The sequence below is a fragment of the Mus musculus genome, chromosome 16 (assembly GCF_000001635.26).
Source record: "Mus musculus strain C57BL/6J chromosome 16, GRCm38.p6 C57BL/6J".
NCBI lineage: Eukaryota > Metazoa > Chordata > Mammalia > Rodentia > Muridae > Mus > Mus musculus.
The window spans coordinates 76102845-76174933 of record NC_000082.6 but is presented as its reverse complement, the minus strand read 5'-3'; the positions used below and the strand labels follow the sequence as shown (position 1 = coordinate 76174933).

Here is a 72089-nt window from a genome sequence, read left to right as displayed (position 1 = left end):
ATTTTTGGAGATTCAGAGCAAGCCGCGCCTCTGGTAGAACAGCTAATCTATGAGCAAGCCACAAAGGAGTGCCGAGCGGCCATAGCCCCAAGAAAGAACAAAGGCTTACAAGACTGGCTCAGGGTCTGTCGAGAGCTTGGGGGACCTCTCACCAATGCAGGCTTAGCGGCCGCCATCCTCCAATCTCAGAACCGCTCCATGAGCAGAAATGATCAGAGGACATGTTTTAACTGCGGAAAGCCTGGGCATTTTAAGAAAGATTGCAGAGCTCCAGATAAACAGGGAGGGACTCTCACTCTTTGCTCTAAGTGTGGCAAGGGTTATCATAGAGCTGACCAGTGTCGCTCTGTGAGGGATATAAAGGGCAGAATTCTTCCCCCACCTGATAGTCAATCAACTGATGTGCCAAAAAACGGGTCATCGGGCCCTCGGTCCCAGGGCCCTCAAAGATATGGGAACCGGTTTGTCAAGACCCAGGAAGCAGTCAGAGAGGCGACCCAGGAAGACCCACAAGGGTGGACCTGCGTGCCGCCTCCGACTTCCTATTAATGCCTCAAATGAGTATTCAGCCGGTGCCGGTGGAGCCTATACCATCCTTGCCCCCGGGAACCATGGGCCTTATTCTCGGCCGGGGTTCACTCACCTTGCAGGGCTTAGTAGTCCACCCTGGAGTTATGGATTGTCAACATTCCCCTGAAATACTGGTCCTGTGCTCAAGCCCTAAGGGCGTTTTTTCTATTAGTAAAGGAGATAGGATAGCTCAGCTGCTGCTCCTCCCTGATAATACCAGGGAGAAATCTGCAGGACCTGAGATAAAGAAAATGGGCTCCTCAGGAAATGATTCTGCCTATTTGGTTGTATCTTTAAATGATAGACCTAAGCTCCGCCTTAAGATTAACGGAAAAGAGTTTGAAGGCATCCTTGATACCGGAGCAGATAAAAGTATAATCTCTACACATTGGTGGCCCAAAGCATGGCCCACCACAGAGTCATCTCATTCATTACAGGGCCTAGGATATCAATCATGTCCCACTATAAGCTCCGTTGCCTTGACGTGGGAATCCTCTGAAGGACAGCAAGGGAAATTCATACCTTATGTGCTCCCACTCCCGGTTAACCTCTGGGGAAGGGATATTATGCAGCATTTGGGCCTTATTTTGTCCAATGAAAACGCCCCATCGGGAGGGTATTCAGCTAAAGCAAAAAATATCATGGCAAAGATGGGTTATAAAGAAGGAAAAGGGTTAGGACATCAAGAACAGGGAAGGATAGAGCCCATCTCACCTAATGGAAACCAAGACAGACAGGGTCTGGGTTTTCCTTAGCGGCCATTGGGGCAGCACGACCCATACCATGGAAAACAGGGGACCCAGTGTGGGTTCCTCAATGGCACCTATCCTCTGAAAAACTAGAAGCTGTGATTCAACTGGTAGAGGAACAATTAAAATTAGGCCATATTGAACCCTCTACCTCACCTTGGAATACTCCAATTTTTGTAATTAAGAAAAAGTCAGGAAAGTGGAGACTGCTCCATGACCTCAGAGCCATTAATGAGCAAATGAACTTATTTGGCCCAGTACAGAGGGGTCTCCCTGTACTTTCCGCCTTACCACGTGGCTGGAATTTAATTATTATAGATATTAAAGATTGTTTCTTTTCTATACCTTTGTGTCCAAGGGATAGGCCCAGATTTGCCTTTACCATCCCCTCTATTAATCACATGGAACCTGATAAGAGGTATCAATGGAAGGTCTTACCACAGGGAATGTCCAATAGTCCTACAATGTGCCAACTTTATGTGCAAGAAGCTCTTTTGCCAGTGAGGGAACAATTCCCCTCTTTAATTTTGCTCCTTTACATGGATGACATCCTCCTGTGCCATAAAGACCTTACCATGCTACAAAAGGCATATCCTTTTCTACTTAAAACTTTAAGTCAGTGGGGTTTACAGATAGCCACAGAAAAAGTCCAAATTTCTGATACAGGACAATTCTTGGGCTCTGTGGTGTCCCCAGATAAGATTGTGCCCCAAAAGGTAGAGATAAGAAGAGATCACCTCCATACCTTAAATGATTTTCAAAAGCTGTTGGGAGATATTAATTGGCTCAGACCTTTTTTAAAGATTCCTTCCGCTGAGTTAAGGCCTTTGTTTGGTATTTTAGAAGGAGATCCTCATATCTCCTCCCCTAGGACTCTTACTCTAGCTGCTAACCAGGCCTTACAAAAAGTGGAAAAAGCCTTACAGAATGCACAATTACAACGTATTGAGGATTCGCAGCCTTTCAGTTTGTGTGTCTTTAAGACAGCACAATTGCCAACTGCAGTTTTGTGGCAGAATGGGCCATTGTTGTGGATCCATCCAAACGTATCCCCAGCTAAAATAATAGATTGGTATCCTGATGCAATTGCACAGCTTGCCCTTAAAGGCCTAAAAGCAGCAATCACCCACTTTGGGCGAAGTCCATATCTTTTAATTGTACCTTATACCGCTGCACAGGTTCAAACCTTGGCAGCCACATCTAATGATTGGGCAGTTTTAGTTACCTCCTTTTCAGGAAAAATAGATAACCATTATCCAAAACATCCAATCTTACAGTTTGCCCAAAATCAATCTGTTGTTTTTCCACAAATAACAGTAAGAAACCCACTTAAAAATGGGATTGTGGTATATACTGATGGATCAAAAACTGGCATAGGTGCCTATGTGGCTAATGGTAAAGTGGTATCCAAACAATATAATGAAAATTCACCTCAAGTGGTAGAATGTTTAGTGGTTTTAGAAGTTTTAAAAACCTTTTTAGAACCCCTTAATATTGTGTCAGATTCCTGTTATGTGGTTAATGCAGTAAATCTTTTAGAAGTGGCTGGAGTGATTAAGCCTTCCAGTAGAGTTGCCAATATTTTTCAGCAGATACAATTAGTTTTGTTATCTAGAAGATCTCCTGTTTATATTACTCATGTTAGAGCCCATTCAGGCCTACCTGGCCCCATGGCTCTGGGAAATGATTTGGCAGATAAGGCCACTAAAGTGGTGGCTGCTGCCCTATCATCCCCGGTAGAGGCTGCAAGAAATTTTCATAACAATTTTCATGTGACGGCTGAAATATTACGCAGTCGTTTCTCCCTGACAAGAAAAGAAGCCCGTGACATTGTTACTCAATGTCAAAGCTGCTGTGAGTTCTTGCCAGTTCCTCATGTGGGAATTAACCCACGCGGTATTCGACCTCTACAGGTCTGGCAAATGGATGTTACACATGTTTCTTCCTTTGGAAAACTTCAATATCTCCATGTGTCCATTGACACATGTTCTGGCATCATGTTTGCTTCTCCGTTAACCGGAGAAAAAGCCTCACATGTGATTCAACATTGCCTTGAGGCATGGAGTGCTTGGGGGAAACCCAAACTCCTTAAGACTGATAATGGACCAGCTTATACGTCTCAAAAATTCCAACAGTTCTGCCGTCAGATGGACGTGACCCACCTGACTGGACTTCCATACAACCCTCAAGGACAGGGTATTGTTGAGCGTGCGCATCGCACCCTCAAAACCTATCTTATAAAACAGAAGAGGGGAATTGAAGAGATTTTACCCCGAGCACCAAGAGTGTCTGTGTCTATGGCACTCTTTACACTCAATTTTTTAAATATTGATGCTCATGGCCATACTGCGGCTGAACGTCATTGTACAGAGCCAGATAGGCCCAATGAGATGGTTAAATGGAAAAATGTCCTTGATAATAAATGGTATGGCCCGGATCCTATTTTGATAAGATCCAGGGGAGCTATCTGTGTTTTCCCACAGAATGAAGACAACCCATTTTGGATACCAGAAAGACTCACCCGAAAAATCCAGACTGACCAAGGGAATACTAATGTCCCTCGTCTTGGTGATGTCCAGGGCGTCAATAATAAAAAGAGAGCAGCGTTGGGGGATAATGTCGACATTTCCACTCCCAATGACGGTGATGTATAATGCTCAAGTATTCTCCTGCTTTTTTACCACTAACTAGGAACTGGGTTTAGCCTTAATTCAGACAGCCTTGGCTCTGTCTGGACAGGTCCAGACGACTGACACCATTAACACTTTGTCAGCCTCAGTGACTACAGTCATAGATAAACAGGCCTCAGCTAATGTCAAGATACAGAGAGGTCTCATGCTGGTTAATCAACTCATAGATCTTGTCCAGATACAACTAGATGTATTATGACAAATAACTCAGCTGGGATGTGAACAAAAGTTTCCGGGATTGTGTGTTATTTCCATTCAGTATGTTAAATTTACTAGGGCAGCTAATTTGTCAAAAAGTCTTTTTCAGTATATGTTACAGAATTGGATGGCTGAATTTGAACAGATCCCTTCGGGAATTGAGACTTCAGGTCAACTCCACGCGCTTGGACCTGTCCCTGACCAAAGGATTACCCAATTGGATCTCCTCAGCATTTTCTTTCTTTAAAAAATGGGTGGGATTAATATTATTTGGAGATACACTTTGCTGTGGATTAGTGTTGCTTCTTTGATTGGTCTGTAAGCTTAAGGCCCAAACTAGGAGAGACAAGGTGGTTATTGCCCAGGCGCTTGCAGGACTAGAACATGGAGCTTCCCCTGATATATCTATGCTTAGGCAATAGGTCGCTGGCCACTCAGCTCTTATATCCCATGAGGCTAGTCTCATTGCACGGGATAGAGTGAGTGTGCTTCAGCAGCCCGAGAGAGTTGCACGGCTAAGCACTGCAGTAGAAAGGCTCTGCGGCATATATGAGCCTATTCTAGGGAGACATGTCATCTTTCAAGAAGGTTGAGTGTCCAAGTGTCCTTCTCTCCAGGCAAAACGACACGGGAGCAGGTCAGGGTTGCTCTGGGTAAAAGCCTGTGAGCCTAAGAGCTAATCCTGTACATGGCTCCTTTACCTACACACTGGGGATTTGACCTCTATCTCCACTCTCATTAATATGGGTGGCCTATTTGCTCTTATTAAAAGGAAAGGGGGAGATGTTGGGAGCCGCGCCCACATTCGCCGTTACAAGATGGCGCTGACAGCTGTGTTCTAAGTGGTAAACAAATAATCTGCGCATATGCCGAGGGTGGTTCTCCACTCCATGTGCTCTGCCTTCCCCGTGACGTCAACTCGGCCGATGGGCTGCAGCCAATCAGGGAGTGACACGTCCTAGGCGAAGGAGAATTCTCCTTAATAGGGACGGGGTTTCGTTTTCTCTCTCTCTTGCTTCTTGCACTCTGGCTCCTGAAGATGTAAGCAATAAAGCTTTGCCGCAGAAGATTCTGGTTTGTTGCGTCTTTCCTGGCCGGGCGTGAGAACGCGTCTAATAACAACTGGGTCTCTGGGTGTCACGGTATTTGGTCAAACGTTTTACTGGGTATATCTGGGGTGCTGTTTCTGAAGGAGTGCTTAATATCTGAAAGAGCTGACTAAAGCAGATTGCCCAGCCAGTGTAGTAGTCTCACCTCATTTTATTCAAAGTCCTAAATAGCACAGTGTTAAAGTCTGTGGCTCCTGAGGTTAAGATGGAACTCCTCCTATTTCAAGGCGTTGAGCCGGGACACTGGTGTCCTCTGTCCTTTCGATTTATAGCCTTTGGGTCTCTGGACTGAAACTATACTTTGGATATGCTGGGATCCTGACATTCTAATTTTGAATTTTGGGAGCATAACTACCATGTTCTTAAACTTATTTTGCTGTGTACACATGTGTTAGTTCTTTTCTTCAGAAAACACTAAATGATATAAAAGGTATCTTGAAGGTACAGCTCCATCCAAACAGCCTCTTTGTAATGTGTCAAATATTTACCACTTTCTTTCCAAATTGAAACTCTTACATTGAAGACACAATCAGGTACCATTTCAGAACACGAGCTTGCACTCCAGCCTGGTGACCTTGTCATAAAACTAGACTTGTTTGGAATTCTCAAACTAGTGATTAGAAACAGTTCTTTATGGTGAATGCGGCTACCACGACACACTAGATGTCAAATGTCAGAGCAGGGCATAGGTGTAGGCATGGCAGATGGCTCTAAAGACCTGTATCAGAAGTGAAGGAGCCATGCCCCCATTGTGTTGTTGAGTGGGTGTGAGGTACCCACTGCTCATCATTATACTTCCGCTGGGACACAGAGATGAGTCTCTTAGCTAGGTTGGCTGGTCAGCAAGGTGAATGAATGAGAGAGCTGGGCACTGTGGCATTGCCTACCACATCTTGCTTTTCCTTGTGTGGAGACAGCACTTGGATCTTCCTGGACCATTTCCTTGCAGAACAACTTTAAGAGACATCCTTTACAATCTCCCAATAGGGGTGCTGGTAGCATCAATTTCCTTGGGAAAGGAAGGAAGCAAAACCTAAGCTATGACACTTAATATTTCTATGAAGCAGTGAAACTTTAGCTTAGGGAAGCACTTCCCTTCTTGATCCTGTAAGGAGTTAGTAGGCAGGAAGTGGCTGAGGAATAGATATCAGTGAGGCTTAAAGGCAAGGAAAAGAAGAGTAGTTCCCTTCCACATCAGTAATTGATTCAGGCTCTATGATGGTTTGTGTATGCTCTACCCAGGGAGAGAGGTATATTAGAAGGTGTGGCCTTGTTGGAGTAGGTGTGTCACTGTGGGTGATTTAAGAACCTCATCCTAGCTGCCTGGAAGTGAGTATCCTGCTAGCAACCTTCAGATGAAGATGTAGAACTCTTATCTCCTTCTACACCATGCCTGCCTGGATGATACCATGTTCCTACCTTGGTGATAATAGACTGAACATCTGAACTTGTAAGCCAGTCCCAATTAAATGGTGTCCAGGTATGGTAGTACAATCCCTGGAGGCAAAGACAAGGAGATCTCTGAGTTCAAGGCCAGCCTAGAACAGAGCAAGTTTTAGGTGAAGAAAAATTTACATCCAGTTTTGGTGGACCACACCTTTAATCTCAGTGCTTAGGAGGCAGGCATGCAGATCTCAGAGCTCAAAGTCAGTCTACAGAGCAAATTCCAGGACAGCCAGGCTTAGGCAGTGAAGGAGTTGGGAAACAGAAAGCTGGTGATCATGTAATAATAGAACTAGGGCCATGTTCCAGCCCCAGCAAGCAGCAGAACTCGACAGCTGTGGCCACATGGCTCTGGCTTCAGAGTCCAGAATAGATGGGACTACTGGGACAATTGATGCTGGTTAGTGGGAGCTAAGAAATTAGGGTAATTAAGAAGACACCATCATCACCGAGGTGAAATCTTCTGGGAAGTGTTTTCTGAAAGCACAAAGAAGCTGTGTTCCAGAGACAGCCAAGGTTATACCTCCTGCAGCAGGTGTACTTGGTAATGTGTAAGAGTCACTCAGGTGGTACTGGTTTTGAAGGCATGAAGGGGTCATGAAGAGCAGCTGAAGTTTGACACTGTAAGAGGCCATGGAAGGCCATTGGTGAAGGTGCAGCCTCAGTTTTAGTTGATGGCCCAGGAAGGAGTTGAAGGAGTCATGCAATGGAGTTGAGACTTGGCACCATGAAGAGAGCCTATGAGAGGCTATTGGTGAAGCCTATTTGCAGCAGAAGACCCCAGTGTATTGGAGATACCAGTACCATGGGCTGATCACCAAGAACAGCAGCAGCAGTGGACTGGATCGACCTGAGCTTAGAGTGCTACAGAGGGCAGAGCTGGAGAAGTGACCTAAGCCCTTTGGAGGAGCCCATGAAATCATGTGTGGGTCCCAGCCACTGAAACAAGAAGCTGTAAGTTTCTTTGGAGACCCCAAGATGTTCAAGATGCCAGAGCCATGGGCTATCTGCTGAGAAAAGCTGCTGAAAAGGAATGGAACCAACCCAGGAGAAAGAAGATGAAAAATGAGTTGGAGATCTGCATACTGCTTTTACACCAGATGTGGCGATGCACAGTTTGGAGTTTGCCCAGCTGGTTTCCTGTCTTGCTTTGGGTATTACAGTTAAGTGATTGGATGAATCTGAAAAGAGACTTTGAATTTTGGACTCTTAACAGTGTTGAGACTGCTATAGACTATGGGGACTTTAGAAGTTGGATTAAATTTATTTTTTATTATGTTAAGTTTAGGTATGGCTCCCATAGACTTATATGTTTAGACAGGCTTATGGGGGCCAGGGAGTGGCACTATTAGAAGGTGAGGCCTTGTTAGAGTGGGTATGTCACTGTAGGTGTGGGTTTTAAGACCCTCATCCTAGTTTCCTGGAAGTGAGCATTCTGCCAGCAGCCTTCAAATAAAGATGTAGAACTATCAGTTTCTCCTGCACCATGCCTGCCTGCCATGCTACCATGTTCCTACCTTGGTGGTAATGGGCTGAACCTCTGAACCTGTAAGCCAACCCCACTTAAATGTTGTCCTTATAAGAGTTGCCTTGGTCATGGTGTCTGTTCACAGCAGTAAAACCCTAACTAAGACAGGCTCCAGTAAGCGTGCAGAGTCTAGAAAGTGGCAGAAGTTCTAACCGTGTAGCTGCCATAACACTTGCTACAGGCAAACCTTGCTATTTTTGTAGAACACAGAGAGACCAAGAGAGAAGACTAAGGAAGGAGAACACAGGTTCTGAGCTCTGAAGGAGGCTGGTTTTAGGAACAGAGCTGGAAGCTCCAGTTCACCCTAGCCAAGACCACTCACATTCTTCATTCCAGGGGACCACAGGCCACATCAAGCTGTAGCCCACTCAGATCCTTGAATTCGTGTGGTCTTTAGATCGCCATGCAGTGCAACGTGTGATCAATATGACGCCTATTTAAGATATATGTGTGGGCAAAACTCCCTCAATACCGTGAACAGGTTTTAGTTGTTTAGTTCTGTTTTTTTTTGGTTGGTTTGTTGCTACAGCTCTTCAAAAATTTCAGTGCTCGAAATTACATAGCAAGATTTGTATGGCTCTTTTGGGAAACCTTTGAAAAATTTGATGCTGAAGATATTTTAGCGAAAAGTCCTTTAGTGTTTCACCGGGTAGTCAGCCATTCCTTTCTGGCAGCGTCTTTAAATGCAGCAGTTTCCTCTGTAACCAGGTGTGCAAAATGTTGGATGCAAGAATCAAGATGTCTCTGTAGTCTTTTAGAGTTTTTAAGTGTCTTAGTCTATGTGGGAAAATTTCATCTAGCATAGGAAGCACTTTTTTAATGTAGTGTAAGCATCAAAATATTTAGGACTCTGCTTCTGTATTGATTATATTTTAATTAATTAATTAATTAATTAATTAGTTTGTTTATTTATTTATTTATTTATTTATTTATTTATTTATTTATTTATTGAGACATGGTCTCACTTTGTAGCATTGACTGGCCTGGAACTCACTATGTAGACCAGGCTGGCCTGGAATCTGACAAAGGTTGCTTCTGTCTCCAGTACTGGGATTGCAGGTGTGTACCACCATATCTGGTCTTTGTTTATTGTTTGAAACATTAATAGCAATCCTTTCTCTTTTTTAAAAATCTCAGTATGCTTGAGCTAATGTTAAGGTCAAGGGCAGAAGGTATTCTTATGGAAAGTGATATCAGTCTAGTGCGATGACCAATGATTATGAACTGAAAGAGTATATCAGCTGTGTACTGTTCTTTATTTTGTCCATGTACACACACATGCATGCACACACCCACACATACTCACACAGGCATGTGTCTACCCTGCAAATATATCACTTTCCTTTCTCTTGTAAGAAGTTTTATATACTAGGGATTTTGGATATGAAAAGTGGCCTGGCAAAATTGGAAATGCAAACCATTTGGGGGAGTTCTGATAGCCTCTGATACCTGATTGATAAGCATTTATTCCCATTTGTAATTTCTGTCTCTGCACATGGACAGTACTGTCTACATGAGCTTAAAGAGCATGTGTAGGATAGAAACCATCAGCTCACCTTTTGTAAATTGTCCAGTCCTTTTTAACAAGATAAGAGAGAAAAAAAAAATCAATGTTTGATACTGTGAGCAGTTTTGAAGAGTGGGTGTGACTTGGACAAATTATTCTTTATACAGGAGGTCTAGGAAGCTCAGCATTTCACTTGAAGTAAAAGCAGGAACCAAGCAAAAACTTCTACCAATGAGCACTTATTTATTAGCAGACATTTTCTATAGCAGTTACTATATGTTTTAAAGATCTTCCCAACCCCACCCCAGTTAACTAAGAATAGATAAATATTTTTAATTTTTAATGCACCTCTACATTTCTCCTTCTGATCTGTGTCATATGCATGCATATTTGCCTTGCCATATGCCATTTACCCATTTATGAGTCTAGTTACTCAAGAAACCTTTCTTAGATTCTATTAAGTATCAGGTACTATAATACTGTTGAAGATGCAAAAATAGTTTACACTATTTCTGGGCCAGAAGAGACCATAAGTTAATGGAAGAAGAACGCCGTGAACTAAATTCCAACTATGTAAAGTTCGCACATGAATTAAAAGGGACACAGGAGCTTTACTGTAGCAAATGATTTGAGACTTTGCAGAAGTAGATTCTGACAGTCTAGGGGAGACACAGTGGTTTGTAGTAAATGCGAGCACAGTCATGGATAAGACCGGGCTGTTGAGGAAAGGCCGGGGCGGGTGTGTGTGTGTGTGTGTGTGTGTGTGTGTGAGAGAGAGTCAATTGTTGAGCCCTACGCAAACTACATGAGCTTCCCTACCTTAAAGAGAACGTGACATCCTCAGAATTGCACTTCTGAATGGGTAGGTGGAAGGTGGCCGGAAGGTGGAGGGGTGCATCACGAAGGAGCCAGAGGCTGAGCCACGAGGATCTAGTCGCTCGAAGCTCTTACTAGGGCAGCAGTGGCACAGGAGCTGGAGGGGAACTCAGCCTTCAGCAGCTACTCAGGAGAGCATTTAGTGGGAAAGAGAAGATGGAGTTTCTGACTGCAGAAAACAGAAGAACAGGGGCAGGGTACGTGCTGTGTTCTTGTGTCCGGAGAGCAGAGGGGAGGGGTGGTAGGGTAGGAGAAGGAGGACATATGCAGAGATTAGTTCCCCCCCTCCCATGCACACTTTGCTGAAGTTAATAGAGATAAAGATAACAAGCTCACAGTGTCACACGCTTGAGCACTGAAGTAGTTATGGTGAAGGGAGTCAGCACATCACACGCATGTGAGAGAGAACCTTGATGGCATTGGTGAACAAAGAGAGACAGCAGCTTTGAAAGTCGGCTCACAGAACAGTACATAACTTTCCATACTTTAAGGACGATGCAGTATGCTATAGATTTCGGGTATAACACATGACTTAGCGTGTTTGAAGTATTTTACTTCAGAATCATTCATGAACACATTTGGACGTATTCTTGATGTTTTTAAAATATGATTTCTGTAGGTGAAATTCTTAGGAATGAGATGACTGGGGAGAACAACAGAAATGATGTACTTCCCCTACGCCCACTTGTTATTATTTATACATGTGATATTAAGGAATAAATTTAATCTTAAAGATGGTGAATGAAATAAGGGTATAGAATTTCTGCAGTGAAAGCCAAAGTCTTTGCAAACGTGGCTGGCTGTGCTGTTCATTTTGAGACTAATCTCTTGCCTTCCATCTGACTCACTTATAAGAAGAATTTCATGTAGTGTGGGTTCAATTCCCAGTCAAAGCTCTATCGTGACATCCTAGTGCTGCCACTTAAGTGGCACTGGTTTTACTTTCTCACTTACTATTCTCAGAGAAGAAGAAAGCCGAGTGATGATGCAACAAAATGTTGGGGAAATTAGAGTTTACTGTGATTGGAAAGATGCCGCTGATCGAAAGACAAGTTGCATTTTTGCTGCATAGCATTCATGCAGATAGGCCCATTTATTATCAAAAAACGTGTAACTGAAGAACTGTGGTTTCTAACCTTAACTAAGTTATCAGGTGAGCCACAAAGTCAGTTGTTAAAGATGATCATTTAAAAGGAAATGCAGGAATCTACTACATAAAATGCAATAGTTTGTGCTAAAATAATTAAACTGCGTTCAATGGCCTAATGTTGATTTTACAGCCTTTTTTTTTCTTGCTGGTGTTTTTGATTTTCAGTTTCCAAGGGGAAGAAGACACAAAAATATGTATTTGACTCATGTATCTGAATATGATCCCTCAGGGAAAATAATACGGCTGCAACTATTGCTTTTTAGAGACTCCCTTCTTTTGACTGGCTGCCTGAACAGCCTGTGTCTTGTATCACCCAAGTTACAAGTCCCCGAAAGGAAGAGAAACAAGCAGGAAGAGCAATAGTTTTTAAACTAAAACTTTAAGTTGTGAAGTCAAACTGGAGATGAAGGTTTCTGACAGACCGTGCAACGGCTTCACCGTTTTTTTTAAATTATAATTTCCCAGTGTTCTTTGCTGTAAACCATTGCCCTTTGGGTTAAGAATTTGATTGAGCTTTTATCCAGAAGGCATCTCAGAGGACCCATTTACAAAATCAGATCTCGGGGCCAAAATTCTTTATTACCCCTTTGCCTCTGATGCTACTTGAATGCAAATAATAATAATAAAAAAGGTCACAGTTCACCTGCTCAAAATATTATTATAGAAATGATGTAATAGAGATATAATTAGAATTAAAATATAAATTATTGGTATAAATAGATGTAAAAATTGTTCTTGCTTAACCGAGGTATCAAGCTGAGTGAAAGGAAAGTATATCTATGAGATGAAGCAAGAAGTGACTTTTAGCCGAGAGTCCTAAATTCATTTGGAACCTTTAGTTTAGAAATTCCTAGATCTGTAAAAGCAATCACACACTAGCATGATCCATAGCAGTCTGAGCTGCATTTACATAGTTGCAACGGATATGATTAATACAAATTATATTAATTGCTTGTTTTACCGCTTTCGGCTGATGGGCTGATTTACGCGTTGCTTTGGTATGTTCAAGAAATCATCTGAATTACCTTTTCATTTCAGTGAAAGAACTAGTCATAGAACGCACGCTTTGCTATGTTGACAGCAGAAGTTCACCTGTAAAGGATAATCTCCGGGGCTTCCTAAGCGAACACGTAAATAAAACTCTAAGAAGTATTTTCAGAGTTTGGCCTTATTTGATTTTTTTTTTAACTTTTGAGCTGAGTATACCTAAGGAAGAGATGAAATTATATTATAGAAGGAGTTTGTTCTGTTTCACTGTCTTTCCATTTCATTTGATTTTAAGTGTAATAAATATTAAGAGCTGGAGCTGGAGAGATGGCTCAGCGGTTAAAAGCGTTGACTGCTCTTCCTAAGGTTCTGGTTCAATTCCCAGCAAACACATGGTGGCTCACAACCATCTGTAATGGGACCCAAGGCCCTCTTCTGGTGTGTGAAGACAGCTGCAGTGTACTCATATACATGAAATAAATAAATAAACCCTTTTTTAAAAAGAAATGTTTAAAAACTAAGTATTAAGAGCAAAGAATATTTTTTAATTCTTTTAGGTTCTTTTACTTAATATTGTCATAGAAGTGAGTACAGTTCTGTCCTTAGTATTATTATCTAGCAATGATTATCAGACAGCATGGTAATTGTTGCAGTATGTGCAGGCACATCAACAGCAAAACCTTCTGTTCTATGCTAAGAAATTTATTACACCAAGAGTTCACACGTTTATTTTAGTTTTCTGTTCACAATAAACTTACACATTTCTAACCTGTTCCTTCCTTTATGTTTTTTTTTTGGTGGATTTTCCCCTCCAAGCAATATTTATCAAAATTTATGTTGCTACTGACATGAGAAATAGCTTATGATTGTTAACAGTAAAATGAGATTTCAAAGGTGGTCGGCCATTATGGTTTCCTATTTGCTTTACGATACAGTGTTTGTAGTTTAGCGTTCCTAAACCAGTAAGGACTCCTTGGGGAAATAAGCTGAGTAGATAATCAAGTAATTTGTCACATAAAACAGACTAAGATAGTGCCATCTGGTTAAGCCATTAACAATATCTATGTAGTTCTAACCGCCCATTATAGTGGCCAGACAGAGCCTCTCCACTTTCATTCACGCTGATCTAATTGTACCATCTAAGAGTAAAGAGAGATTTGCTTCCCTTTTCTATTGGGTCTGAGTGGAAGCCATCAATTTTTTTTTCCTCACTTCTACCTTAATGGGTTGAAATAAAGACTCACATGCATGGCTTTCCAATTTCTTTTACAATTTCATTTTATTACTTGGATATTTTAAGGTCAAAAGATTTCCATTTCCAAAATACGTAACAGAAATAATAAAGCAATAAAATTTGGACTTAGATAATATGGACATTTTTCTTTAAAGTGTCAATGTGATTTACAAATTATTAAAAAGGCAGTAAAACTTGAACTTGTATAGCATACACTTTACCTTAAACTGTCAGATGCATGGTTTTACTTTATTAATGTCACTAATATTTTTCTTATCATCAGTGTAGAAAGTGAAGTCCACTTATTTAAGGAATCATGAGACTTGCAAATGCTAGAAACTCCTATGTTGCATAATTTATTCTCCGCCAACCAGTGTCTGTACTCATTTTGTATGTAACCAAAGGTCAAGTCTATACTATTAGCTATAAAGTACAGGACACTCATGATACCCACAGACCCAAAGAAGTTAAGCAAGAAAGAAGGCCCAAGGGAGGATGCAGAGGGAGGGGGGAACTAGGAGGGAAAGAGGATCTGGAAGGGAATGGAGCTGGTCGGCATTAGGTGTGGGAAGAGACAGGAGAGAAGGCCAGAGAACCAGAATGAACGAATGGATATATGCAGCTGCTGGCGGTCGGGAGTTGAGGGGAATCGCTACAAAGTCCCAGAGACCAGGAATGGGGGAAGCTCCCAAGAATCAATATAGGTGACCTTAGCCAGATGCCTAAGAGTTGGGACATGGAACCTAAAGAGGTTACCTCCTGTAGCCAGGCACGACTCCCAGTGGAGTGCTAAAGACACCAACCCACCCACTAAACATTCCACCCCCAATTTTTCTTGTCTAAAAGTAATGCAGGGACAAAGATGGAACAGAGATGGGTGGAAACGGCAAATCAATAACCAGCCCTATGCAAGAAGCATCCCATGGGCAAGTATGAAGACCTGACACAATTAATGATACTCTACTATACTTTCGGGTAGGAGCCTAGCATAATTGTCCTCGGAGAGGCTCTACCCAGCAGCTGGCTGAAACAGATGCAGATACCCATGGCAAAACATTGGATGGAGCTCGGGGACATTTATAGAAGAGTTGGGGGGAAGTATCAGAGGCCCTGAAAAGTAAGAGAACGCCACAGGAAGACCATCAGAGTCAGCTAACCTGGAGCCCTGGGAGCTCTCTGAGATTGAGCCACCAACCAAAGAGCATACAAGGGGCTGAAGCAAGGCCCTGTAGCACATATGTGTCGAATGTGCAGCACAGTCTTCATGCCTATCCCCAATAGTGCTTGGCCCAGGCACATGGAAGGTGAGCCTTGTGGAATATCTTTGTAATGCCAGCAAAGGGAAGCAGAGAGAAAGAGATCGCTGGGACTCTCTGTCAAGCAAGGCTTGTCCAGTGACTCTTTCAAACAACAACGTGACAGTGATTATACAATACCCTAGGTTGACCTCTGGCCTCCATAGGTCTCTCTCTCTCCCTCTCTCTCTCTCTCTCTCTCTCTCTCTCTCTCTCACACACACACACACACACACACACACACACACACACATCACCACACACCATGCTCCACACAAGTTATATAGAGATTTCTTTCAAGGGCTGTCTGTCTATCTCTACTTAGCTAAAATGATTCTGACCGTAGGTCATATGTTGAATTCCTCTTCAAAATAGGTATACAAAGAGCCTGCAAAACCTGAAACAGCTTTTTCCAGACAGGTGCTGCAACACCTTTGCAGATATCCATTTGAAAAATAGTACCTTCTGCATGTCTAAAATATTTTTTTTTTTATGAAAAGTCTCTTCCATGAGAAAAATAAACAAATCTATCCATTTCCTTATGAGAAAAATATTGAATAGTATGATAGGGAAAATATGTTTTTCCTTGGTCAGCTATTTCTTTCAATACAGTTATTTCCAGATAAACTATTTCACAATAGGATATAATCAGAAATAAGGAAACATGGTTCTGTTGTTGAGAACGGCTAACTGAAAAGACACCAAGTAAAAAGTTTATCCATGGCTATAAGAACAGTTTGATCCCCAGGAGGTCTGAAGCTTTGGATGCGGCAGAACTATTACTGAAGGAAACTGGATTTTCCCAACCAATACTCCCTAATCACACCATATTGGATATCTCAATACAGTAGGCCGTAGCACAGAGGTTCTCAACCTGTGGGTCCCGACCCCCACAGGAGGGGGTCAAATGACCTTTTTACAGGCTCGCCGAAGACTATCAGAAATATCGCCTATTTACATTACAGTCCATAACAGTAGCAAATTTACAGTTATGAACAAGCAACAGAAATAATTTATGGTTGGAGGTCACCACAAAGTGAGGAACAGTACTGAGTTGCGGCATTTGGAAGGTTGAGATCCACTGCTCTAATACGCAGCATTAAATGTATATAAATAGTAACCAGAAGTGACAAAAAAAGAATATGCCTCCTAACACCTGCCGCCAGTGATTTTTTCCCTTAGGGAGCGCTAGAAAAGGCTTCTTTAAAGGGCTATCACTGCATCGCTGTAGCCTTGCGCAGTGCATCCTGGGAGTCCTCACAAAGTGAACTACTCCAGCAGAATGCTTGAAGGATGTTTTTTGTTTGTTCGTTTTTTGTTTTTTAATCTTCTTTTCCCCCCTCAAAATATATTTGTTTCCAGGACATTCCTCCTTATCCATTTTACAGTCCGTGACTGGGACATTTACAGCATTGTAACCCAGGTCCCCGAGTCCGCATTGGGTGATTTTAAAGCTCATGTGTCCTTAGTAAATGAACTGCCTAGCAGAGTGGGTAACCTCTAACGTTGCTCTCTGTTCCTGACAATTGCTTTCTACAGCAAAGGCCGGTCTTATGGGCTGATTATAAAGACTATGCTGCCTTGATAGGCAACAGTAGAATGGGTAATGCAGCCATAAAACTACTCGCAAATATGTTCTCTGCCCAATTTGCATACAAACGCGGCTAGCCCTATTTACTCAAATTAGCGATGGAGTGGCTTATGCGTAGCCCTGTGTAGGCTGCGGTGACCTTTGCTTGGCACTTATTTCAGACAACTGCCACCACTATCTTTTATAATTAACTTTCAAAGTTATTGTCATGGTATCTTTGAATATTGTAAAAAAAAAAAATTAAGATTCCGTTGAAGATCAATTTTCACTCCAAGGACTCATGAGATTTGGGGTGGGGTGTGGCTATCTTATATTTCCTGTTGTGAGAAGATGCCTGAAAAAAAAAAAAGCTGTGAGGAGGGTACCAGGAGGGAAGGCAACGACTGGAATGTAAATAAATAGAATAATAATTATTATTATTTTTTTAAAGAAGCATTCAGGAAGGATTTCGGTTGGCTCAGGGTTTGGAGGTCCGTGGTGGAGCCGGGATTAAGGCAGTCCCAGGAGGGGAGGGAGGTGTTTGCTCGCATCTTATCCACAGTCAGGGAACAGAGAAAGATGAGTACTGTGTCTCTTTCTCCTCCTTCCGTTTTATTCACGTAGAGATCTCTGCCTGAGACACAGTTCCACCCCCATTCAGGTAGAATTTCCCTCCTCAACCAAACATCTCCAGAAATGTCTTGGCGTTATTTTTAGGATTGTAACTGAATTGCAACATCTCTCCCTTAGCCTTCTCCCAGACCTTCCCATATACCATTCTCCATTCTCCTTTTCACTAATTGTCATTGCATGCATATTTGTATATAGTTCTAAATCGAACCTGTTCATTATGTATGCACATGTACATATGAGTTCAAGGCTGAATGTTTGTCACTGAACAATCAATTGGTGTGCTCTTCCTGGGGAGGGGAGGGTGGGTGGGGGGGACGACGACTGCCTTCCTTACTCCTGGCTTTCCTCAGTTACCTAAAGTTCTTTCTGTAGAGGTAAGGCCTTCTGATCCTTTACCTGTCTAGTTTTGCATATGCATTGCTGTAACTGTTTTCTTCAGCTCCCATTTGGTCAGTGGTGTTGGTGAGACTTCATGGGTGTAACTTATGATCTTACTGGGACAGCATCTCACAGGAAACTCCCTGATCCTCTGGCTCTGACAATCAATCAATCAATCAATCCTGCTTCTTTTCCACAATGTTGGCTGAGCCTTATCTGTGGGAATGCTTTGTATCCACTGCCGTTGTAGCCACTGAGACACAACTTGCATTTTGTTGAGGTCTCCATGTCTCCATGTGTTGCAAAATGAAGTTTCTTAAAGGCCTTTCCAGAGTTATGTCATCTAGGTGGTTCTAAATCCTGGGAAGCTGACCATGAATAATAATAATAACAATAATAATAATTTGATAACCATTAAATGTTGCTTCTTTGAAAAGAATGTACTAGTGCAGTAAGAGTCATTCTACGAGGGTGACAGGAAAGCATGCAAACGAACACACGTAAATTCACTTGGTGGAGCTTTAAGAAAACGAAAACGCACTGGGTACAAGAAAAGTCACCAGTAATAATAATAAAAATGATGAGTTCCCAGGTGCTCACTGCTATGTCACAGATGCATATGTCCTTTGCAGGGAATCTTTTGAAGTAGGTACTATTCTGATCCCTGATCACGGTGAAAGAAAGGAACTAGGAAGGCTTAAGCCACTCTCTAATAACGTGGCTGGAAGGCAAGAAGCTAGACTTTGGCCTTGCACTGTCTAACTTCAAAATCAATCCTTAGCCCTGTCCTTATCAGCAGTCTTGGATGGTATTCTATCACAGACTGCTAGCCAGGCTGTCTTTTCTGCAGGATTTTTATTAGATTATTTTGTCTAGCTTTGTTACTCTTTTTTTTTTTTTTCAGAAATAGAGTGGACAAGTATTCATGTGGGCTTTTATATTTTGATCTTTATTGCGTCTATAAAAAACAATTTTGTAAACAAAAAAAAGTTGCGGGGCTACCATATCCCCATGTGAATGGGACTCCTGGGAAATTGTTCCAAGGCTTCGTTTGTCTCTGGTCACACCCAATCATCAGCTCTGGAATCTGAATAAGGCTGAGCTTAGAGTACTATTATTTTCAGGTCTTTAAAAATAGCGGCCGGAGGATGTGACCTGCTGTTCTTATGGATTCTACTGAATGATGAGCTCTGCTGTTTAGATAGATCATTCTATTTGCCTTCTCCTTTAATATTGCTTATTGGCAAATCAGTGAGCAGTATTTTTTCTTCTGGTACTGCTTGAAATAAAGGAACTTTGTATTAGCAAAATACAGTTTTGTACCTTAGTCTACTATCTATTACAAACATATCCAATAGCATTTGGCACATTGTCAGTGTATTTTAATTAGAATTATTTTATAAGTCAATAAATACTACATTACTATTGTTACTGCTTTAACATAATTTTCAATACCGAGTTAAAGGAGCATATCTGAATTTAGAATTCAGCAAATGGCCAAAGGAGGGGAAATCACCTTTTGATTGTTAGATCAAAAGCAATTGAACCTTGCCCTGAGTGTGCCGGCCTTGCCCACACCCAGTGACTAAATTGAACTATTTTTTGTTGATTTAGAGGTTTTTTTGGTCAGCCGTAAAGATCAATTTTGCCTTATTGCTCCAATTGTCCAGTAGTTTATTTGATTTTGTCATTGAAGAATAAAGGACAGCTCACTTGCTAGTCAAGCAATGTCTCAGGTACAAATATAAAATGAATAATGGATTACTCGGTGGATCAATCCATTAGAGGAACATAACTTTTTGGTATTTCACTTCACTAGGCTATTATATTTATTTCATGATAATTAATGAATGAGTTTTTGTGTTTAGTGATGTTCTAAAATGTCGGCCACGTCAGTCAAACAACCTCATAGCATTGGGGGTTATAATGTGGCATAGAAAAGAAAGTATAATTTTACATGCAAATTTACATAATGGCATTCTGTGGTATGAAGGAGGAGATAACAGTGTTTAACAGAGGGGGTTAAGCCAAGGTCAACTTTCCTTCTGGTTACTCAGAAGTGATGCATCAAGCAGAAAAAGAGGGAAATGGCTGTTAGCTGGCTGTATTTTAGAGAAGGAAGGTGTTCTAGGAGTAGCCTGACCCATGCAGAAGTTCGAATGTGGAATATTAGCACCGTAGGCCAAGTAAAATATGGACTCACAGTGGACTGAAGAAAAAGGAGATAGCAATATCTTGCCTACATTCTCTGTAATAAAGTAATCCATAAATGAGAGTGTTGTGAGACTCTTGGCTAGAAAGAAGGTAAAACTTGTGTTAAGTGCAATTATCAAGTTTATTCTGTCCCAAATTCATTACTAAGCTTTTTTTTTCTTTTTCCTAGAGTATTTCATAACCTGTGATTGAAGGACCTGGAAAACTCACTGGCATTTCATTTATACTTGGTGATCGGCAGATCACCCCCCCCCCCCCAAGAACATTGTCTGAACACTGCTGAGAGATGTAACCTGACTAATAAATGAATGTTTTCTGGTGATTTTAATGTTAACATAACATTTCCGAGGCACGGCCCATCAGGGGTGCGATATCGTGTTTCTCAAGATGCATGAGACAAAGGCACTTAATGAGTTTTGGCTGCGCTGCACATATTGTATACAAGTCTGTTCAAACTGTTACAGGCTTCCTGCCAAGGCATGTAGGAGAAATTGCTTAAAAGATTAGTAGAGAAATGGCCTTATCCCCTGCTGTGTACCCCTGTGAATAGTGTCAACAGTTGTAGGAAATTTGGGATATAGATAGCAAGCAGTGTTGGTTCGAAGGAAGGCTAGTCCCCTCAAGATAATTTAAAGAGAAGGATTACAGGCCCCCCTTGCCTTATGATGCATTTATATTGAGATAACATTGTAAACTGAAAAAATAATTATTGTCTAAAAATGTAGGCAAAATATCGCTACTGTATAAATAGTGGATTTTGTATCTTGGGAGTAATTAAGAGCTGTCTAATTGGACGTAAGGCTCACTCAGTGGGAATAAATTCATGTCTGGTATGGTAGATCTGACCAGCTGCCCATGCTGGTGAGGTCACAGCTGAGAGGACGACCAACTACTGCTGCCATTTTCCTAAACTACTACAACTTCTAATTGTATTCTAAGTGCCGTTCTTTACCCGTAGATGGATGATGCTTTCACCTTTGTCAAAGAAGCTCCTTTTTTGCAACAGATGGCGACTCTGACAGAGATCCAGGATGGCTGAAATGCAGAGAATAAGGGTCTGTGACGGGTCTAATGCCAAATGATACAGCCACTACCCCTAAGACTGAGGGACCAGACACTCCAGGAGAGGGGGAAGATGTTGTAAGAGCTGATGGATCCAGATGCTTGTTGCTAGATATTATATCCTAGGAAACATGCACCCATGACTGAATAAGACTGGCTGAGATGGGATGACAATTATCAGTTGATATGCTAATGTGAGTGGAAGAAATTCCACAAAGTCGGACCCCTTGATGCAGAGCTGTGGGCAACAGATGGTTGCTGAGAAGAGAATCAGTTCTTTCCAGTGATGAGTCATCACATAAGCTGTTGAATTCCAGGTGGTTAGCCATGGACACATGTACATGTGAGCAAAAGTGAATGGACACAGTAGGTTGTATATATAAATGTATATACATGTACATGATGTATAGTACATATACGTACAAATGTAACATGTATGTATTTGTATATAACATTGTATTATATGTGTGTCTATATATATGGCAGTAATAATTTCAAAAGAACTCATCAGTTTGGGAGGGAGAATATGGAAGTAAGGTGATAAGGGGTGGGGGTGACTTGTGCATACAGTTCTCAAAAAGTAAAACTCCATTGTATGAAATTTTCAAGGAGTTAATAAAAATATTGTATTTAAAAAAAAAAACCAACACTTTTAGGGCTTGGAGAGATGGCTTTGTTGTGGAAATTGTTGAAGACCTGAATATAGATCGGCAGCGTACAAAAGCTAGATGAGGTTTTTGTTCCAGTCTGGAACCTCAGCTCTGGGGAGTCCTGCCAGCAAGTCTATTCATGCAGGTGAGCTCTGGGTTCAGACAGAGTCCTCTTCTCAAAAAATAAGCCAAAGATGGATTGAGGAAGATTTCTAGCATTAGCTATGAGCCTCCCCATGCACACATTTCCATGCACATCCATAAGCCTTTGTGCCTTCCATGTGCAAACATTATAAGAACATGGATACTCACACCTACACATACATGTAGACACATACACATGCATACAGACATGCAAACACACAGACACACACACATACATGGAGACATACACACATGCACACACATGTACACACACACACACACACACACACACACACACACACACACACATGATTAAATGTAAGCAAACTGCTGAGCACCACTGCTTATTCCAGGCAACCTTAAATGTGTCCAGAACACATATGTTACCTAGCCTAAACACTGGGCAAAAATCATCTGACTGAAACTGCATCTTATAATAGAACATTGAATATGTCATGTAACACATTGAAGATTTGTCTTACAAAAGCACTGGCTACCGTGAACACTACTAGAGTAATTTTAGGAACTGAAAGGCTAATTGGAAGTTGTGGCTATGGCCACTAGCTGGCTCCCAGGAGATATCATGACGTATACTCCTAGTCTAGAGATAATTCAAAATTCAAGGTAGGAATATCTGTTGAGTATTATCCAATCACTGTAAAAGTAAAAGTAGAAAAAAAAAATAGGTCCATCCTTGTAAAGTCAAGGACTGTCTGCCATGACTCTATTGAAGGGGTTCTTCTTCATAGTACGGGTTGACTTCAGAGGCAGCAGTCGCACCTCATCATGCTTGGTGTTCCTTCACACTCTGCATAAATATTTCCTGAGATGAATTCATTCGATAGACTTCACAAAATTGGGAGAGGCTAGGTACATTGCAATTTTAATATTGCATTTTTTGTATGTATAGCAAAAGCTAAATTATTCATATTGTCATTAAATTTTAAAAATAAATAACAATTAAATTTCTTGCCCATTAATCATCTGCAAATGAAAGCCAGCGAAGGCTGCTAGTCTACGTGGCTGTCTGCTTGGAGGACACGGATTTAAAAAAAAATACTATTTCCATGCTGGATAATCACTACACGGTGAAAAAAGGAGTCTTCTGAAAATTTACACGCAGAGGAGATGTTCTTTAAACTCTTTGTAAATTCTTTTCCATATTTCTTTTCTAATTACAAACATTATTTTATATAGTTTTTAAAATAGAAAATTCCTTCTTTATGCATAATACAAGTCTGTTCAGCCTTCTTGTGTTATATCACTACAAAAATATTAGCAGACATTTACTAAATGTTTGCTTTATGTCAGGGACTATTTAACGTACTTTATTTATAGATACATACACATATGATTTTACACACACGCGCGCGCGCGCGCGCACACACACACACACACACACACAAAATAAGTCATATATAATTCTCAAGGGTACTATGATATAATTACCATTGTTGACAGTGTTTGAAACATGGAAAAAGGAAGATCCCGGGTAAATTGGGAACTTGTCCAGAGATTTACAGATTCAGTTCTCACTGTCTGTCTGTTTACAGGCTGTGTCCTCCGGTTTTTCACATTGCATGCGGTGGGTAGAAATGAACTATAATAGAGTTTGTAAGAGTGCATATTTTCTACTCTGCAATAAGGCACAGCACCCAAGCTGAGCTCGGTGGCACGGTTTTGAATTTGGAGCTATGCTTTAACTATTTCAACTATCCGCACATCATGTTAACGCTGTAGCACGGAGTACAGTCTCACTGTGGAGCAAGTGCAAGCCCTGTTTGCCCCTGGATGAAATCCCCAAATAAAATGTAGAGGGAACAGACCCAGAAAACTACACCCGTTCTCCTCCTTTCTCTCCGAGTCAACTCCTTTTCTCTCTTATTGTATCTGCTTTTTACCAGTCACTTCTCTGGGTGAATTTGTTGGTGTTATTAGAAAATGCTTGCTTTACATTCATTTTATGCAGATTGTTATTTTAGACATATTTACATTTCAATCCTCATTCAGAGTACAGAGTTGCAGTTCAGCTTAGCTTTTTGCTGGATTATCCCAAAGTCCTTAGCAAACGAATTTAGATGACTGAGGATTTACTACACATTTCAGTCTGCTATTCCCCCACCATGATTGTTGTGTGTTAATTGAATACTGTTGATACTAATTCAGGGCTTGGGAAAACGGTACTTGCTGTCATAGGGCTTTTCCTTGACCTTCAAAAAATGTACCAGTCATTCTGATGAACACTTGCAAACTATTTTAGATTTCTTTCAATCCTCTTAGCCTTTGTAGATTATCAGATTCACAAGGATTACCCATCAAGAACCAAATGGCAGATGTCAGGGATTCCGGCTATCTCTCCTAGCATGCCCTAGACCATCACGTTTTTTTTACATTATTGTTTTCAAGAACTGTGGGTGCCGAGCAATGGAGAAGAATGTTGATTTTTGATGGAAAAAGTAGCAAGGTTAGAAGTTATTGTCCCAAACAACCTAGGAAGAATATATTTATTCTATTTAAAGATAAAGTAATCGAGCTAGGGAGATGGCTTGTATAGAGAAGTGCTTGCTACTCAAGTGTGAAGACCTGAGTTCACGTCTCTAGCACCCACTTAAAGAGGTGAGAAATCACATGTACCCATAATTTTAAGTCTGTGGGAGGAAGATAGAAACAGGAAGACCACTGAGACTCGCTGGCCACCAGCCTATCTGTAGGTTCAGCAAGAAACCCTGTCTCAAGGGAAGAAGAGTGAGAGATCAACATACAGTACCTTCTTCATAGGTTCACAAACATCAACATGAATATATTTGTGCATAGACCACACATTTACATACACAGACACACAGAGAAGGGTGTGGTATAGTTGTAAAGAATGAGTAATTTCAGCAAAATCCTTATTTCAGTGAACAGGGGAGCATGATAAGTTACATGTGTGTGCGTGAGATAGAGTGTGTGTTATGAGTGTGTGTGTCTCCTTCACAATATGTGAATATGAAAGGAAACTGTGAACAGACTCAGTACACTCGTCTAATGTCTATAATTGACTAAGAGACTACACAAAAGACAATTATGGGCAGACACTGGCTTTGAATGAACTGAAATGACGTCTTCCAGGGAGCATTTGCCAGCATTGGGCTTTGTAAATCACTCATTTAATGTCCTGGGAAGGCTGTTTCATTTCACAGGAAGTCAACATGATGAGTCGGACCTGACTCAGTCATGTTGGTGTGTGACAGTAACACTGGATGCTTGGTGAGGAGGAATTACCGCAGAATGGGGGAAATTTACATGAACCCAGCCTAAATAGATCATGCCTAGCAGTGCAGCTTCCTGAGAGAATAGTAAAGAAAGTTCGGATTGGCCTCAGCTTTCATCATAGCTTTGTCAGTCAGATGGATGAGCTTGCTAAGGTGAGCTCGTGTGAACTGCAGCTCTCTTCCTGCTGTCTTTCCTCTTCAAGACCAATGCTGTCATGATGCTTGTCTGTGCGTGTGCACATGCACTGCACACACAAGTGTGTGTCAGTGTGCATGTGTAACCAGCCTAGAAGGGGAGAGAAGAATAGGGGAGGCAGTGAGAAGAAGTTAGGTAATTGGTTCCTAAGAGTATTTGTGTGTGTGTGTGTGTGTTGTGTACGTGTGTTTGTGTCTGCATGCATGTGTACCGTCAACATTGTGTTTGTGTGAATTACAATCCATTCTGAGACCTTCTGAAGCTATTATTGCCTCTTCCAATCAGTTTCTCAGGAATTAAGTTTGACTCTTGAAGAGGCAGGCAACAGCCTGTACCATTTGTAAAAGTCCTCTGGTGATTGTGCATCCCTTAAAGGCCACTCCACAAACTCTGCACAGTGACATTTTAGCACACGGGCCTCCAGTGAGGACCTCTGCATTTTCTCTGCTAACTACAAAGAAAAATGAATCTCACAAATCAGTGGTGAGCTCATCTTAGGTCTTTACTGTATGTTTAGAAAGTTTGGGAAAAGTGGGACTGGGATTTTAAAGTCCATTCCATGCAAGACTTAGAGAAAGTTCTGGAAGCTCTAATAAACCAGATAAACAAACAAACAAACAAATCCAAAACCAAAACCAACCAACCAACCAAAAAATTCCAGACCATGTGTGTCAATTGCCTAGGAAGCATGGACTTGAGGACTTATACAAGAGATTTATGGACACCAATTAGACACACGAAAATAAGTAAAAACATCGAAGTAATATATGTTAAAGTGGAGATTGAGATAAGGGGTGTGCCATTAATCACTTATTTTAAAAATTAAAAAAATTTCAACTGTGATCACTCATTGTCATTCCTGAGATGACGGCCTTACGTCAGCAGCTTGCCTTGGTTAGTTTGGGGCCCTATGTTTGGTTTCCAAACTCCTGTGGCCTTGCAGCCCCTTTAACCTTAGCATTCTAGAACAGTGGGTCTCAACGTCCCTGATGTTGTCCCTCATGCTATGACCCTATATTTAATACAGTTCCTCATGTCGTGGTGACTCCAACCGTAAAATTATTTTTGTTGCTACTTTCTAACTGTAATTGTGCTACTGTTATGAATTGTAATCTAAGTATTTGTGTTTTCTGATGGTCACGGGTAAGCCCTGTGAGAAGATCATCCCATGCCCAGAGGGGACGCAACCCATAGACTGGGAACCTCTGCTTAGAACACTTGCTGCTCTAAGGCAGAGACACTCTTTTCACGACCATAACCTTATGATTTCTATGATCTACATACGAATCTAATTTCTTTCTGGGTTACCTGCTTCTTCTTACTCTGTAAGGAAAGAAAGGAGGAGTGAATTGGTTTCGAAGCATGCATGCTTGCTTTCCAAGGAAGGAGGTTAAATGCTATTGGAAGCAGTTGTGTTTAATGCTTAAAGTGGTCGTTCCTAAATTGGATGCTTGGCTGGTGATCAGAGATTCTAGGAAAGCATTTTAATTGATTACAGTGTTTGGCTTCAAAATGCCCTTGCATGTGCTTGGGAAATCCATTTTTTGGACATATATATCTTTCTTAAAGAAAATTCTCTCTGAGGGAACAGAAAAAGGTGTGAGGTCATGTTCTCTTCTAATTAAAGATTACACATTTCTTTTTCTAACATATATATTTTGTACCACGCACTTCCTTTTAACCTTTTTTTTATAGCATCTAGATATACATTTTGATATGTTCTTGTTTTCATGTTATGAAATTTAAAAGATAATTTAGGGCTGGAGATATATAACTTGGTAGTTGACACCTTGTTTAGGGATACAAGGTTCTGGCCTTAATTCATAGCAACACATTAAAGTTCTCTGCTGTTTAACTTGATCATTGATTCATAAGATATTTCAAAATACAGTGCTTGGTCTGTGTATATGATTACTGACGTGCGTGCTGCTGCTCATATCTGTGGTGGTGAAAGACCTCCTGTGTTTGGTCTTCTTTCTCTCTTTCTCTCTCTCTCTCTCTCTCTCTCTCTTTTAAATTAGATATTTTCTTTATTTACATTTCAAATGTTATCCCCTTTCCTAGTCCCCCACACCCCTAGGAATACTACTATCCCCTCTCGCTCCCCCTGCTTCTATGAGGGTACTCAAGCACCCACCCACCCACCCACCCACTCCCACCTCCCCACCCTGGCATTACCCTACACTGGGGCATGGAGCCTTTACAGGACCAAGGACCTCTCCTCCCATTGATGCCTGACAAGGCCATCCTCTGCTACATATATATGGCTGGAGCCATGGGTCCCTCCATGTGTACTCTTTGGTTGGTGTTTTAATCCCTGGGAGCTTTGGGAGGGGGGTCTGGTTGGTTTGGTTGATATTGTTGTTTTTCCTATGGGGTTGCAAAACCCTTCTGCTCAGTCCTTATATAAATATTTACATAACATATAAAGCATATATTACAGTACATATATGATATATCACATCCTTAGACAATTATATAAAATTAATATATTATGTGAAACTATCATGTTTCTAAATGAGGTTATCAATGTCCATTTCCACAGTCACACATTTAATCCAAAGGGCTTTCAAGGAGTGAAGAAAAGCAACCAGTTGGCAGGGATTGAACATAGGAAGTAGGAAGGAGGGACATTGAGTTAAAGGTATTTAAAACAGCATGGAGGAGGAGGAGGGGCTTTTTCCTTCTGGTGTGTCAGTACGGGAAGGTCAACTGGATGCTTTCTCTGCCTCTCTGAGCTAGTAGGTTTTTCACCCCAGCATCTGGTTCCTGAGTCCTCTTTGGTAAAATAGAGTGGATAGAATTTTATTTTATAACATAACATCCCTCCTCTTTATAGTTCCCAGTTTCTAGTAACTAACAGTTCTCCTCTCAAGTTTCTGTGAGAGTTCTTAGGAGAAGCTTGCGTGAGAAGATGTGATTCTTACGTTTCTGTGTATGGTTTGCTAACGTCTACTGACACCACACCTGACTAAATTTCAATTTTAATGGCCAAATAACATTGTATTATGCATACCCATCACATTTTCATTATATATTAGTCAGTTAATGGACACTTATAGGCTATTTTTCATAGTATTGCAATAAACTTGCACTTGTAAAATGTCTTTGATATAATGATGCATTTTCTCTAAATCCATACTTCGTAATAGGATTCCTGAACTACATGGTGGTCATATTTTTGTTTTTAGGCTCCTTTATACAATGGTTATATTAATTGACATCCCCATCAACAGTGTAAGAATTTCCTTTCCTGTGAGGAGCCGCCTTTGCAATTGCCATTACAAGATGACGCTGATATCCGGTGTTCTAACTGGTAAACAAATAGTCTGTGCATGTGCTGGGGTATTTTTCCATTCCTTGTGCCCTGCCTGTCCCGTGGCATCATCTGGGCTGATGGTAAGCAACCAGTCAGGGTGAAATACGTCTCCACCTGCTCTTGTGGTCTATTTAAGGACCGAGTTTCCTGTGTTCTGGGCCTCCTCCCCCAGAAGCTGATCATCTTTCTCTCGAGATGCATTAAAGCTATGTTGCAGAAGAACCCATGTGTGTCCTCGCCGGAGAGACTCCTTATCATCACAGACACACTTTCCATGCTTGCCAATGTTCACCTCTCAAATTATTATTCTTTCAGGTTTTTTCAGTGGAAGAAGGGACCAAGTAGACATTTTGATATATATCTCCTTGATGATTAGTGATATTTAGTATTTTTTTCATATAACTTTTGCCCAGTTGTATGTCTTTTGAAAAATACCTACTCATGTTTTCTGGTTTTCAGAATACCCAGAATTCCCCTTTCAGGGTCTCTAGTGATGTACGCTTCATGTGACACTTTGGAGATCATTGTATTTTCTACCTTTCTCCAGCCAGCATGTCATACCCATAAAAAACATATTAGTGGCAGGAATGTGAAAACTCATGCCAGTGAACTTTGCATTCTTAGAGGAATGACCTTCCTAAAGGGAATGCCTATGGTCTTCCCTATGAAGGTCTATGGCAGTCATAAAAATGCTGAAGTTGTCACACAGGGTGTTGGCCAGTGGGGCCTGATAGTTGATGGTACAAGAAGCTGTGCTGGTGATATTTATTAGTGGTTTACACCCATCACAAACATAGGGGTATCAGGAGAAGATACAGAGAGGATGAGCCACTTGGCTCCACCCCTCAAGTGGACCCTGGCCTTCTCCATGGTGGTGAAGATATTGGTAGAATCTACAATATACTCAGTAGCACCCCTTTTGTTGATGGTAAGATATCACCCCCTATGTTGATGGTGAGATATCACTCTTGGAAGATGGATATGACCTTCCTATTTATGATACCTCTTAGTCTCAGCATTGTCTGTACCATTGGTCCTGCTGTGGAGGAAATCAGAGTGGAACATGTAAATCATGGCATTGAAGTTAATGAAGAGGTCACTGATTGGAACGCTATCCACTTTGCAGCCTAGTGATGAAGACATCAATAAGAACAAATGTATCAGACCACACCAGTCCTCATGTAGGAGACTGACACAACAGAGAAAGTTGTCTCTGGCACAAGGAGGAGCAGCACAAGGAGGGTACCACCTTACACAACATTTAGGTCCTACCTATTGCTCTGTTACTTACATTTGTCTTTTTGTCTACAAATCCATGTATGGGTTCAGCCCTACATTTTTCTGAGGGGGCATTGGTAGTTGAGGCTGTTGGTAGAATGAGAGTCAGTTTTTCCTGAGGATGTGTTCTGAGAGAGGCCACATATGTTTTAGTAGATGGTCATACACCTATGCCTACACAGCAGCACTAAATTACTCAATGGGTTTTAAAACGAAGAACATGAAGTTATGCAGAAAAAGTGTTAGGTAAATAGAAGAGGAACTCAAGCTAAGACACTGAAAGGTGGATGAGAAAACATTATATGCATAAATGAAAGAATTAAAATATTAAACAAAGGTATAGTTAAGAAGAATATTTTCAACTATCATTTTGCCATTAAAATTATTTGTAAATCATCTCATCAAATTTTCAAGATTATTGAGCTCTTTCATAAAGATAAGGTACTACAAGTATACTCTATAATAGCATATATATGAAGATTCTTTGAACTTGGCTTTGAGAACTTAGGTCAATAAATACCTGAAAAAATAATCTAAATGTAATTTTTACTCTTGTTATAAATAATTTACACTTGAAGATTATAATTGTTCTTTGTTGTGCTGGGTGACCTTGGATTATTTACTTCATTGTCAAAAGTCAATCAGTGCAGTATAGATTAGTGTTCTTGACACCTCTCTAGTGACTGCTGGAGTCCTCTTCCGTCTCGTGGATTTGTGTTTGGAAGGATGAGTCTCTCTAATTAACCTTAACTGCTAGAGGAAGATTATGCTGTGGGTTGACACCGCCACTCTATTTTATGACACTGTTTTCTTGGTGCTTAAGAATGCACTTCATCATTTAGTCTAATAAACTATCAAATGATAGATTGTTCTGGTGAAAGACCCCACCATCAGGCTTAGCAAGCTAGCTGCAGTAACGCCATTTTGCAAGGCATGAAAAAGTACCAGAGCTGAGTTCTCAAAAGTTACAAGAAAGTTCAGTTAAAGATTAACAGTTAAAGATTAAGGCTGAATAATACTGGGACAGGGGCCAAATATCGGTGGTCAAGCACCTGGGCCCCGGCTCAGGGCCAAGAACAGATGGCTCTCAGACGTCAGTGTTAGCAGAACTAGCTTCACTGATTTAAAAAAATAGAGGTGCACAGTGCTCTGGCCACTCCTTGAACCTGTGTATCTGCCAATGTTCTGACCAGGTGTGTGCCCATTGTTAAACCTTCATTAGACCCTTTCCTCGTACCCCTCCCATACCCATTTCTTAAAAATAGACATTGTTTAAAACTAAAAAGTCCCACCTCAGTTTCCCCAAATGACCGAGAAATACCCCAAGCCTTATTCGAACTAACCAACCAGCTCGCTTCTCGCTTCTGTAACCGCGCTTTTTGCTCCCCAGCCCCAGCCCTATAAAAAGGGTAAAAACTCCACACTCGGCGCGCCAGTCCTCCGATAGACTGCGTCGCCCGGGTACCCGTGTTCCCAATAAAGCCTCTTGCTGTTTGCATCCGAATCGTGGTCTCGCTGGTCCTTGAGAGGGTCTCCTCAGATTGATTGACTACCCACGTCGGGGGTCTTTCATTTGGAGGTTCCACCGAGATTTGGAGACCCCTGCCCAGGGACCACCGACCCCCCCGCCGGGAGGTAAGCTGGCCAGCGGTCGTTTCGTGTCTGTCTCTGTCTTCGTGCGTGTTTGTGCCGGCATCCAATGTTTGCGCCTGCGTCTGTACTAGTTAGCTAACTAGATCTGTATCTGGCGGTTCCGCGGAAGAACTGACGAGTTCGTATTCCCGGCCGCAGCCCCTGGGAGACGTCCCAGCGGCCTCGGGGGCCCGTTTTGTGGCCCATTCTGTATCAGTTAACCTACCCGAGTCGGACTTTTTGGAGCTCCGCCACTGTACGTGGCTTTGTTGGGGGACGAGAGACAGAGACACTTCCCGCCCCCGTCTGAATTTTTGCTTTCGGTTTTACGCCGAAGCCGCGCCGCGCGTCTGACTTGTTTGTTGTTCTTTTGTTCTTCGTTAGTTTTCTTCTGTCTTTAAGTGTTTTCGAGATCATGGGACAGACCGTAACTACCCCTCTGAGTTTAACCTTGCAGCACTGGGGAGATGTCCAGCGCATTGCATCCAACCAGTCTGTGGATGTCAGGAAGAGGCGCTGGATTACCTTCTGTTCCGCTGAATGGCCAACTTTCAATGTGGGATGGCCTCAGGATGGTACTTTCAATTTAAGTATTATCTCTCAGGTTAAGTCTAGAGTGTTTTGTCCTGGTCCCCACGGACACCCAGATCAGGTCCCATATATCGTCACCTGGGAGGCACTTGCCTATGACCCCCCTCCGTGGGTCAAACCGTTTGTGTCTCCTAAACTTCCTCCCTTGCCGACAGCTCCCGTCCTCCCGCCCGGTCCTTCTGCGCAACCTCCGTCCCGATCTGCCCTTTACCCTGCCCTTACCCCCTCTATAAAGTCCAAACCTCCTAAGCCCCAGGTTCTCCCTGATAGCGGCGGACCCCTCATTGACCTTCTCACAGAGGACCCCCCGCCGTACAGAGCACAACCCTCCTCCTCTGCCAGGGAGAACGACGAAGAAGAGGCGGCCACCACCTCCGAGGTTTCCCCCCCTTCTCCCATGGTGTCTCGACTGCGGGGAAGGAGAGACCCTCCCGCAGTGGACTCCACCACCTCCCAGGCATTTCCACTCCGCATGGGGGGAGATGGCCAGCTTCAGTATTGGCCGTTTTCCTCTTCGGATTTATACAATTGGAAAAATAATAACCCTTCCTTTTCTGAAGATCCAGGTAAATTGACGGCCTTGATTGAGTCCGTCCTCATCACCCACCAGCCCACCTGGGACGACTGTCAGCAGTTGTTGGGGACCCTGCTGACCGGAGAAGAAAAGCAGCGGGTGCTCCTAGAGGCTAGAAAGGCAGTCCGGGGCAATGATGGACGCCCCACTCAGTTGCCTAATGAAGTCAATGCTGCTTTTCCCCTTGAACGCCCCGGTTGGGATTACACCACTACAGAAGGTAGGAACCACCTAGTCCTCTATCGCCAGTTGCTCTTAGCGGGTCTCCAGAACGCGGGCAGAAGTCCCACCAATTTGGCCAAGGTAAAAGGGATAACCCAGGGACCTAATGAGTCTCCCTCAGCCTTTTTAGAGAGACTCAAAGAGGCCTATCGCAGGTACACTCCTTATGACCCTGAGGACCCAGGGCAAGAAACCAATGTGTCTATGTCATTCATCTGGCAGTCTGCCCCGGATATCGGGCGAAAGTTAGAGCGGTTAGAAGATTTAAAGAGCAAGACCTTAGGAGACTTAGTGAGGGAAGCTGAAAAGATCTTTAATAAGCGAGAAACCCCGGAAGAAAGAGAGGAACGTATCAAGAGAGAAACAGAGGAAAAAGAAGAACGCCGTAGGGCAGAGGATGAGCAGAGAGAGAAAGAAAGGGACCGCAGAAGACATAGAGAGATGAGCAAGCTCTTGGCCACTGTAGTTATTGGTCAGAGACAGGATAGACAGGGGGGAGAGCGGAGGAGGCCCCAACTTGATAAGGACCAATGCGCCTACTGCAAAGAAAAGGGACACTGGGCTAAGGACTGCCCAAAGAAGCCACGAGGGCCCCGAGGACTGAGGCCCCAGACCTCCCTCCTAACCTTAGGTGACTAGGGAGGTCAGGGTCAGGAGCCCCCCCCTGAACCCAGGATAACCCTCAAAGTCGGGGGGCAACCCGTCACCTTCCTGGTAGATACTGGGGCCCAACACTCCGTGCTGACCCAAAATCCTGGACCCCTAAGTGACAAGGCTGCCTGGGTCCAAGGGGCTACTGGAGGAAAGCGGTATCGCTGGACCACGGATCGCAAAGTACATCTAGCTACCGGTAAGGTCACCCACTCTTTCCTCCATGTACCAGACTGCCCCTATCCTCTGCTAGGAAGAGACTTGCTGACTAAACTAAAAGCCCAAATCCACTTCGAGGGATCAGGAGCTCAGGTTATGGGACCAATGGGACTGCCCCTGCAAGTGCTGACCCTAAACATAGAAGATGAGTATCAGCTACATGAGACCTCAAAAGAGCCGGATGTTTCTCTAGGGTCCACCTGGCTTTCTGATTTTCCCCAGGTCTGGGCGGAAACCGGGGGCATGGGACTGGCAGTTCGCCAAGCTCCTCTGATCATACCTCTGAAGGCAACCTCTACCCCCGTGTCCATAAAACAATACCCCATGTCACAAGAAGCCAGACTGGGGATCAAGCCCCACATACAGAGACTGTTGGACCAGGGAATACTGGTACCCTGCCAGTCCCCCTGGAACACGCCCCTGCTACCCGTTAAGAAACCAGGGACTAATGATTATAGGCCTGTCCAGGATCTGAGAGAAGTCAACAAGCGGGTGGAAGACATCCACCCCACCGTGCCCAACCCTTACAACCTCTTGAGCGGGCTCCCACCGTCCCACCAGTGGTACACTGTGCTTGATTTAAAGGATGCCTTTTTCTGCCTGAGACTCCACCCCACCAGTCAGCCTCTCTTCGCCTTTGAGTGGAGAGATCCAGAGATGGGAATCTCAGGACAATTGACCTGGACCAGACTCCCACAGGGTTTCAAAAACAGTCCCACCCTGTTTGATGAGGCACTGCACAGAGACCTAGCAGACTTCCGGATCCAGCACCCAGACTTGATCCTGCTACAGTACGTGGATGACTTACTGCTGGCCGCCACTTCTGAGCTAGACTGCCAACAAGGTACTCGGGCCCTGTTACAAACCCTAGGGAACCTCGGGTATCGGGCCTCGGCCAAGAAAGCCCAAATTTGCCAGAAACAGGTCAAGTATCTGGGGTATCTTCTAAAAGAGGGTCAGAGATGGCTGACTGAGGCCAGAAAAGAGACTGTGATGGGGCAGCCTACTCCGAAGACCCCTCGACAACTAAGGGAGTTCCTAGGGACGGCAGGCTTCTGTCGCCTCTGGATCCCTGGGTTTGCAGAAATGGCAGCCCCCTTGTACCCTCTCACCAAAACGGGGACTCTGTTTAATTGGGGCCCAGACCAGCAAAAGGCCTATCAAGAAATCAAACAGGCTCTTCTAACTGCCCCAGCCCTGGGATTGCCAGATTTGACTAAGCCCTTTGAACTCTTTGTCGACGAGAAGCAGGGCTACGCCAAAGGCGTCCTAACGCAAAAACTGGGACCTTGGCGTCGGTCGGTGGCCTACCTGTCCAAAAAGCTAGACCCAGTGGCAGCTGGGTGGCCCCCTTGCCTACGGATGGTAGCAGCCATTGCCGTTCTGACAAAAGATGCAGGCAAGCTAACCATGGGACAGCCGCTAGTCATCCTGGCCCCCCATGCAGTAGAGGCACTAGTCAAGCAACCCCCTGACCGCTGGCTATCCAACGCCCGCATGACCCACTATCAGGCGATGCTCCTAGATACGGACCGGGTCCAGTTCGGACCGGTGGTAGCCCTAAACCCGGCTACGTTGCTCCCCCTACCGGGGAAAGAGCCTCACCATGACTGCCTCGAGATCTTGGCCGAGACACACGGAACCAGACCAGACCTCACGGACCAGCCCCTCCCAGACGCCGACCACACCTGGTATACAGATGGAAGCAGCTTCCTGCAAGAGGGACAACGTAGGGCTGGAGCAGCGGTGACCACCGAGACCGAGGTAATCTGGGCCAAGGCGTTGCCAGCCGGGACATCCGCCCAGCGAGCTGAACTAATAGCACTCACCCAGGCCCTAAAGATGGCAGAAGGTAAGAAGCTAAATGTTTATACTGATAGCCGCTATGCCTTTGCTACCGCCCATGTCCATAAAAAAATATATAGGAGACGTGGGTTACTCACCTCAGAAGGCAAAGAGATCAAGAACAAGGGCGAAATCTTGGCCTTACTGAAAGCTCTCTTTCTGCCCAAAAGACTCAGTATAATTCACTGCCCAGGACATCAGAAAGGCAATAGTGCTGAAGCTAAAGGCAACCGAATGGCGGACCAGGCAGCCCGGGAAGCAGCCATGGGGACTGACACAAAGACCTCCTCACTTCTCATAGAGACCTCAACCCCGTACACTCCAGACTTCTTCCATTATACTGAGACAGATATAAAGAACCTACAAGAGTTGGGAGCCACATATGATAGAGAGAAAAAATATTGGGTCCTGCAAGGTAAACCTGTGATGCCTGACCAGTTCACCTTTAAATTATTAGACTTCCTTCACCAGCTCACCCACCTTAGCTATCAGAAGATGAGGGCACTTCTAGACAGAAAAGAAAGCCCCTATTACATGCTAAATAAAGATAAGATCCTCCACGAGGTGGCGGAATCATGCCAAGCCTGTGTCCAAGTAAATGCCAGTAAGACTAAGATCAGGGCCGGAACACGAGTAAGAGGACATCGACCAGGCACCCATTGGGAAATTGACTTTACTAAAGTGAAGCCCGGACTGTATGGGTACAAGTATCTCCTGGTATTCGTGGACACGTTCTCTGGCTGGGTTGAAGCCTTCCCAACCAAACATGAGACTGCCAAAATAGTGACCAAGAAACTTCTGGAAAAAATATTTCCAAGGTTTGGAATGCCCCAAGTGTTGGGGACTGATAATGGGCCTGCCTTCGTCTCCCAGGTAAGTCAGTCGGTGGCCAAGCTACTGGGGATTGATTGAAAACTACATTGTGCTTACAGACCCCAGAGTTCAGGTCAGGTAGAAAGAATGAATAGGACAATCAAGGAGACTTTGACCAAATTAACGCTTGCAACTGGCACTAGAGACTGGGTACTCCTACTTCCCTTAGCCCTCTACCGAGCCCGCAACACTCCAGGCCCCCATGGACTCACTCCGTATGAAATCCTGTATGGGGCGCCCCCGCCCCTTGTTAATTTCCATGATCCTGAAATGTCAAAGTTTACTAATAGCCCCTCTCTCCAAGCTCACTTACAGGCCCTCCAAGCAGTACAACGAGAGGTCTGGAAGCCACTGGCCGCTGCCTATCAGGACCAGCTAGACCAGCCAGTGATACCACACCCCTTCCGTGTCGGCGACACCGTGTGGGTACGCCGGCACCAGACTAAAAACTTGGAACCTCGCTGGAAAGGACCCTACACCGTCCTGCTGACCACCCCCACCGCTCTCAAAGTAGACGGCATCGCTGCGTGGATCCACGCCGCTCACATAAAAGCGGCGACAACCCCTCCGGCCGGAACAGCATCAGGACCGACATGGAAGGTCCAGCGTTCTCAAAACCCCTTAAAGATAAGATTAACCCGTGGGGCCCCCTAATAGTCCTGGGGATCTTAATAAGGGCAGGAGTATCAGTACAACATGACAGCCCTCATCAGGTCTTCAATGTTACTTAGAGAGTTACCAACTTAATGACAGGACAAACAGCTAATGCTACCTCCCTCCTGGGGACAATGACCGATGCCTTTCCTAAACTGTACTTTGACTTGTGCGATTTAATAGGGGACGACTGGGATGAGACTGGACTCGGGTGTCGCACTCCCGGGGGAAGAAAAAGGGCAAGAACATTTGACTTCTATGTTTGCCCCGGGCATACTGTACCAACAGGGTGTGGAGGGCCGAGAGAGGGCTACTGTGGCAAATGGGGCTGTGAGACCACTGGACAGGCATACTGGAAGCCATCATCATCATGGGACCTAATTTCCCTTAAGCGAGGAAACACCCCTCGGAATCAGGGCCCCTGTTATGATTCCTCAGCGGTCTCCAGTGACATCAAGGGCGCCACACCGGGGGGTCGATGCAATCCCCTAGTCCTGGAATTCACTGACGCGGGCAAAAAGGCCAGCTGGGATGGCCCCAAAGTATGGGGACTAAGACTGTACCGATCCACAGGGACCGACCCGGTGACCCGGTTCTCTTTGACCCGCCAGGTCCTCAATATAGGGCCCCGCGTCCCCATTGGGCCTAATCCCGTGATCACTGACCAGTTACCCCCCTCCCGACCCGTGCAGATCATGCTCCCCAGGCCTCCTCAGCCTCCTCCTCCAGGCGCAGCCTCTATAGTCCCTGAGACTGCCCCACCTTCTCAACAACCTGGGACGGGAGACAGGCTGCTAAACCTGGTAGATGGAGCCTACCAAGCTCTCAACCTCACCAGTCCTGACAAAACCCAAGAGTGCTGGTTGTGTCTGGTAGCGGGACCCCCCTACTACGAAGGGGTTGCCGTCCTAGGTACTTATTCCAACCATACCTCTGCCCCAGCTAACTGTTCCGTGGCCTCCCAACACAAGCTGACCCTGTCCAAAGTGACCGGACAGGGACTCTGCGTAGGAGCAGTTCCCAAAACCCATCAGGCCCTGTGTAATACCACCCAGAAGACGAGCGACGGGTCCTACTATCTGGCTGCTCCCGCCGGGACCATTTGGGCTTGCAACACCGGGCTCACTCCCTGCCTATCTACCACTGTACTCGACCTCACCACCGATTACTGTGTCCTGGTTGAGCTCTGGCCAAAGGTGACCTACCACTCCCCTGGTTATGTTTATGGCCAGTTTGAGAGAAAAACCAAATATAAAAGAGAGCCGGTGTCATTAACTCTGGCCCTGCTGTTGGGAGGACTTACTATGGGCGGCATAGCTGCAGGAGTAGGAACCGGGACTACAGCCCTAGTGGCCACCAAACAATTCGAGCAGCTCCAGGCAGCCATACATACAGACCTTGGGGCTTTAAAAAAGTCAGTCAGTGCCCTAGAAAAGTCTCTGACCTCGTTGTCTGAGGTGGTCCTACAGAACCGGAGGGGATTAGATCTACTGTTCCTAAAAGAAGGAGGTTTATGTGCTGCCCTAAAAGAAGAATGCTGTTTCTACGCAGACCACACTGGCGTAGTAAGAGATAACATGGCAAAGCTAAGAGAAAGGTTGAACCAGAGACAAAAATTGTTCGAATCAGGACAAGGGTGGTTTGAGGGACTGTTTAACAGGTCCCCATGGTTCACGACCTTAATATCCACCATTATGGGCCCCTTAATAATACTTTTATTAATCCTACTCTTCGGACCCTGTATTCTCAACCGCTTGGTCCAGTTTGTAAAAGACAGAATTTCGGTAGTGCAGGCCCTGGTTTTGACCCAACAGTATCACCAACTCAAATCAATAGATCCAGAAAAAGTGGAATCACGTGAATAAAAGATTTTATTCAGTTTCCAGAAAGAGGGGGGAATGAAAGACCCCACCATCAGGCTTAGCAAGCTAGCTGCAGTAACGCCATTTTGCAAGGCATGAAAAAGTACCAGAGCTGAGTTCTCAAAAGTTACAAGAAAGTTCAGTTAAAGATTAACAGTTAAAGATTAAGGCTGAATAATACTGGGACAGGGGCCAAATATCGGTGGTCAAGCACCTGGGCCCCGGCTCAGGGCCAAGAACAGATGGCTCTCAGACGTCAGTGTTAGCAGAACTAGCTTCACTGATTTAAAAAAATAGAGGTGCACAGTGCTCTGGCCACTCCTTGAACCTGTGTATCTGCCAATGTTCTGACCAGGTGTGTGCCCATTGTTAAACCTTCATTAGACCCTTTCCTCGTACCCCTCCCATACCCATTTCTTAAAAATAGACATTGTTTAAAACTAAAAAGTCCCACCTCAGTTTCCCCAAATGACCGAGAAATACCCCAAGCCTTATTCGAACTAACCAACCAGCTCGCTTCTCGCTTCTGTAACCGCGCTTTTTGCTCCCCAGCCCCAGCCCTATAAAAAGGGTAAAAACTCCACACTCGGCGCGCCAGTCCTCCGATAGACTGCGTCGCCCGGGTACCCGTGTTCCCAATAAAGCCTCTTGCTGTTTGCATCCGAATCGTGGTCTCGCTGGTCCTTGAGAGGGTCTCCTCAGATTGATTGACTACCCACGTCGGGGGTCTTTCACTGGAAGACAGAATTGGCTTTGACGGTTAAAAACAGCAGGCTGTTTTACATACAGCAGGCTGTTTTACATAAAAAAAAAGTCTAGAAATAATCTTAAAAATCATTGCCTGTCGAAAAACTGAAATCTAGTTAAATGACACTCAGAACTTCAATGAACAATGACAAATTTCTTGAAACTTAATTTTATACAAAAAGCAATAAATTAGTATAAAAGATGCATTGTGATGGTGAAGGATATATTCTCTATATGGGAAGGGATATTATGATTGACATTCACACATTTAAAATCATCAGGCGCATGGACTACAGGAGGGGGATAAATAAGAACTTTTGATGTAGAGATTTGCATTCTGGTTCTAATTTTTTTTAAATACATAAGTCCTGCATACTTACAAAACTGCTCATACTACTGGTAATAACAAAGCAGAGAATAACAAAGCAAATAGAAATGTAGATGTCAAAGGGCTTGCAATAGAATGAGACACAGGTATAGACTGATAAAAATGTGTAATCCTTTAAATTTTCTGGTATTTAGACCAATAAAGACACAGAAGGTCTAAACTGAGGTTAAAAATCTGCTAGCTCAGTGAGGTAACTTTATTTTCTGAACTAAATACAAAATATCGATTTCGAAGCCTAATTCTGCACCTAAACTACTAGCTCTTTAGAAATTTCTTTCTATGTGTCCTAGCTAGTCTACCTTTCTCTTGAACTCCTCCAAACCCAGGAGGGCTTCTGAGATCTCTTTCCTAGAACACTGTTTTATCTGTGTCCCGCCAGCTGATTCTCTGTTGCTCTGGCAAGCCTGAAGAGAAAATCCCTATCTCTTAAATATCTATTTAAGCTTCCATATAAAAGAAGTGTCTATCTCCTTCCCCACACCCTTGGTAGGCGGAAACATGCCACCATAGGGGGAGGGGCTCCAAGCCAAGTCAGTAGGGGCAGAACCATTTCACCTTTAATGCTGGAGGAGGTCACCCAGCTGACTTTGCCTGAGGTCATAGACCAAAGACCACAAGACCTCTCCCATGCAAATTGCCTTAAATTAGGCAGGAACTTTACATTCTTCAGCATTCTTATCTTTGGAGGCTTTTAGAGACACACCAAAATTGCATCTCTTTAGGACACACCTAACAACTGAAATATCTATTTAAGCTTCTGCATTTTGCTAACAATTAGGTTTTCTACATACAATAATAAAGTATCCTCTAACAACAATGGAAACAAACTCTTACAGAGCCACTGGACTTTAGAAATACAAAATTATGTGCTATTTTGGTAAGTCATGGAGATAACTCAGACTCAATTTTTTTTAATTTTAAAATTTGTTTTCTACGTCCAATAATAAAGCATAACTGTTTATTATTTTTCCCTTCTGTTAATTATTATTACCATGTTTCATGTATTTTGTCATAGTCATTTTGAGAGTTAGCTAAAGCAAGAACTTGTAGGAGGAACAGCATGGCCACCGCTGCATAAACGGGTTGTGTGGCAGGGAGGCAGAGCCGCAAAGGCATCTCCTGCAGGAGGACCTAATTGAGGACTGCCTGATAGACCAAGGCTTGCTGACACAGACAATGCCAGCCAATCGGGAACTGCTGTTTAGAAGAGATGCTTTCTTGGGACCAATGAGGCTTCAGTATTAATGGAGCTTACAGCAGAGGTCAGCCGAGCTTGCCTAAGCATTTTTTCACTTGCTCCCAGAACCTGTGTGCCACCTCATCTCCAATCCCCAAGGGTAGGTAGGGTCAGGCAGCAGGTCACCATTACTGTCATCAGCATCTTTACAGTCACCATCTCCATCATTATTTTAAGCCTTACAGCCTCTCCATCTCCTCAGGGCACTACTAGCTTAGTAATTATGGAGAACAGAAACGTTTTCCTCATCACTTTGGGGACCGAGAAGCTGAACACAGTGACAGTAGGGTCTATGTTTGGTCACGGTGTGCTTTCCAGGTCTGTGGATGGACAGCTTCTTACTACACCACCCATCACATGGAAAGAGAGGTGACTTAGCCCCTTTGAGTCTCTTTGTAATGATGTCAATCTCATTTGTGAAGGATTCGGTTATGAAGGACCGAATCACCTCCTAAAGGGCTCCCTTTCACATACAATTACACTGAGGTTTTAGCATGTGGGGTTTGGGGAGGTGCAACGACTGTAGTTAGTGTTATAGGATCTGAGGTAAGAGAGCAGCAGAGAATATGGAGTGGGTGACCAGCCATGTAGTAGGTCACAGCAGAAGAACCCACATTGCCTGTTAGAAAAGCTTGGGACTCTACAGTAGAACAGATGGCTGGGAATCTGCTGGCATTTTCTAACAATAGAGTCCTGGGTAATTTAGTCATAAATTTAAAAATCATCAGCTTTCTCTGACCTAGAGACATTGCAGGTGTGGCTACTGTGTCGTGTGTGCCTCAGTAGGTGGCAGAGGGAAGAGACGCTATCTCTACGCTCAGTGTTCTGACCTGTGAACATCTGAAGGAATAGTACTCTAACCTTCCCTGATATAAGCCGGCCTGTGGCACCATCAGTCTGTTGCTAGGGTGCCTGGATAGGGAGATGGCCTGAGAGAACCACCAGGCCAGCATTGCACAGGCCCTGATGGGCTCCCAGAGCAGGGAGTGAGATCAAGACAAACAGCTCTTGCCTGGAACCATTCAGCTGGGACCAGACTAGGGCCCAGATCAGGGACCTAGGCAGTGAGCTAGTCTGAGATGACACTTGGCCCGATGCTGCACAGGTCTAGGTGAGAAGACCATGCCGCAAATGACCCCTGCCTGGTGCCATAATGAACAGGAAGGGCATAGCACTCCTGCGACCACCGTTGAGACAACCCCAGACACTCAGAGACCTCAGGTGCCACTAAGAGGAGCGAGTAAATGGTAGAGAGATGGAAGAGAAAGAAACAGAAGGATGTGGGTGCAGTGAAGAGAGGCAGAACTGGAGACTTGAGGGTAGTGAGGAACAGCCTGATATGAATAGTCAGTGATACCACCTGGCATTATGGCTTGTGCTGCCACCAAGGACAACATATAGGTCCATTGCCCTGCAACAGCAGGGGCCAGTTACCTCTAAAGGCCAGACACATATTCCTGGTCTGGGCTGCCACCTGGGGGACATGTTGATGTCTGAGAACTGTGCAGAACCGACCCCACTCCACACCTGGGAGTCCTTAGAGAGCTAGCTCCCAGTGTATGCGAACAGGAAAACTGGCCTCACCCTTAGCCAGCTGCAGTACTCCAGAGAGCAGAGCCCGAATCTTGCCTGGGCAGCTTACGTAGTAGAACTGACCCTGGTGGTGAGGGCCTGGCTGAGCCACACCCAAGCGCATGAGAGTGGTCTTGGGAAGACTTTCCAGGCTTTAGAATGTCCTAGCAAATGCAGGAGGAACTTGTCCGGACACACACTGCTCTTTCTCTTCTGTGACTTTCTCTATGGAGGTTTTCGCCTTACAAGGATCTCAACTTTTCGACATAGCAAACTGGAAGGATGCTTTATGGAGGCATTTAAACAAGCCACTAGTATGCTCTCAACAGCATTCTGTCACTGGAATCTATCTTCAGAAGGCTCTGTATCTAAGGCTTTAAAATATCTCTTTGTAATTTAGGATCCAGTTTTCTTTTATGTGCAAAAGAAGAGTGATTAAACCTATCAATTTTTAAATAGAATCTGTTGATGAGGTCACAGTAAGTTATCTTTGTCATATACAACAAGTTTTGGTAAAAAAAAAAACCCCAATATCTTATATTATATTAACTTTTAGTGAAAATAATATACATTATATACATATATGTATATGTACATATTCATAATCATGGCTTGTGAATATAATCATAGTTGGCTGGGCTTGGAAAATTTTATTAGAATTATGTATGCTTTTCTTTCAGAGCAGAGAAGTTGAGGCATATTTGCGCCATCCTGATACAACTCGGTTCACTTTTCCTCTTCGGTCATCTTTTTAACATGCAGACTTCATCCTTGCTGTGTAGTTGATTCTAGGCATCTGACACATGACAGGCGAGCCACAACCCCCAATGGATATTTTCAGGACCACCATAGCATTTCCCATATCTATTTATCCTATGTTTTAGAGTTCAACTTAAAGACTTACATAATTACACCAAGGGAGTAATAACTTCCTTTTATATTTCCTTAAGCTGTGAATGGCTTGAGAATGGCGGCGAGGGAGAGAATCGTCTCCTTTTGAAGAATGATGTTTCTGTCTCTTATAGCTTGTTAACCACATGCAGTGGCTGATATTATTGTTCCCAAAGGTGTGCTCTCCACACAAGGCATGCATCTATCCCCTTTGCCATATGAATGCCAGTGCCTTCCACTAGCAGTAATGGACTCCCCATGCCATGTGATTTGATCTGTGCAATAGGATGTAAATCACGAGTCATGCACCATTGTCTAGTAGAGAAGAATTCTCCATCAGCTTGAGCCCCGGCGATACATGCGGTAGGAATAAGCAAACGTTTCAGCAGCTATCATATCTGTGAGAGGAAAAAAAACACGTATGCTGGTTCAAATGTAAGAGTTCTGAAGTTGCTTGTTTGCATAATCAAACATAGAGTATCAGTGAGCTGTGGAAGGCTCAAGTGCTGCCGTAGGCTGTGCAGACAACTGTGAAGGCTGCCAATCATAGGATGTCTCCTTGCGTCTCCTATAAAGAGCTAGCTGCTGTCTCCATCCATCATTCCATATGCTATAAAGTAACAAGCACTAATACATTCAACTGTCAAGGATATTCATGGATGTACATTTTCCATTACTCTATAAAAGGTATATGTATATTAGGCAAGGTAGTTGAAGTATTTGGGTTGTGACCCCAAGGGGTTTAGCCAGCAGAGGGCACTGTGTGTCTTTACTGCCTCTTAGGTTTCATGACTCCAGCTGCAATGTGACCAGCTCCTTTGGCTGTGACTTCTTGTGTTTGTCTTCATTTATAATGATGGGGCAGTTGGGAGATGCTTCCAGAAGCCTCAACAACATGGTGATGCTGAATTTGTAGAGCAATCATCTCAACATCAAGCTTGAGAACGGCTGCTCTCTACTGCTTGCTAGATAAATAAAAGTTACCAGAAAAAGATAATGTTTCATAGAAAATAAGTAAATAAGGCTATTAGAACTTGTAGTGTCATTCAAATATTGGGGGTTATTTTTTTTCAAGAGGTTTGCTAGTATGTTGCGGTCCAATTTTCATTCTTAGTTAAGATTTTTTTGTTTATTATTTTAATTTATGTTATATATGTGTTTCTGTAGGAGTGCATGTCAAGTGTGTAAAGCTGAAAGAAGACAGAAAAAGATACCCTGGAGGTGAAGTTTCAGGTAGTTATGAGACTGTGTGCTGGGACCCAAACTAAAGTCCTTTGGAAGATCAGCAAACTTTCCTAACTATTGAGCTTTCACTTCAGTGCCAGAGTTTTCATTCTGAGAGACAATTTAACTAGGTTTTCTCTTGGGACATGAGGTAAACCTGCTTGGCTCCCAAGACTCAGTTTAGCGTTGATGTTTTTCTCTGGAAAATGCTTACACCTGTACAATATGATCTCAGAAGTAAGTAGGCTTAGCCACGGTCTATTCATAGTAATTTGCACCTGGATTCTAGGATAGCTTGGCCTTTGGTCTGAAGATTATGTTCTATTATTCACTTCATTTTTATAGATGAATATGATGCTCTATTTTTAGGCACTTTCAGTTTTATATGAAATAGAATAACACTCCCTACATTTAAAAGTGTTTCACACATATAGATAGGCACCTAAACTTTATAATGATGAATCGGTGGTTAGAATTCATACTCTATAGAAATGCAGAAATCATAGTGAACTATTTCTTGCAGATATATTTTAAATCAAATATGGAAACTCAAACATGATGATGTCACTCCTTTTCATTGTACAACACCTGTTTTGCCTATTACACTTTGAAAAAAAAACACCATTAGGGAGGAAGTAGGGACACATATTGATATACCTGGCTTCACCTCAGACTGGTTGTATTGCTCTGCACAAGGCATCAAATATCTATAAAACTAAAATCTCTCTTCTGGAACCTTGATATAACCACCTAACTCATGACATTATCAGTATAAGTTTATTGAGGTTGCATGTATGAAGGCCTCATCACAGCGTCTGCTACACTGTGAGTCAAGTGTTATTCAAGAGTTATTTTGATGAGCTTCCATGTTCAGTGAGGGAAATCTATAAACGTAGGCAAAAGTCATCCCTGCTCTACAGCATCCCACTATGAGTGAATGCTCTGCCAACTGTGATGAGTACAGTAGAAGGGCTTCTGGGCTCTATGTTAGGAAGCTTCACTTTTTCATGACTACTACTGTTTAATTTTTGCAAACACATCTATTCTCTTCCTTGGTAACTTGTGGGAGGGGGCCTGTGCTGAAAGTCCTTTATAAGGACACCAAAGCTTCTGGCATGCTGCCCATGAGGGTCACGGGCAGTACAGGACAGGCTGTTCTCCTGAGCTTTGCATACAGCTTGTTGAATGGCATTCCGTCTTGTGATGATCAGTTTGATTTGTCAGCCTAACGGGTTCTTTAAGCATCCAGGAGATGGGCTTCTGGGAAGTCCTGTGGGGAGAATTATCTTGATTGCCTTCTGGACATGAGAACCATTTCAACTGTGGGCAACAACATTCCCTAGGCAGGGGATCCTGGACTCTAAGCATCAGACTCCTCCTCCTTTGGTCCTCATACTTCCTGATTCAGGATGCAATATGATATGATTCAGGATGCTCCATGTTCCTACTGCTGCGATGTTCCTGCCGTGACGCACTGTAACCTGTGGGACTATGAGTCACATGAGTCCCCTCCTACTTTAGACTGCTTTTGTCAGGGTTATTTTGTCACAGCAACAGGAAAAGAAACCAAGACATGTCCAAATTCATAGTGGGAGTTTTACCCCCCCCCCTCCTAGTAATTCAGTAGGTTACTATATTTGAATATAGAACTCCCAAAGAAGAAACTAAAGGAAAATGAAGTTATTTGGAGTGGGTCACAGTTTCATAGGACTAGTGTTCTTATAGAAAATTAGCATCTAGACTGGCACTGTGGGAGTGCCCGGAAGACAAAGAAAAATGGCTATCTATACAACAAGCAGTTAGACCTGCAGAAATAAACAATAACCAATGAGCTCCCAGTTCCTTCATCATAAACTATCAGCATCCAGAACCACGAGAAGTGCATTTGTACTGTTTAAACTGACACCTCACGCAAACCGAACTTGCCAGTTTCACAGCTCGAAGTACAGACGGACAACTTTACTCCCTGGCTCTCTCTCAGCATGACTTCTGTAAGTGGCTGGGGACAATTATATGTCCTGTGTTTATAAATGTAGAAGGAATTGCCTTTATATTGCTCCTTTATAAAAAAATATAATTAAATGCATCAGTTTTATGTACTAAACTGAGCACACACTTGGAAAAGTCTATTTTCTGGCAGGTGCTATGGTCTGAGAATATGTTATATTCCACCAAAATATGGCCCTGTGGCTCTTGTCTGGACAGTTCACAATCATTTTCCTTACACAGAAAGACTCTTCTGAAACCGGGAAACAAAGAACTCAGGTTCTTTCTAGGTTTTAGAACAGCCACGTGGCTGTAAGGTGTTGCACCTAACTCAATGAAGACGGTGTGCGTGCCCTCAAGACAAATGGGCTCAGGAGTGCTTGCTTTTAGAAAGCTGTGAGAATAGTTTAGATCTTCTGCTGGTTACAAAAGCTTACTAGTGAAGAACTTGTATTCTGAATGCTAAATCACCAATGACTTCTTCTGCTGTTAAAGGGAGCAAGCTTACTTCCAACATGTAAGGAGCATAGAAGCAGAAGCAATTTCACTTCAAACTCAGTACTTGTTTGCTGTTGCTGATACCAAATTTCTGCAAAGACAAAGTTTACGATAATATCAAGCCTGCTACCTTACAACCCTTGGTCCACATGCAGACCAGAGTAGCTCAGTCAGGAACTACTCACTCAAAAATTGCTCCTTAAAGCTCTCCAGAATGTTACAAAGACCAATGAAAAGATACCTGCCAAGCTGGGCCCTTCCTTTCTGGAGAGTCTAGAGCCGTGGTTCTCCAACTATGGGTTGTGACCTTTTGGGAGGTCAAACCACCCTTTCCCAGAGGTAATATAAGATATCCTGCTTATCATATAGTTACATGACAATTCATAGCAGTGGCAGAATTATGTTTTTAAAGGAGCAGTGAAGCAATTCTATGGCTGGAGGTCACCATAACATGAGGAACTCTACTAAAGGGTTGCAGCATTAGGAATCCCGAGAACCACCGGTGAAGAGAGTTTGCTTCCTAGACACTAGTTGGTTTCAGAATCCAGTTTCTTGAAGTCCAAGGACATCCCGAATCTCTGGTTCTCATGATAGTCAAGCAAACAACAGGAGGTCAAGCCCTTTGATGCCTTAAATCTCCAGTTTTCTTCTCTTCTAGCCAGAGGATAAACACTGACCTTACGGGGTCATATGCCTAGTGATAGCTGTCTGGATAATCCCTCAACTTTAAAGTCAGTGGTAGGAACCTTATTCACAACGCTGGTGATTGCTGTCATGAAAGTAAATGTATTCCTGGAACTCAATAGAGACAGCAAGTACAGGACCTGAATTCTGCCCTTCACGTGACCTTAAATGACATCCTCTTGATTGACTTACATGCATTCTTATTTCATTCTGGAATAGTTATGAACACGTAGAATTGTTCCAATAATGATATTTGGCTTCCAGAGAGGACCTTACTAATTGTTTGTGATAAAAAAAAATCTTTATTTTTCCTTGTGATTTAGAAACTCAGGCTTTCAAATTGTTGGGACCAAGAGGCAACTCCCATGGTGATGTCTCAACTTCTTTCCTCTCAGGTTTTCTTGCATTGGTCACAAACTGGGGCAGTTTAATGATCCCCAGGTGTGGATGGGGTAGAAGATAATAAACTAATGATATTAGGGACAATGGTCCATTAGGGCAATGGTTCTAAAAACCTGTAGTTAAAACCTGGAAACTTTCAGGGGGAAAGGCAGCATTAGTGAAAAGGGTTCTTTTACCTTTCCCAGTGATGTCCTAGTGGAGGTGTAACCCCTGATCGGTTCTCCTTAGTAGAGATTTGAACATGCTGTTCTCTTCTCAGTATCAAGTGAGAACATGCAGGCAAACAGAGTTCTCACCACTTTGAGAATTCTGCATGGCATCCTTCAGAGGACAGGGAACCCCACTCTTCCCTAAACACCCACAGCGTGCCTGTTGGGGATGAGTACTGAAGGAGATGGGTGAGGACAAATGAGCTTCACAGAGAGAATTTCTAGTGTCTACATCCATTGTCAATATACATATATAGGCACATATGTGCACAGATATTAATAAATCAAGAGTGACAGGAAACAGCAAGCAGTCTGTGGCAAAAAAAAATACACCTAGGAGTAATGGTATGTTAATATTCAATTAAGCTATGGTCTAGTCTTAGTTGCCTGAGGAAGCTCATGACAGAATAAGGAGATAGATCTGCATCCTGTACAGGGCAAATCACTTTAATACAGTGGTAACAATGGAAACAAATGACTACAAACTGCAGTCAAACACCTGGCTTTACCTCTGATCCAAATAATCTGTGGGTCCTACAACTCCTTAATGCCTTCAAATTGTCCAACATGCATTCTCTTCCTCTTTCTCTTCCATTTCGTTCATGGTGTGTGTGTGTGTGTGTGTGTGTGTGTGTGTGAGAGAGAGAGAGAGAGAGAGAGAGAGAGAGAGAGAGAGAGAGAGGGAGAGGGAGAGGGACAGGGAGAGGGAGAGGGACAGGGAGAGGGAGAGGGAGAGGGAGAGGGAGAGGGAGAGGGAGAGGGAGAGAGAGAGAGAGAGAGAGAAAGAGAGAGAGAGAGAGAAAGGATGCTTCCTTAGCAGCTTAGAAGCTGCAAACAACACACCAAACATCCCAGGGGAAGCCAGATGCTAATTAGTGGTAAAAAGAACAAGTTTTAGATTACTGCCGTGGACCCCAGAACCAAACTAAGACTCACACGCCACCTTAGAGATTGACTGCCCATCCCGGGAAATGGACTTATAAGTACAGACATAGTTTGCAACCGACATATAAGAGCATGTGGGTTTAGGTTGTGAAGCAGACTGTCCTGGAGCAGACTGTTCAAAACGATGTGGTAGAATTCCTTTTTTTTTTCTTTTTTTTTTTATTGGGTATTTATTTCATTTACATTTCCAATGCTATCCCAAAAGTCCCCCCCCATGCTCCCCACCCACTCCCCCACCCACTCCCCCACCCACCCACTCCCACTTCTTGGCCCTGTCGTTCCCCTGTACTGAGGCATATAAAGTTTTCACGACTAATGGGCCTGTCTTTCCACTGATGGCCTACTAGGCCATCTTCTGATATATATGCAGCTAGAGACAGGAGCTCCGGGAGGTACTGGTTAGTTCATAATGTTGTTCCACCTATAGGATTGCAGATCCCTTTAGCTCCTTGGGTACTTTCTCTAGCTCCTCCATTGGGGGCCCTGTGATCCATCCAATAGCTGACTGTGAGCATCCACTTCTGTGTTTGCTAGGCCCCAGCATAGTCTCACAAGAGACAGCTCTATCTGGGTCCTTTCAGCAATATCTTGCTAGTGTATGAAATGGTGTCAGCGTTTGGAAGCTGATTATGGGATGGATCCTCGGATATGGCAGTCTCTAGATGGTCTATCCTTTCGTCTCATCTCCAAACTGTGTCTCTGTAACTCCTTCGATGGGTGTTTTGTTCCCAATTCTAAGAAGGGGCAAAATATCTCAGAGGCTCACTCCAGTGCGATACTTCTTTCAAGCTAAGAGGTAATTTCCCCCAACTTTGTGAAAGGCACCACAGCCATTTGATTTCAGTTTATGCAAAGTCCTTTGGGCGGAAAGAAATGAGATGTTTTAACAAGGCAATTTCTTGCAGAAAAGTACGGGGCATAACAAATAACAGAACAATTGACTCCAGGAATAACTTTCTTGCTTTTCCTTATTCCAGATTGGCTCATTTATTTTCAGTCCTTAAGAAGAGTAAGGTACATTGAGCATGAATCTAATTAAAGTCCTGTCACAAGTGTCATAGTAATTTAGACCTGCTTGGAAGTCTGGATGCCTGTTGCAGGCTCTAACAAGATCTGGTTCCCCACTTTTTTAGCTCATTCCCCACAACCCATTTGGACGCTCACCCTCCTTGCTTTGTATTGGACACTCCAGGTGTTTCTGCCCCCAGATCTTCCTCTGTTCCCTGTAGGTTTTTTGTCCCTGTCTTTACCTTACCTTTGTCCAGGTCTAGACACAGGAGGCTCCATACACACCATAGTGGCAGACTGTCTTTCTCCTTTTCTGTATTCCCAGTCTGCTTAGCTTTCTCAAAGCCTTTATGACTACACTACAGAACACCTGACCTTATACTGTTTCATGCCCTTCTTCTCTCTCTACCCAGATTCTGGGCTTCCAGAGGTCATGGTATATTCGTATTTGGCTTGATCTGTCTATTCCAGCCCCTGTCCCTGCCTAGTCAATGCTGCATTTGGCAAACGACACAACAGAATGGGCTCTTTTAAGTGATAGGTCTTCAATTATGTTTAATCTGTATTAAGCTCTTTGTAGAAATCATAACTCAAGCAACAGGATTAATGAAAAAAAAAAACTTTTTTTTTTCTCCCGTTGCCTTAAGTAACAGATTGAAAATTCCTAGGACAGGGTAGAACAGAGAAGTCGACATTAATTTAATTAAAGAGGAGCCATTTAAGATAGCAGAGTCATTTTGACCCAGTGTTAATGAGGGGAAACTGACATCGCAGCTGGGCCCCTCTCCTGGCTGCGTTCATGCTGATTACCAAATATGCGAACACAGTCTGCTGCCTCCAGACTGCTGCTGCAATGGCAGGTGGTGTCTCCTGTCTGAGGAGTTGGGGGCATTTCTTGTGAGAAGGTCAGCCACTCAGGGCAGTGAGAACATGAAGGAGCTCTTTCTCCTACAGCAAGTCTTCAGAAGAAGAAGAAGAAGAAGAAGAAGAAGAAGAAGAAGAAGAAAACCATGAGAGAGCATATCACGCCTCAGAATTCAGATGAAAACTTCTCCCAGGGTTCCTTGACACCCGGTAACTACATTTACAAGCGATAAGCAGAGCCAGACAGGAAAGCAGGGGTGAAGTCAGAGGACCTGCATCTCTTGCTATCGCTCCTTGATCTGCCTGCCCTTCAGACTCATGTCTTTCAGGAAGAAAGCATTCTTGCTACCCTCCAACGAGCATTCAACTCACTCAGCTCACAGGTCTAGCCTCCAAATCCTCAGTGCTCTGAAGAAAACATTCTTACCCATGAATGGCATTCTGCTGCAGACTATGTGTCTAACCGTCTTGAAGGGACATCTCCTCCATGCCATACTTGGCAGCAGAAATGGCCACCGCAGAGAGTAATAAAGCATGACTCCTCTCCATGGTGATGAAGTGTAAATGATGTCATAAATCCCAGGGAAGGGGTGTGATCAACTAGTTATGGGCTCCCTATGGACAGCATGTCAATAACTAAGGGAGTGAAGAAGGCCTCCGTTGGAAGGTGATATTTGAATCTGAAAGATGAATAGGACATTGTATCAGACAGAAATGTCAGGGAAAGGGCACACTACGGAGAGGAAACAACATGTTTCAAGGAGATAAGGCTCATGTAACATCAGGATTTTAGGTCTCTTTCTCTCCCTCTCCCTCCCTCCCTTTTCCTTCTCTCTCTGTTTGTCACTGTCTCTGTCTGTCTTTCCCTCTCCCTCCCTCCCTCCCTCTCTCTCTCTCTCTCTGTGTTTCTGTCTTTCTGTGTACCTTTATTTCTCCCTTTCTCTCTGTTTCTGTCTTTCTTTCTTTGTCTGTCTTTGTCTCTGTCTCTGTCTCTCTTTCTGTGTGTGTGTGTCCAGGTAGCTGTATGTGCAATCCTAGGCACAGTATATTGGAGGACAGTGGTTACATCTGTAGGAGCTACCTGTTTCCAACCCCCAGTGTAAAGTGTTTGAGGCAGGGAATTAGACACATACTCCCCGCCAAGCTCTGCAAGAACTAAAGACAGTTTCTGTGTAGAAATTCTATCACGTGTTTCTGAACTGCCATGTCTGAGTGTATTCACTCTCATGACCACCAGAGAGCCTGCTCACAACAATCATAGAAAGTTATACGCTCTATATCATGTGTCATATCACTCAAGAGTGATATATGTGTCATATCACTCAAGAGTGGGTTCTAACAGCACAGGATATGGTGTGGGGTGATGGGCCGTACACAGACAGCCTGGTCCCAGTCAAGCAAAGGTCTGGAACCCCAGTGACTTCCACCTGCATGGGACAGAAGGTGTTTGGTCTTGCCTCCTGGGTCCCTGGCTCTTGTCACATAGCTACAGCCTCCCACAGCCCTCCACAGAGGAATATGTGGTCATCAGTCAAGTAGGAGCAGCACCAAGCCCTCCCACACACAAATAAGGTTTCTTCCAAGCTCTTAGACCAAACCAATGAGAAGTACCTGTTGTCAGACCCTTACGTACCCCAAAACTGTATATAGGAATCCTATTTGGAAGGATTAAAGGTGTGTGCAAACTACTCCATAGTCCAAACCTTCTGTCCTAAGAGCTGTAACACTTGGGAAGAGGTCTACCCTTCTGAAGCTTCCCTTCGCTGGAACTCTCATACCAAGCAAGGCCAGAGATCTCCGTGGAAAGCCTCTGGTACCCAGACCCACAGTATGGTATTACCAGGCCTCCTTTACTCAGCAAACAGACCTTAGAGGGATGAGGATGCTCATCAAGCTCAGGGATAGTCAGGTACCACTGGCGGAGGAGGCCTCGTTGTACAGGCTCCACGGCAAAGCCTATGTTTGTACTTCGTCTCATAATCATCAGAGAAATGAGTGAACTTGGGGGGGGTGCAATATTAAGTGAGTTTTACAAAGACTATTCTATCATTTTTGTTGGCAGGAAAATAATTTTATAAAAAAAGGAGAAACATATAAGGAATGAAAGAGAGAAACTTTTAACTCTGGTAATTACATGGCATTTAGACCAATGCAAATCGAAAGAGAAAGCAAAGGAGCTTTCAGGCATTCTCTGTCCCAGAACAGTTAAGTCTAGGTTCTTTGAACACAACCAGTGTTGCGCTTGGGATGGGGGGTGGGTGATGGAGTCTGGGTTCTTTGAATATAGCCAGGGTTGAGCTTTGGGAGGAGGGAAGGCCCATCCTTGGTTGTTTTCACTTTCATTTTAAAAATCATTATTTGACTATAAAGTTCTGTCTTTGCACAGGTCACTAGTAGATTCCAGGATAGACTGCCAACTGTCAGCTAATTATGGTCCTTGCTCAAGACATTCCATAGCTAGAGATGGTCCTCCCCAACCTAGATGGGACCTTATTACTCGATTCTGTTTGCAAGAGTGGTGAAAATATAGCAACTCCAGACCCAGACCCCAGATCTTTTCACATCAGTCTCCAATTATGATATTATATAGTCCATGGCTACACACACACACACACACACACACACACACACACACTAATTAATATATGCACCACCTCTTAGCATGTAATGCCTATAGGCAGTAAAATAAAATGTCTTTCTAAAAACATTCATACTGTTACGAATTTTTACATATGGTGTGTATGTGCTGGTGTGCACATGTGCTTATATGTGTGTGTGTGTGTGTGTGTGTGTGTGTGTATGAGTGTGTGTGTGTGTGTGTGTGTGTGTGTGTGTGTGTGTGTGTGTAAGTGTACCAAAGATGCATCACAGTGTGTAAAGGTCAGAGAATAATGTTTTCTGGAATCTGTTCTCTCCTCTTTTGCATGGGTTCCGGGAATCAAACTGGGGTTGTCAGGTTTATCAATCTCATTGGCCCAAGAATGTCTTCTGAGGATTTAAAACATAGCTAAGGAATCCAGGAGAGTTTAGTAGGTAGTGGGAGAAACAGTTTCAGATCTTTTTTAAAGATAAAAAGTAGGTGCCCTCTAATTTGACATTTGATGAGGGGAGTCGACATCTCCATGAGGCAGTTGAAATGCGTGGGGCTAACAGTCACACACTCACAAGCAATCAGTGTTTTGTGAGATTGGCTCAGGCAAACACCTGAGAACTACTAAAGGCTCATAAAAGAATTACCCTAATATTTTGTGCATCTTCAGGGAACTCTGGATCTTCTTCTAAGCCTTACTCCCTCAACTTCAGGCACTGCCTTTACTGCCGTATCAAGGACAAAGCGCCCCACATAAATCCTTCAAGGGCATTGCTTCAGTTCAGGTTCACCTCACTGTGAAGAGGCACTGTGACCAAGGCAACAACATTTCCTTGGGGCTGGGTTACAGGTTCAGAGGTTCAGCCCATTATCATCAAGGTGGGAAGCATGGCAGCATCCAAGGAGGCATGGTGTTGGAGGAGCTGAGGGTTCTACATCTTGCTCTGGGGAGAACCAGAAGACTGTCTTCCAGGCAGCTAGATGGGTCTCAAAACCCATTCCCACTGTGACACACTTCCTCCAACAAGGCCATACCTCCTAATAGTACCACTCACTGGGCCAAGCATATTCAAACCACTAGAGACACCTGAATCTTTTCACATATACACCTTTGTGGGGCACTTAAATCATAGCAGAAGGTCAGAGGTGGATCTTGGGAAGTTGAGCAGCAAGGACACAGAGAGAGAAAGACACAGTAGCAAGAAACACAGTCCAGAGAATGAACTGTATTTGGTTTTAGAATTCATTAGAATTCAGGAAAAATTTCAGTGGAACTAGAAAACAAAAGTATAGTGCCCCATTTGCTTTTTATTTCTCCTGTCAACTTGATACAAACTAGGATCATCAGGAGGAGGGAATCTCAACTGAAAGCACTTCCATCAGATTGCTCTGTAGGCAATCCTGTGTGCGGTAGGGTACTTTCCCCATCACTTATGGAGGGAGGACTCAACCCACTGTGAGTGTTCCCATTCCTTGGCATGTGGGACTGGGTTATGATATAAAGCAAGTCAAGAAAGCCAAGAAAGAACAATCCAACCAGCAGTGCTCATTCATCGTCTCTGATTCAGTTCACACCTCCACGCTTCTACCTTGACTTCTTGTTGTGGCCTAACTGTAACCTGTGAGATGTAGTACACCCTTTCCTTTCTAAGTTGCTTTGGCTGTGATATTTAGTATCAGAAACAGAAAGCAAAACAGAACACATTGCATTGAGTGAGAGAAATACTAAGAAAGAAACAAAAACCAGCCTGCGTTGGAAGAGCAGAGGTCAAGAATGGAGATGTGTGCCTCATTCAAAGTTGGAAAATGAGCAGATGATTGTTAAGCATGCTTGGACAAGCACAACAGAACGGATAGTCTGAGAGAAAACAGATTCTTCTCTTGGTCTTATTTTATACAGAATACTGCCAGTTATAAAATAGCCTCAGAAGGCATCCAGTAAACATTTAGTGAAGGAATGAGTGGGAACAGGAAGAAAGAGAAGAGAGAATATGAAATCAGGGGTACAGATGAAATGTTATGTTTGGAAGAGAGGCAGGCCATCACTTGGGACAAGCTCAGAGGAGGGATCTGGAGTTTAGCAGGTAATCTAGGAGTTGGGTTTTGCGACTGATGGCTGCTGTTTTCTCTGTGAGGTAGGAAGTTTCACCAATCTGCTACAAATATGTGGGTGGGTCTGGCTAAGCGATTAAAGAATGGTACAGGCTTGTAGCTGTCACTGGAGTGGATATAATTTTTTGGGAACAAAAATGTTATGCAATAGTTATAAATCATCCATTGTGATAATGCATCAAGAAATACAGATATCAGATAGTTGCACTGACTCTTCATAATGCTGGGGTGTTATGGTTAATCTCCTTCTAAATATGCTCTGGCAATGAAAACACAACACAGTTAATATGATTACATGCTACGCGCCTAGATTGGGCAGATCTACCACTACATGACCATCTTCTACACCTATGAGAGCCCTTAGAACTTGCTGTTTCTCCAGGCCGTGTGCTTCTGCTCCACTTTTCTCTTTCTTCTTCCTCCTCTGTGTCCTCTCCCTCTTCCATTTCCTCCTTCTTCTCCCTCCCACCTTCTGCTCCACCTTCCCTTTTATCTGCCCAATCATCAGCTCTCCTTTATTTTACAAATTAAGGTGGGAAGCAGGTTTACAGGAAATCACCTGAGTGCTGACTCATTCCTTGTTCGAAACCACTCACAGGAGAAAGGAATTAAAATCAAATATAATTAGCCCAGGGCTATTCACAACACTGGGGGGATAAACTTAAGCTCTGAGTCTAAATTTGTGTTCATTTCGTCTAGAGCAAAGTTGATCATTTTAAAATAGACCTATTTATTTTGTGAAATCCATTTTGCAAAATATTGGACATTGAGGTAGTCTTTCCCTGTGGCTGTATTTATTTTCATGCCATTTTAGTAGCCATAACATTGTATAGCGAGAACTTCATCCTTTTGGTGAAATTATGGAGAAAGTCAATTGTGTTTAAATTTTGGATGTAGGCAGAACGTCTTAAATGAGGCCTCTATGGAAGAAAATATAAAGGAAAACATCTTATGAGGTATTAAAGGCCATGAATGGCTCTGAATAGATAGATATAAAAAAAGAGAACTGAACATTGTAAAGAGTTCTATAGAAATAAAAGTGATGTCTGTCTCATGCTTTAATATACTGTGAGACATCTGCTTTTACTTAATTATCCCATTCCAGCCTGAATCCAGACAGCCTTGGACATTCCTTCATTTCTTCACATGCAGAATTTTGATTGACCCCTTGCAGTGTCGGAAGCCCAGTGATGTCATAGTGGCATGATTGCTCTGTCTTCATGAAGATGATTCAGTGAGCCCAGTCTCCTTCCCAGCATTCCCCTTGAATCTCAGGCTCTGACCTCAGAGCTTCCATTAAACAGACCACAGCAGTGCACAGCTCACTCAGCTTCTCCTCATGTTTGATTCTGTGTGGTCTGGTGGGAGGGAAGCAAGGATGTGAAAAGCCACCGTTTTCTGTGGCTGGAGGCCTCTCCTAACTCTGCTGTTGAGAAGGAAGGAATTCCCTTGTGTAGGAGGCGGTGAAAGAAGCAGACAATACAAGTCACATTTGATGACCCAGTAGCTACACTTAAGACTTTAAAGAAACATATTTAATCCTTTAATTATAAATATCTGCCTTAGATGCACAGCCGAGGCTTCTGTCCTTTGGGCTAGGGCAACCCAGAGGTAGTGCTGTGAACACCATCCCCTTTGAGAGTACCTTTGACTATCACTGTCTTTTTTTTTTTCCATTTTTTATTAGGTATTTAGCTCATTTACATTTCCAATGCTATACCAAAAGTCCCCCATACCCACCCACCCCCACTCCCCTACCCACCCACTCCCCCTTTTTGGCCCTGGCGTTCCCCTGTACTGGGGCATATAAAGTTTGCGTGTCCAATGGGCCTCTCTTTCCAGTGATGGCCGACTAGGCCATCTTTTGATACATATGCAGCTAGAGTCAAGAGCTCCGGGGTACTGGTTAGTTCATAATGTTGTTCCACCTATAGGGTTGCAGTTCCCTTAGCTCCTTGGTTACTTTCTCTAGCTCCTCCATTGGGAGCCCTGTGATTCATCCATTAGCTGACTGGACTATCACTGTCTTATCATTTGCTTTCCAATGGCTCTCTCTCTCTCTCTCTCTCTTTCTCTCTCTCTCTCTCTCTCTGGATAGATGGTGTCTCTATAGGGTGATAAAACGTGAATCTTTCTTTTAGAAACATACTCCTTCCTCTGAATATGTAGTGGTGATGGAATTTGTTGTTTCACATGGGAAATGAGATGTTTTATGTACAATTTCATATTCTATTAAAAAAGACATTGAGATTAGACAAACTTTATTTATTTGTTTGTTCAATTATTTTGCTTAGAATGTCATAGTCTCTATTTCTCATTTCAAGCAGCCATATTAATAAAGATGAATTCATTTTGCTAGAATTACTTTTATTTTGCTTGAGCAATGTATATACAGAAAACATATTTTAAATAGTTCTTTTCTACTTTTTGTTGTTGTTGTTGACCTAGCTAAAGTTTGTTAGTGCGGCTGATATGTTTTTCAAAAGCAAACTCAACTCACAGTTTAGCTGATTCCTTCCTCCTGGGCTTCTCTTCTCTGCTTTGCTTTCGTTGACTTCTCATCTGCTTAGCCTTTTCACCTGCTAACTTTGAACTCAGGAGTTTGGTCTTCCTTTGTGAGTTTCTTGGGGAGTGAGTTGGGTTGCTGGAGATCTTTTTCCTCTTTGCGTAATAATAACAATTCCTCACTAAAGATTCCTCTGTAATCCTTCATTTCTCCCATTTCACAAGTTTTTGTCTAGTAAATGTTCAGTTTCAATTGTCTCAGCACCCTTTTTCATTTGTTAATTTTGAGAAATACAATCACATTTTATAATAATAATCACACGATATATTAATATTATATATCCTATATAGTATATTATTTACATGTATATTATGTATTACATAAATATATTTATATATCAAATACATTTATATTGTATAACTATGTAACATATTATACATAATAATATATAATTACAGTAAATAATTATATTAACTTTCCCTTTCTCTCTCCAACAGTGTTCATGTCCCATTTCTCTGCTCCCTCTCAAATCATGACCTCTTTCCCTTTAATTATTACTGATACATACATACAAAGAAGTATATAAATACACAGTGTTGTGCCCCTTCAGTGTTATTTGCATATATATGCTTGCGGAGTTGTGTTGTAGATGAAGAAACTGTGGCTAGGGGTCCTACTATCCATTGCTCTTTATAGTTTGACCAGTTGTGGCTTCCTGTAATGATTTCCATATTCCGCAAAGGGAAACTTCTTTGAAGAGGGATGAGAGTTCCACCCATCTTTGGGTGTAAGGATAAGTAACTAGAATGCAGTTAGAAAGATACTGATTGTGTAACGTGACAGGAGTCGGTTCTCCTCTCAAATCATTGACATCACTAGCCCCTCAGAGTTGACTAGGTTTCTAACACTAGATGTGACTTCCCTCCTATTGAACAGGCCTTAAGCCCAGTTAGACAGCTGTTGGGTATTGCCAAGATACGTGTGCCCTATTGCACTCTTAGGGATGTCTTGTTATCATGGTCATTGTTGTGGTTCAAGACATCATATCTGGCTAGGATTATTTATTGATTTCTTTCCTCCTTTGGCACCTTGCATAGCACCTTCTGGTACTATGAAAGTCAGTTTTCAGAGACAATTGTCTTGAGATGATTTTTTAAAAATATATTTTTATTTTGTTTTATGTTTTCATTTATTGTTCAACAGTTTTCATACTATTGAACAACATCTTTTTTTTTTTTTTTTTTTTTTTTTTTTTTGAGACAGGTTTTCTCTGTATAGTCCTGGCTGTCCTGGAACTCACTTTGTAGACCAGGCTGGCCTCGAACTCAGAAATCTGCCTGCCTCTGCCACCTGCCTCTGCCTCCGAGTGCTGAGATTAAAGGCGTGCGCCACCATGCCCTGCTGAACAACATCTTTTCAAATATTTCATATATTGTTCAATAGCATGTTCTTAAATATCCCCATATCTATGAATTTCCAGTTTTATTTTTGTAATTCGTTTCAATACCACTTTGGTTGGAAATGTACTGGATCTAATTTCATGATGTGGAATTTGCTAAAACTTGTTTCATACTCTCATCCATCACAGAGGCTCCTCCATGTGCTCCTACGGGGGGAATGCAGTGTTCATTCTGTGCTGTTGGTTGGGGTCCACTGCTCATGTCTGCTATACTCAGGTGCTCAGTAGTGTTCACCTTCTGTGTTTTCTCAGTGCCCTTCTACCCGGCCATTCTTTCCATGGCTGGGAATGGATACTTCAAGTTTAGGTCTGTGTTTGCTGATGCGAGTTCTTGCCACCTTTAATTTTTATGTTTGGATGAGCCTCATCTTAGATACACATATATTTTCATTTTATGACAGATCCTTGACAGATCAACTCTTTATCATTATATTATATCCTTTTGATAGTTTATCATGTAGGCCCTGCCTTGTCTGATATGAGGGAGGTCACAGTTGTTATCTTTTGAGAAACATCTTCATTCTACTCTGGCCTGTGTGTGTGTGTGTGCTTAACTCTTAAACACACACAGGCCAGAGTAGAGTGTTAAACACACACAGGCCAGAGTAGAGTGAAGATATTTTTTGAAGTAATTTCTTCAATGCATCATACAGTCAGGTCCTGCTTTTTCAATTAACTCAGCCTCTTTATGAACTCTGATTGGGGAATTTATTCTGTTTATATGTCGATATTGTTAGTGAGTGACTTGTATTACCATTTGTCTAGAGATTTTTTTTTTTTAGCAGCCTCTCCCTTTCTTTTGGTGTCGTTTAGGCTTTGTTGATTTTCATAGTGGCAAACTTTGATTTTCTTGTCATTGTCTTCTCACTATCTTCTGTAAGTATTTTCTTTATGGTTACTATAAGATTTATATAAAATATTATATAACTATAATAATTTATTTTTTACTCACAACAACCTTATACATATTAAGAACTTTCATTTCTGCACTTGTGCTAATGTGGAAATTCCTAACTTATATTTCTAAAATTTTGATTTCATATTCATAGCATTTTTATGCATGCTTTGTTATTACCCGCGCGGCTCCCCACACTTTGTTTTTTGAGCTTTCAGACTTGAATTGAAAGTGATTTATACACCATTAATGCAATGTGTATGGCTTTGAATTTCTTTCTGCCTCCTTCTTTGTTTGACGTTCTTTGGTTCTCAAAGGTAGCTGTCCACTTTCCCTCTTCAGATTTAGCAAGTTTGGGCCATTATTTTCCTGAGCCAGATTTTGCTCATTTTTATCTTCTCCTGTCCGAACCAATCCCGAGTGTCCCCTGACTCCCTTGAGTGTTCCTTGCTCCTTATTTTCTGTTCTTCCGACTGAAAAGACTGGATGACCTATTTTTCAGTTTGACAATTTTCTCTTCTCTTTAAGTTTCCCACTGAACATCTCTATTGAATTTTGAGTTTACATTTTTTTTTTTTATTCTTTGGCCCTGAAATTTCTGTCTTGGTTCTTTTTAATATTCCTGTCTTTGTCAATACTCCATTTTTTTCATGCAAATATATTTTGTATTTATGGAACATAATTATGATAGTTGGAATCCTTTCTAAAAAGTAAACATCTACTGTTTTTTGCGGGGTAGCTTCTGGAGGCCAGGGTCTTGATGTTTTGGCCCATGGTTTTCTTCCTTTGTGTGGGTCATAAGTGTTTGTTTGGATCTTCTAACCCCCCAAGTCTAGGAAATGGCTTGTCATAGAAAAGATTTCCAGTGGTTCCCCCACATAGAGACTGTGTGGGGTGCTGAAAATTTTTGGTGAATATAACTTATACATTCCTGATTCTCAGCTACAGAGACTTAGTGGTTTCTTTGTGAAGAACGGGCAGTTCCCTGACGCCCTCTCCTCAAGCTTCTACATCTAGAGAAACAAGGTCCCCAAAACACCCCGAGTCTCCACACATTCATCCTTTGGCGCTTGATCTATTCCTCCCTTCGCTTGGAAGAAAAGCCTCAAGTCCTCAGCACTGAGCTGGGATGGCTGCATCAAAGTGCTCACTGCTCCTCTAGAACAGCCGAACAGTGTCATTTTGTCCAGTGGTCCAAGTAAGAAAGACAGCAAATATTACTTTAAGCTGTAGCCTAATGGATTTGGACACCAGAACTCAGTGTGTGGGGACCTTTCAGAGGTGCTGGCCACGAACTCAGAAAACCCGCTTGCCTCTGCCTCCCAAGTGCTGGGATTAAAGGCGTGCGCCACCACTGCAGGGCATCTGCTCCTTTTTCAGTAGAGATGTGAGCAGCAGTCTGATGCTCTTGCTGCCACAGGCTCAAGCTGTTGCCACCGCCATCCCAAGCCAAAATAAATCTCCTCCTTTAAGTTGTCTCTTGTCCTTGCATTTGTTTAGTGGTGATGAGAGAAAAGCACAGAAGTTTGATACAGACATGGAAGGTTGTTGCCATGTTACCTAACCACGTGGTTCATCAGCCTTTGGAATTGGCTCCTGAGAGGTATAGGGAAGTCTGGGTTAGAGCTAAAGTACACTGTTATGAGCAGAATTTAGAAGGCTGTGCTGGAGGCCATTAATATTATATCTGGAAGGAGATCTGGCAGCACGCTGGCCATTTCCTGAAATTTGACTAAGCTGTCTGGCAGAGAGCATTTCCTTCACCTCCCCAGCCCCTCCCACCCCCCACCCAGAGGCTTACTCCTCTTGGTCAGATTCCTGCTGAGAGAGTGGAGTAGAAAGATCTGAAAATATGCATTTGGTGAGGACAAGAACTCAGATTTGGTTACTAACAAGGAAAAACTAACAAGGAAAGCATAAACAGAGGAGGTGACTGGCAAAAAGATTAGAGACACAAGCGAAATTTTACACCCAGTACCTTGACTATTAGAAAAAAGGTCTTAAGGGCAAGACCCCACTCACTGAGAATCCCATGGTGTAACAACAGAAATGTTTTCAAACATTTAAAAGCAGACAAAGTACCTAGATGTAGAGTCTTTGGGGCACCTAGCTCTACCAGTGTGGTCTTAGGGAGTGTATTCCCAGGTTTAGCCAGGCAGTATCCAGAGTATGCTGCAGGTGTGAAGGAGGCCAGAGCATACCTTGAGCTGACAGCAGAAAGTAGCATCAGCCCAATTTTGACCATTTTGTAGATATGCAAGTGATAAGAACTCGGCGGGTCATGAAGACTCACACCGTGGTTTGCGTACGTTATTTAGGTCAGACTGTGTGCATCAGGTCCTTGTCCTCACCTTGGAGCTACTGAGAGGAACAGAAATGACACTGTGAGGTGAAGCCTAGGATGTAATAGTGAACTCAGGATACTGGAACCACCCAGATATAAGCTGTTCTTCAAAGACAGCTGCTGGTTGTAGCCAGCCGAAGAGAGAGATCATGCTACAGGTGAGAGCCTGGGGGTGAAGCTGCTAGGAGCATTGTACTCTGTGAGACCACTAGGAGCCTCGGAGGCCATAGCTAGAAGTTCAAATTGTTGCTTTGCTCCAACAGTTCCTTTCTCCACCCTTACTTACTCTGTGTGGTAGTGGAGTTGTGTAATTCTGCTTTTGATTGTACAAGGCTAATACGTACCCAGAGTCTCAGAATTTGAATTCAGCATTTGCTTCCTGACTATGTTCAATACAGTGTGGCCAGATGTCTCATGATCTCCTGGCCACGCCTTCTTCACCATGAGGAGCAATGGATCCTTCCTCCTGTGGATGTCTTCATGTCAACACATTGACCACAACAATTGTAATTAGCACAGCCATCCAAGCAGCTCTCTGAAGAACCAGGACTCCGAAGACCTTCTAACCTTCTCTGTCCATGTGAAGACAGCATGTGCACCATCTCCTGACAGCCACATGGTAGTGGACAGTGCAAGAATCCTGCCACTTCCTCTTCTTCTCTGTGAGCCCCTAAGCGTATGATCTATGCTGGTTGTATTGCTGTGCCAATCAAAGCAACTAAGTCCTTGGTTCCTAGTTGCGCATCTAAAAAGCAGGAATGTTGGAGGCACATTTTATTTTGCATTGTCTCCCAGATGGAGGAGAGAGAAGCCAAAGCATTCCTTCCAAGTGCTGGAGAAGGTCTGACACAGTAACGGGGAAATCACGCTTGCTGGTTTCAGTGTGACTGTCCTCGGCTTTCCCTCAGCTCTGGACAGCTTAAATGAAACCTAAATTGTGCATAAGGATGATCACTCAGGATATCATCATGACATCGGTGTTTTGCCCGACAACAAGGGGTTGGACTTTCTATTTGATGATCTTACTCTGTACTACGTGTATTAGATGTTATTTTGAAATGTTTTTTATTTTCGACTAGTTATTATTGAGATGATTCATGTCATCAAGAAATGAAGACTGTCACAAACATGGATGTGGGTCGATATAAGCACTGACATTTAGGAATTTACTCCTTCTGAACAAAACACTTGCATTTTGCTTTCTGATGTCTGGGTAGATACTCTCAGTTGATATGAGCAAAGTTCTTTACTCAAACGTGCAATCAGGCTGCATCATTCGAAAGGTTTTTATCCCAGACACCTTTAATGTCTGCTCTAAACCATCTCTATTCCAGAAAAAGCCAGTGGGGACTTGGTGATAGTGAAGACCTACTAGGAAAATGGGACATAGTTCATTAGAGATGGTAGAGATAAAAATTTTAGAAACATGTGTCTAATCTTCCCCAAAAGATATGCTATCAGATTTTTGACATCTATGTTAGTCAGCTTTCAGTTTACTATAACAAACCTATGAGATGATAAACTTTCAAAGAACAAAGGTTTAGTTTGCTTTATAGTTACAGATATTACCTGATTGCTTGGCCTTACTGTTTTGGGTCTGTGACCAAGGTACATAGCGGTGTTAGGAAAGGGAAATCACTCACGTGGTGGTCAGGAAGAGAAAGGAGAAAACAGGAGATGTTTGGGAGATAGAATTCTATTCAAGGCTATGTCTCTAATGACCAATTACCTAAAGTTCCACCTCTCAAAAATCTGAGCAGCTCCTGGTAGCACCACTCAGGGGACCTTAACACACAAGCCTCTGACAGTCCGTCATCCAAGTCACAGAATTGTTTTTCCCCCAGAAGAACTATCTCTACTATACAGAGAAAACAGTGGTTCACTTTTTAAAGGCAAGCATGTGTAGTTTCTGTTGTGTGAGGATTTCGTCCATTATATATAATGTAGTTTTGCTCAACTCTACTCTCCCTTTCGTCCCTTACCTCATCTGACCCACAGCTGATGAACTGACAATGGTGAGCTTCAGGGTGGGGGACAGTCGGTTCTCTTGACAGCATCATTTAAAGAAAGAAACGACTTATATATCCAAATAGTCATGAAAGTGTTTAGATGTTGTAGATGTTCGTATTTGTTTTTTCCTCTCTTCCCTTCCCTTCTCCTCTTTGCCACTACCTATTTCATTCTTCCTTCCATAAATCTACTTGTGGCTGTCTCTTCCTCCAAATGGTTTTGTGCATTTTGTGTTCCTCCCATTGCCTGTCATGCATGCACCAACTCATTCCAGTTTCATCTTTCTTTGCTAGAAACTTGTTCTCTTTTCCCTCGTTTATCTGTTCCCTTCTTTTCTGTCTTTCAAATTATGGCTGATGGCTTGCAGAGGGTGCCTTGAATGCTGGAACTGTAATTCAGGCATGTATTTCTAAAACAGAATCCAAGGGTTATGTTTGAGACAAGCCAGACTGTGTATCTGCCATATGCCTCTGAAATAATCTATTGTTTATCACTATTTTATTGTGTTCTTATTCCGTGTCATACTGTTTGGGTGTGATCTGGCACTGTTAGCTTTACCCACTTCAAAATTAACCAAGCCAGCTGGAGAAGTGTAATTTAGAGGGCTAGCACATGGGTTTGTGAATGTTGACATCTTGGTTGTACTCCGAGGGGGGTGTTTCATGAGTCTTTATACCCCAGTCTCACCCAAATAAAGCATGGAGATTAAACACACATTCACACTTACTCTTCCACATATGTACAAAGGTCTTTGCATTGTTTAGATTTTTCTGAAATACCAGTCAAATGAGAATGGCAGCCTATGGTGTTCTTTGAAAGCCAAACAAGTATGTGTTGTTTAACATATTTAAGATGCTATGGTGTTTAAATAATGGTTTCATATTTTTTCTAAAACTTTTTCATTTTATTACATATCTACATATCTATTTATATTCTTTATTTTTGCTTCAATGTGCTTGATTATTTCTTTGTTTGCTTCTTCACTTATTTCTTTCCTCTCAAGATACTTGAAAGGCATCACTTACGAGCCAGGGTGCGAGAGTAGAGTAATGACTATAAAAGGCAAGGATGTATCTTATGGGAGGCATGTACAACATACAAATTCATACACAGGGACCAAGGCATAGCTTCTATATGAGAAAGTTTGGTAGAAAAAGTAAGTCACACCTATGTGATAGTCAAGAGAGGACAGGGGCATTTTCTAGTAGAACATGAAGGGGCTTCAAATAAAACCAGTCAAGTGCAAGAAGACTGATGGCTCATTTTGTGATTGCTCATCCTTAGCAAGTGCGAGCTTCACAACATCTCAGAAGCACAAAGCGAACCAGATCAGTGAATGGAGGCAGAAGGGGAAGGGTGCGACTTCAGGAAAATTGTTAGGATTCTTTGTGTAGGATACTGAAGGTTACAGGGAAGGGGCTAGATTCTATTCCTATTGAAATGAGAAAATGTTAAATGGTTTAGGCAGAGAGATGTGATACGATGTGATTTGTTTTTAAAAGCTCACTATGGCTCCTGCATAGTGAATCAGGAGTGTAAAGGCAGGATTGAGAAATACAAGCACAGATATATTATTTTGTCCTAGACTGCAACGTAAGTCACAGAACAAGTACCCTTGTCTCTTGACTCCAATTCTCTTTATCATTTTACCCTGTGACCTCATCATCTCCTATTTATTTTTCCATCATTTTGTCCTCCAGACATGATCTTCCTCCATATCTTCTCTGATGATTCTATCAGTTACTCAATTATCTTTTTATTTATTCTTCTCATGGACTGACCTTGCTGGGTTATGAAAACATGTCGTGTTATCTTTATTAAGGAATGCCCTCTATTCAGAGGATGCTGAGTGTAAATGTTGCATATATAATTAAAAATTAAAACATGGTTCTGGGATAAAACCGAATCAGATTATTGATGTTCACCATGAGGAAAAAAAAGGCAGTAGCTGAGAAAAAAAAATGAATTCTTACTATTTGCAAATCTTTGCATTTTTTTCCTGATTCTATTTAATTTCCAGGAGAAATTGATCACCTTCATAAGAATGATTCTCATATTAAAAAAATTGGTTTGTGGGGATAATTAACACATCATTTGAAAAGTGGAAGTTTTAGGTAAAGAACGAGCATTAGGTAAACGTCTTAATTTAGAAAATTATATGACTCTTTTCATTATTTTTTAATAGTTTTATTTATTAATTTATTTACTCAATAAGCTCTTGTAGACAATGTCCGCAGGCCAGGATTGGGTGTTTTCTTGTTATTTGATCTTTGCAACATAGATATTTGGACATCTGTCTTGCATATTCTTGCTTGATGGTGCATAGCCATCACATTTCTTTTGGTCAAATCCTCCCTGTGTCTGGGGCTTGTAGTCTCCTTTCCTTCTGGAGCCATTTGATCCTCAGTCATGTCTTCAAGCCTCATACGTTCTCACCACCTTTCCCTGCCCTTTAAGGATCTTTCCAGGATAAACTCATAGGGCAGAACAGCCCTGAGCTATGACCTTGTTTGTTTTTCTGCTTCCTGTTTCTAATGGCTGTGTGTTCTCCATTTTTCTGATGGCCCGTTCCTTATTGGAAATCTTGTATTGTCCCCAGAAAGACATTCCAGTACGTTGAGATTTCTACTCTTGAGCCACAGCCTCTCATCAGAACAAGGCTCCTCTGCCCAGTCTCTGGACCTTCCTTCTTTAAAACCCTTTTCTGTTTGTGTGAGCTCATAGTACAGTCCCTCCTGCAGTGAGACATCTTGCCTGGGCTAAACAGGATGCCAACGTCTTTTTAGAGAGCTATGTTCTATCACAAAAAGTCACTAGAATTCATTCTTTTTCTTGGTCCTCTCACCATTTGTAAGCTGTTATTTCTAAGGTCACATATTACCCTCTGGCATAGCCACTGGCTACTTATATGAGGTTCCATCTGTTTAATAATATTCTTTGTATATGGTCTCTTGTTTCAGCCATCTGTGGGTTCTTCTCCTTCCTTTTAACTGTCATATAACTTAGAATTCATCCCAATATTCTTGATAGGTTGAACATTTTTTTTTTACATGAGAACCGTGCATTATCATCCTGATTCTAACATCTTAAAAATCAGATTGCAATTCTCTTCCTGAATTTTTGTTGAATAATCTATCACTTACAGTTTCATACGTACCCAAGCATATATTGTGATGTTTATTTATTGTGATATGTATGTATGTATGTACGTATGTATGTATACATGTGTTGGTCTGGAATGCCTATAAACCACAGTGCATTTGTGGAGGTCAGAGGACAACTTCCTGGACTCAGCCCTCACTTTGGATCTTGTAAAGGCTTGTTTTCCTTGTTATTTCTTGTCTTTGAAACATGTTATACATTGGCTGGCTTGCAAGCTTCTGAGCAATTCATCTGTCTCTGCCAACCATCTCACTATAAGGGTTCTTGGACTACAGATATATAGCAGCAAATCTATCTTCTATGTAGGCTCTAACATTTCTATGACAGAATTCAGGCTATGAAGTCTGAGCATCAAGTGCTTCCTATACCATCTTCCTGCCACTGATTCTGATAATATTTAATCCTACCATCCTCTGACACCTTCTGCCAATGTTCCCCTGCTCCCTTCCTTCATTTCCCGCTGCTCCCTCACAGGGCCTTCTTTATTAGCCTATCTGTCCAGATTTTCTTACAAACCAATCAGCTCACTGCCAGAGGCAGTCTTCTGTGGGATCTCCAGGCCTAGAACACTAACTGGTCCGTACCATCAGCTGGGGGTGCTGTGTTGTCAGATCAACTCAAGCCAACATTTCTGCACGACCTTCTCCTCCAGATGTGGATGGCTGTGTCATTCAATGCCTGTTAGTGAAAATTATAAAACAGTTGTTCTAGAGGCCATGGTGCTAAAGACGGTCAAGAGTCAAGGCCTAGCCCTTTCCCAATCAGAATCTAGTAATAAATTTGAATGGTTTTTGAGAGAAGAGTAAAAGAGAAGAGCTTAAAGGTTTGAGCCCTGTTTTGTGGTTCTGAGCCCTACCCAATAAAGAAGGTTTATAAAACCTTTAAAATGTGATCTTTTCAGAGACCACATAAAGGTCTTGTGTATCTACAAAATGTTTATAAGAAGTATAAAATTGCTTTTTATTGTCTTTCTACATAGTGTTGCTTATAGGATTTACTGTTTGGACCCTGATCACGTCTAGTATTCTAAATTGACAAATTTAATGCTGCCTCAAAATAGATTGAGGTTTTAAAATTCTTGCTTTTATTATTTTCGTTTTTGCGCATGCGTGTCTGCAGGTGTATGTGTGCATGGCTGTGTGTGTGCCAGCTGAGGACACAAGAGGGCATCAGGTCCCCTAGAGTTGTCCCAGGAGGTTGTGAGCTGCCCGCCATGCATGCTGGGAATTGAATTCAGCTCTGATGAAAGGGTAGTGGCCACTGTTGATTTTTGAAGCCAGTGGTGTAGGCTGTGAAAACCGGAGCTGAAAGTAAAGAATTAAATACAAAAGGACAAAAGAGAAGATAAAATACAGTATAAGAGCAATATGTTTAATACTACGTTATAATAATCTAAGTCTGAAGATGCATGGCTGCGGAGGTCATACACTAAAAAATACTGCTTAAGATGTTTTGAAATTCAGCAATAATGATTCTTGTTATTAGCATAAATTAGCAAGGCAGCCAATAGATATTGAGAACTTATTAGCTCATGGCCACAATTTTACATACTTTACATATCAGATATCTTTAATTCTCAAGACTTTTAGACATAGTGAGATTTTCCTACATTCCAAAGGCATAGATCACCACCACATGGATTGTTTTTTATTAAATTTCATTTTGCAACTCATTATATGCAAAAGTGAAGTGTAAATAAATACTATACAGCTTAGTTAATTACTCAGTGTGTGTGTGTGTGTGTGTGTGTGTGTGTGTGAGAGAGAGAGAGAGAGAGAGAGAGAGAGAGAGAGAGAGAGACAGGGACAGAGACAGGGACAGAGAGAGACAGAGTGTGTGTGTGAGAGAGAGAGACAGAGACAGAGAGAGACTGTGTGTGTGCGTGTGTGTGTGTGTATGTGTGTAAGAGAGAGAGAGACAGAAACAGACAGAGACAGAGAGAGACAGAAACAGACAGAGACAGAGAGAGACAGAAACAGACAGAGACAGTATGTGAGTGACAGAGACAGAGACAGACACACAGAGAGACAGTGTGTGTGTGTCAGAGAGAGAGAGACAGACAGACAGAGACAGTGTGTGTGTGTGTGTGTGACAGAGACAGAGAGAGACAGAGTGTATGTGTGTCAGAGAGAGACAGAGAGAGATACAGAGACAGGGAGAGACAGAGAGAGACAGTGTGTGTGTGTGTGTGTGTGTGTGTGTGTGTGCCCGTGGGTGTGTGCTCGTGTGTGTTTGAAGTCCTGTTCAAGGCACTCCTCTCTTCTTCTCTAATTGTGTGGTCTCTACCCGAGAATGAGCCCCTGGTGTTTATATGTCACACTGAGATCCATTAGGTACATGTACTTTGGATACTATAAAATACCCTTTTTTTAGGGTTTATTAAGATTAGATCTCAAAAAGGAAGAGTGAGACTGAGAAACTCTTGGTTATGACAGGAAAATCAAAGGTCCCCGAGGATTTGGTTGGGAGCTTACAGATATTATGTGACGCATGCTGGCTCATCGTTACTGATCTACTTCTCAGTCACAAGCTCTGTGACTCTTTATGCCTTCAGAATCACCTTCTGGACAGGGGTAACTCAAATATCACTTATCGCAACTCATTCTTCTGAAAAACAAAAGTGTCCAGAATGTCTTTCACTAAGCCATCAGCTTTTCCTGATTCTGTGTAGCAATCTAGAAGGCCAAGAATACCAGGCTACTGAACACCAGGCCACTGACGGCCAGGGAGGCTTGCTGCTGCTATAGTGGATACTTAATGCAGCACATCTTTGGAATAGTTTGGTGTCATCTATTGAGCAAGTTACCTATGTATTTTGAGTTTGTTAGAAAATTCGACACTGAGTATAAATCTAAAAAATAAAATCAAGGGGGTAGGGCGGAGAATGACCTCCTTAAATGGTAATATTTCCTGTCTTACATATTTCTATGTTCTTTTGCGAATGAGATAGACAAATGTGGAAAGTGAGGTGTCTGTGAGATTTCTGGGGTTGTTTGGCATTTCAGCAAATGAGGGGATGATGTCATGTCACAGGAGAGGCGTGAGGCTAAGTGTGATGACAAGTCACTCCTTCGCAAGGAAGATTCGAGTGCTGTTCTAAACGCAGCTATCCTACACAGGAGCCCTGAAAGGGAACCAATGGAGCTGTCAGACAACTTGCTGCTGATAGAACAAACATTGAAATAAACAGCAGTGGATG

The 72089-nt window shown here is 42.8% G+C and overlaps 1 long non-coding RNA gene and 1 other non-coding gene across 2 annotated transcripts; one reads left to right on the top strand and one right to left on the bottom strand.

Moving 5' to 3' along the window:
• Nucleotides 1–18847: 18847 nt before the first annotated feature.
• On the bottom strand, nt 18848–52321 carry 4930578N18Rik (RIKEN cDNA 4930578N18 gene). The gene is made up of 3 exons (NR_040575.1): nt 52240–52321; nt 21084–21166; nt 18848–19193 (listed from the first exon to the last, which is right to left on the bottom strand). It is a non-coding gene; the product is annotated as an RIKEN cDNA 4930578N18 gene (long non-coding RNA).
• On the top strand, nt 42263–42393 carry Gm22268. Its single transcript, XR_003952017.1, has one exon. It is a non-coding gene; the product is annotated as a small nucleolar RNA SNORA17 (small nucleolar RNA).
• Nucleotides 52322–72089: the final 19768 nt, after the last annotated feature.